This window comes from Peromyscus californicus, unplaced genomic scaffold (genome assembly GCF_007827085.1).
Source record: "Peromyscus californicus insignis strain IS unplaced genomic scaffold, ASM782708v3 Scaffold_82__1_contigs__length_181997, whole genome shotgun sequence".
NCBI classification, from domain to species: Eukaryota; Metazoa; Chordata; class Mammalia; order Rodentia; family Cricetidae; genus Peromyscus; species Peromyscus californicus.
The window spans coordinates 1829-73917 of NW_026294598.1; the positions used below are offsets into that span (position 1 = coordinate 1829).

General features: G+C 37.6%; 2 protein-coding genes and 1 pseudogene across 3 annotated transcripts in view; 2 read left to right on the forward strand and 1 right to left on the reverse strand.

Moving 5' to 3' along the window:
• The first annotated feature begins 11869 nt into the window (after positions 1–11869).
• Positions 11870–45359, forward strand: LOC128102850 (zinc finger protein 431-like). Of its 2 annotated transcripts, none has more exons than XM_052726743.1 (3): positions 11870–11879; positions 17333–17452; positions 45295–45359. In XM_052726743.1, exons 1-3 carry the CDS (start codon positions 11870–11872, stop codon positions 45357–45359), a joined length of 195 nt encoding a protein of 64 aa, XP_052582703.1. The 2 variants fall into 2 exon arrangements, with proteins under 2 accessions (XP_052582703.1, XP_052582702.1); XM_052726742.1 differs by lacking the exons at positions 11870–11879; positions 45295–45359 and adding exons at positions 17654–17714; positions 19146–20367 and having other exon boundaries at positions 17383–17452.
• On the forward strand, positions 28293–36042 carry LOC128102851 (transcription initiation factor TFIID subunit 4-like; annotated as a pseudogene).
• Positions 45360–71564: 26205 nt separating the features above from the next.
• The window catches only part of LOC128102852 (zinc finger protein 431-like), a 3250-nt gene continuing 2725 nt past the window's right edge, over positions 71565–72089 (reverse strand). Inside the window, exons 3-4 of the mRNA XM_052726745.1 lie at positions 71957–72089; positions 71565–71620 (exon numbers count right to left, since the gene is read on the reverse strand). The exon at positions 71957–72089 is cut by the window's right edge and continues 1024 nt beyond it. Of these exons, the coding sequence (XP_052582705.1) occupies positions 71565–71620; positions 71957–72089 (189 nt within the window). The remainder of the gene's footprint in view (positions 71621–71956) is intronic.

Consider the following 72089-nt stretch of genomic DNA (forward strand, 5'->3'; position numbering starts at 1 on the left):
TGTGTAGATGTAACCAACCATCTTATTAAATAAGAAGCACAGAGCCAATTCAGAGAAGAAAGCCAAGAGGTCAGAGCTAAGAGCCTCAACCTTCCTGCTTTAGCGATCCTCTTCAGCCAAGAGAGCTCTCCGAAAGGGAACCTACTTCTTGTGTGTTTGTCTTATATAGTCTTTCTGTTCTGCCTTCTCATTGGTTATAAACCCAAACATATGCCTGCCTCGTCATTGCCTGCCTGTAGAGACTTCCAGGTCTTCTATGGTTGGTATTGAGATTAAAGACGTGTGTCTCCAATGCTGGCTGTATTCTTGAACACACAGAGATCTACCTAGCTCTGTCTAGCAAGTGCTGGGATTAAAGGCATGCGCCACCACTACCACTCTCTTGCTATGGCTCTAATAGCTCTGACCCCCAGGCAACTTTATTTATTAACATACAATTAAAATCACATTTCAGTACAAGTTAAATACCACCATAGGCCTGATTATGGTAGCAAGAGTTGTTTTATAATTTCTCATCAAGTTTTAATTTATGTCACATGAATGGTCACAGACAATAATATTTTATAAAGATGGTGTGAATGTAGAGTTTCGGAAAATTAATCTTGAACCAATGAATACTGAATTTGCAATTAGGCAATTCTCTTATGCAGATCTGTCAAATACTGCTTGACATATTTATGTCAGAACTGAGAGGTTTGAGAAACAGGTTAATGACTATAACTCGACATGCCAATTATAGATCTCAGCAGCCAACATATACAAATTAGACAAGATCAATCTATCTCATATTAATGATCATCCCCTCCACTAGGGAATGGCCTATTCTTTTTCAAAATCAATATAGCATAAATTTTTTATCGTAAAAATACATTATTTATATTATTTTAAAGATTACTTATTGGTATCATTTTTAGTGGATTGCTGTTCTTATCTCTATTTGTTTCTGTTCTCCAATGTCTCTAGGTAATCTGTAGTTTTATTCCTTTTCTCTCAAGTGATGTTGAGTATTGATTTCTGTGTAGAGCAATGTCTCCTTTAGTTTAAGCTTTCCTCATTCTATGAAATTGAGAATTGCATTGAAGACCTAATCCTGCCTCTGCTGCCCAGTGCTGGGAAAAAAATTCCTCCAATTCCTTCCATTCTGGGCCTTGACTGGTCAGTGAGAAGAAAAAAAAATATACCAGTTAATGAGTAACCCCCAATCTCTCTTGCTTTTAGTGGAGAGTTATAAATGAACAGGGACCTGTGCAACAATTGAGTTCATTGATCATCTTTGAAGCTGGTGGAGTCACAGTTCAGAAAGGGAGAGACAGGTTGGGGGTTGACAGATTTCCTACTTCAAGAGTACTTGAGAATAGCTATGTGGAATTAGGTAATCAATTTTAGATGTTCAATAAATGTCCTGATTGGCCATTTCTTGGAGTCCTCTAGACAAGGGCAATCAAGAATCTGGATAAAGAACTGACATTATCATGAAACCAAATTGCTATAGTTACAGTAGTTTAATCAAAAAAGAAATATATATATATATATATAAAAAAATATATATGTAAATGCATATATATGTATATATGTATGTGTATATATACGTATAAACATATATACATATATATGTATATATTACACACACACCTATATATATGTGTGTAAAATGTAGCCATGCCTAATGGGACTATTGTTTTGCAGATTTTGGATATACACCCAGAAGATAAAGGCTTGAGAAATCTTTCATGTGTTCTAATACAAATCCGTAGACTCTGGAGCACATGGCCATTATGCCCATTTCAACTTTTCAAAATATATTTTTGAGATTTTACCTACATCATATCCACATCCTCTTTCCTGTCTCCAAGCCATACCATGATCACTCATTGTTTTCTAACTCATGGCCTGTTTTTCTTTAATGAGAGTTATGCAGTAACAACAGTTACTGTGTGAATGTGACCTTTTTTGGCTACACAATTTCCCAGCTATGATGAGGCAATGGGTTGCCTGCACTGCATGTTGAGTATATAATTAAATGTTCTCCCAAAGGAACCAGTGCTTTGGATGAGGAACAGGATATGCTCTAAGAGAGTAGAAGAATGTCTCAAAAAATGGAAACTTTCTAGACTAGGACCCTACCCCCTGGGCTGGAAGGGCAGAGCTGGAAGGATCTGTGCTTTCTGTGTCCTCCGATCTCTGATCACCCAGTAGGAGAGTTGCTGATATTTTGAGGCACAGCTGGGTGACCCTAGCCAAGGAAAGACTTATGGAATACTTTTCAACGAGTAAGAAGAGAGTGATAGATAGCTTGCAGATTCATTCCAGGATTATGTTCTGCTTCTGCTGTAAATAGTTGTAGGGAAGACCACCAGCTATGCCATGGTCAGGATAGGGTATTCCAAACAGGTCTGTTGAGCTGTTATGTCTATTGGTATTTGGATGGATGATGAGCCAGACCATGGTTCTGTTTGTCTATGTAGTGACCTGGGCAGTGGTCCTTATACTTTGAGCTTCACTGTGAATGGATTTCTTTGGTAGGGGGAGACTGCAGTCCTGGCATAGGAGGATGTGATTCCTGTAATATCACTGTCCAGTGTGTACTCACAGGCAAGCTTTTGGTGTGTAATTGGAAGACACATTAGAACACTGAAAGTCTGGTTTCTAAAAGTTCTGAATATTGCATTCCAATTTTAGGTTTCTCTCATAAATGTTTTCAGTATTTTAGAAACTGGTAGAAAGATGGTGATGTGGATTGTGTTTCAGCAGTACATTATCAGAACACTTCTCACTTTCTGATCCCACCAGATGCAATGGTGTGGTTCAGCAAAGTTTACTTCTAGGGGACAAAGGAGTTTGTGAGATACAGAGGTTTTTTTAGGTATGCACGGTGTTGGGTAGATAGATAGGATAGAATTCACATTTAGTGCCATAATCCGTGTGATATAAAACAGATTATAATTTATTCTTCTATGTTGCTTTGGGATTGGACATCAGTGCAGCTCACTTCCCTGAAACCACAAAGAGGCATAAGGGGCTACAGAGCCATAGCAAGAGATCACCTCCTTTTGCAAAGAGAGGCCTAGAACATGGGGCTTCTGCTTTTGTAAAAAATATCAGTAGCTTGAGGGTTAAAATCAATTGTTCAAGGGTCACTTTGAGTTAATTTTGTGGTAGTTGTGAAGTGTGTGCTTATTTACTTTCTATACACATAGAATCATAGGTAGCTGGGTAACATTGTTCAAGTTCACATTTTTCCTGGTTAATTTACCTTTGGTCTCTCATTTATTGTTGACTATATTTTTCTGGCTTTGTTTTTTGTTTTTCTCCCTATCCTCTATTTTTTCAAAATATTACTCTCATTCTTGATCACTGTAGCTTAGTAGTAAGTATAGAAATCATAATATGTCAACCTGTGTACAATTTTTTTTTCATAATCCCAGTGATCACTTTGAGTGTTTTCACTGTGAAAGCAGCTTTGTAATCAGTTATCTTATGGTAAATTATTGAGCATTGTTAATGGACTGTGTTCATTTTATGCTGTAAATTTACTATAGGCAACAACTTCAGTTTCATGCATCCATGTTCACAAGGATCATTTGTTTGCTTCTGTATTTATTTAGGTTGTTGTTTATATGTGAAAGACTTTTGGTTTATTGGATAAAACATGTTATGGTTGCCGGGCGGTGGTGGCGCACGCCTTTAATCCCAGCACTCGGGAGGCAGAGCCAGGCGGATCTCTGTGAGTTTGAGGCCAGCCTGGTCTCCAAAGTGAGTTCCAGGAAAGGCGCAAAGCTACACAGAGAAACCCTGTCTCGAAAAAACCAAAAAAAAAATGTTATGGTTTTAGCAGGTAGCTCAACACATATTCTTTTTGAGAATGACCTGAGTTCTGATACCAACATTTAAAGGTGAGAGGCTCATAGTTATCTACTAGTCCATATCCTGTATATGTATGGAAAACATTCTTCCTCATGCACAAACATATGCAAAAATTGCAGAAAAACACTTGTTTTCAAAACACTTATGACTTATAAAACAATTACAGCAAAACAAGTTTTTTTAGGTGTACACTGATACATTCAAAGTCTATTGTTTTTTTTTATTTTTTTTAAAGTCTTTATTTCTTCACTTTGATTCAGACTTAAAGGCAGTCATCAATCATATGGGAAAAATGGTGTCTAAGTGTTCCTAACAGACTTTCTTTTCTTTATCATTAAAGAATGAGATCCTTTTAGAAGTCAAACTATTTTCTATAAAATTAAAACATCAGAAAACTTGAAGTAAACTTCTCCAACATTGGTGGCACACCCTCCTCACACAACACATTTTCTATTTTTGGCAAAGGAGAAAAATACTGTACAGGATGTGGGCTGGTCAGTGATTTCTTGTAGATTGATTTTGATTAGAATCTTTTTGTTCTTATTTAGGGGACCATGATATATTTGTATTTATATTTTTCCATCTCGTTTTTTCTGTGGTGCCATCTATGTTGTTAGTTTGATTATCATCTCATTATATTGTTGTTTCTCTGGAAAATGATGGACCTTCAACAATTTTGTATTCTAAAAATTTCTTCTTATGAGTTCATTGTTTATTTGTTGGTTTGTAAATTTTTTGTGGAGATACAGTTTTAGTTTCATCTTTTTGATCTTAGAGGCTTGTCTCTTCCCATTTCCAGGGATATGTGTGGTTTCTGGTTGTTGCTATCTTCATGTTTCTGTTTTTGCTGCTTAAATGATTTATAAAATTAATACATTGGCTTTGGAACTTTAAACCTATATAAAATAACCATTTATTATTGTCTTTTTTTTCTTAATTAGCCTCAGCTGTAAGCATGACATCGCCTAGAGTCATCTGGGGGTACCTGAGTTGAGAGTGTACCTAGACAAAAATATCTTGTTGCTAAGTCTGAGAGAGATTCTGTTGATTTTGATTGATGTGGGAAGGCTCTTCCACTGAGTTGGTAATATATCTAAGAAAGTGGGCCTGGGTTGGATAAGTGAGCAAGCTTAGTATGAGACAGTGACAGAGCAAGAGAGAAAGCCAGAAAGCAATGCTTCTTTATATTTTCCCTTCATATATTAGCTTGAGTTTCTATTCTAAGCTCCCAAAAGGAGGGATTGTGGCCTACGGGTATTAACAAACACCAAAAAAACAACAACCAGAAAACAACAACAAAAAAACAAAAAACAAACAAACAAACAAAAAACCCAAACCAAAACTTGTTAATTTTCTGAGTTACTTTTGGTTAGAGAACTTAATCACACCAACAGAGAAGAAAGTTGGAATTAAAAAAAAAAAGTACCCAAATGTGATTTTCTGACTGCAAAGGACTTGAAATTGTTAGGCCTCTCCTTACTATCTTGAAAAGAATTATTTTGTTGTTTTGTCTTCTAGCCCAGGGAGGCCACTGATTCATGGCATCTTTCTTCCCAGCTTCTGAATGCTGGGGTAATATGTCATGTATTTCTATTAATAATAAATGGTTCGTGTTAAATCAGAAGGCCTGAGTTTACTGTTTCTTGTAGGGTTAGAAAGGAAAGTAGTTCAGCCAATAGAGCTATATAAGAGAGTCCACAGAGACTGAGGGCAATTGTTCACATCCATTGCTCCATTCACGCAATGAGGGAATGACATGAGGGATTTAAAAACAAATACTCAACAAGTTTAGGATAATGGTAATCATGTTTTTCTGCTTGTCAGGATAGCAAGAAGAGCTTATTCCAGCTTACTCAACACCATCTGAGTTACTCTGACTCATACCAGTTAGGAGATGGATCCTAGAAAATCTAATTTTCAATAAGAATTATTTAATGTTGGTATTTGCAATTTGCAGCCCTAGAGAGTTTCAGAGAAATAGGAACTCTCAAGTTAGTGTCATGTGGAATCTTCACATTAGAGTGATTATTTGCTAGTACATGTATTCTATATATTTTAAAGTTTAAGAATTCCCCATCACTTGCCTATACTAATGGATGGTATTATAATTTGTATATCTAGAGTTGCCAACTTTGTCCTGTGACAAAGGTATCTATCTAATGTTTAGCACTAGAGAACTTTCAAACTGGTGTTAACAGGTTCATAGACCAGTGGTTATAGGGAATTTTGTTAATTGTAGCCACTATTGCTTTAGATAAAATAATATTATCACTAAAATCTCCCCAATCATGAAATTCACCTAAGATGGTTCAGTAGTAAACCTGAGTTATTTCTTGTTTGTTCAAAAAGCTATCACACAAGACAATATATTTGCATTGACTTTAGGTGCCTGCAATTATTTTATATAAAGTTTATTTACATGTATTAATGAGATATTGAGATGACTTATCAAGTCATAGCACATTGCTGTACACGTGCAATAAGCCTGTTCCTGGGAACACATGATAGAGAGAACCAAGTCCTCAAAGTTGTTAATTGGCCACTGTATGTGAGGTCTAGCATGTATGTGCACTACACGTCCAACAGACACCCACATCACACATACCTCTTTCTTTCACATGCACACACGTATACAAATAGATGCACAATATACATATAAACATGCACACCACACAAAAATACACACACTGCACTCAAAACACAAACTATATACACAAACACAAAAACACACATTCACACAAATATGTGCACAAACATAAAGACACACAAACATATACAGAGACAAAGATCGCATAAACCACACACACCACACAAACACATACACACAAACATGTGAACACACTTCACACAAAAAGACATACACAGACAAATATATACACATACACCCACAAAAAAACTTTTAAAAACAGTATCAGTGTTTAAAGAACAGTTCAGATGTGTGTTGAATAAATTTGCACAGAACTGGATGTTTTTCTTTGATTTCTTGTGTTTTATTTGTATGACATAACAGCATGTTCTGACAAGAACTTACCCTATGAAAGTAGTCATTCCTGGTAGCCATAACATAAATATTTGCCAAGTGTGATACTTGGAATACTTTGGCTACTATGAGGAGAAGTTGCATAAAATATTTTGCATTTAATATTAGTGGTTTAGAAGGATGATTTTGAATCTTTATCAGTACCACATGAGGCTGTGACTATAAATGATGGAAGCAGATGCAGAAATCCATAGCTAAGCAATGGGCTGAGCTCCTGGAGTCCAGTAAAAGAGAGGGAGGAGGGATTACATGAGAAGGGAGTTTAAGATCATGATGGGGAAACCCACAGATACAGCTAACCTGAGCTATTGGGAACTCAAGGACTCTGAACTGACAGCTGGGGAACCTAAATAAGACCAAATTAGATCCTCTGAATGTGGCTGACAGTTGTGAGGCTTCTGTAGTGTGTGGTATCCCTGAAAATGGGACCAGGATTTATCCCTATTGCATGAACAGGCATTTTGGAGCACTTTGCCTATGGAGGGAAACCTTGCTCAGCCTTGATGCAGAGGGGTTGGGGACTTGGTCCTGCCTCAACTTTATATTCCAGACTTTGTCAAATCTGCATTGGAGACCTTGCCCTCTCTATGGAGTGGTTGGAGGCAGGGTAGGGGAAGGTGGTATAAGTAGGTTGAGGGGAGGGAGAGGGAACTGTGGTTGCTATGTAAGATGGAAAAACACTTAAATGTTGAAAATAAATCAGTCCTAAGAAATGGCTGTTACTCTTGGAGACACTGAAAATTTAAAGTCTCTTGAAGCTTAAATAATAAAGGATTTTATGTTTTGATCTAATGAAAATAGACCTTGTTTGGACTTGGTTTGATTTTTGACACATTCTGTTTCTGTAGCCCTTACTGTTCTGAAATTTTCATATATATCAGGCTGGCCTGGAACTTACACACAGATCCTTCTGCCTCTGACTCACAAGTGCTGAGAATAAAAGCTTACACCAGCATGCTTGGCCTTCATTTAGGTTCTTTGAATCACTCTCATCATGTATCCTTGATGGGTCTGGCATTGCTGAGTAGAGCAGGCTGGCTTCAAGCTCAGAAATAAGCTTGTCTTGAACTCCAGAGTCCTGGGATTAAAGTCTATCCTGCCACATCTGGCTGAGATAGTCTTTATATGACCAATAAATGTCAATATAGGTTGTACTTTGAAAAAGCAGAATAAATCAAGGGGGGTAAAAATTTTTGTGCAGACTTACTTATTTTGTGACCTGGTTTTTAGGAGGCTGAGGTAGCTTTTAATTCCATATTCATGAGATGATGGCCTTTTCTTGTAGCTCTTAGCCCCACACAAGTCACTGCCCAGCTTATGATTTAAACATGTTAACTGTGAAAATGTTGCTCTTTTTTCATACTGCACAGGTTTTGGTTCAGAGTTGAAGAATAATCTTTTTTTCATTCACATCTGCTTGACTTCTGTTTGCTCTTTGACCTTTGCGGTCCATGTCTTTACAAATGAGTTCTAAATCATTCATCATTACTCAGTTTTTCTTTTAAAAAGCTTATTTGCACTTAGAATTACATTTTTTTGCATATCTTGGATTTATTATTCTAGACAATTTCATCTTGGAGTGAAACCCAAGCAGGGCTCGTGCTAGGCATTGCTCTACCACTGAGCTGCTTTTTTCCTTAGAAATGCTTGTGTGATGTCTGAAAATATTTTTTCTTTTTTATGATCTCAGTAAATAGATCAACCTCTTTGCTTAATAAATCTTTCGTATGAGATTTTACTTCCTCTACTTTACTTATAGTAGAAAATTGTGCAGTTAGATGACTACATTTTTTTAGTTTTTAAGGCTTTTGTTTCATACAGCTTGTCTTTGAACAAAGACTCATGTTTTTCTTGTGGATAATATTGAGACTGTGTAAGGAATTGTCTTTCATTTTGTCATAAAGCCTAATAAATGTTGTAGCTAAATTATATCTGCCCAGTTTTTAAAATTATAATTAATGAATTATTCAATATATCTGAACTAGTTTTGTTGGGTAGCTTTCCTGGAATTCATCTATATAGATCATGCAAGTCTCATCCTTCAGGTAATCCTACTATGTTCCAAAAGCTGGGATTACAGTTTTGTGTCCAATAAACTATCATTTATTTTCCAGGTATTTTCTCCCCTCATAAATGTCTAATTAAATGATTATGTATTGTAGCAAATGTGAAATCAGCTAACAAATGTAGCTCTTGCTTACAAATAGATAACCATTAGGCTAGATTTTTTTTTTATTCTTCAGTCAGAAGTTAGGAATTTTGAGTTCAGATTACTTAAATTCAGGATACGTTTTTAGTCCTATGGTAGATTGGAGACATTATGTTTATTTAAGTGATGCTATTATTACCTTTTGATAACTGAAACAATGTCCCAGAATGGGCCAGACAAATACAATTTAAGGAATAAAGTTTTCCTACACTCCCAGAGTATGTTCTTCTAGACCACTGAAAACAGGTTATGCTCCTTGTAGGGTAACTCAGTGCCTTGCTTTGTCACAGTGATAAACCTGTTTATCCAGTGTGGCTTTAAGGACCAGTTTGGTGTTTTCTGTGAATGTAGGGGCCCTGGGTTAAGAAGGAGGTGAACAAGAAATTATGCATAGCCAGAATCCAAGAGTGCTATTTGTCTGTACTTCAGCCTACTAAAATTGTGTATGCAATCCTGGTGCTTGTTTTTACACTATTGCCTTTTTATGTTTATAATCCACACAATATGTAGCCACTCCTTACCCACTTTTTTTCTTAGCACATTTCTTACAAGAAGATGGCAGTTTTAATTTAAGGTTTCCTATGTTTGTACTTTGCCTACATGTATGTCTGTGTATCACTTGTATTTCTGGTACCTATCAAAGCCAGAAGTGTATGTCAGATTCCCTGCACCTGGAATAAAAGATGACTATGAGCATCCATGTCAATGCTAGAAATCAACCCTAGGTGCCCATTAAAAGTAATCACTGCTGTTACTTACTAAGCCTTTGCTACGTCCCCTCAGCTTTTGCCCCCATTATAGGAAATCTGATTGATCTTGTCTCTGTTAGACTTTATTGCTATTGTGTATTTAGTTGCGTTTTTTTGCAATAGGCTCTCAGGTGACCTTGAACTCATTTGAATCCTTGAATTTCTGTTCCTTCTATGTTTCAAAAAGTGCTAGAATTACAAGTGTTCACCACAATCACAGCTGTTATCTGTCAAAGCATCTGCTCTGACTCCGCCTTTCTTCTTGCTGTATCTCTCTTGGATTACCCACTTCATTCTGTTCTGCCTTGTCAAAGGCCATAGCAGCTTCTTTACAAACCAATGGAAGCAACACATATTCACAGAATGCAGAAAGACAATACCACAGCAGCTGTGCATGTCCCACTTTATGACTTAGTGGGTTGGGTAACCTCCAGCTGACAATGGGCAGTTCAGGTCACATGGTAAGGGGGTGGCCCACTGTCAAATGTTCAGTTTCTCACAGTGACTGGAATTAATGGAATGTGCTATCATGCTTGGCCATATTTATTTTTGAAAATGATTCTATGGGTACCAGTGACAGACACTTCAAATGACTTTAAGAGGTATTGTGTTGTTCTAATTCTCCAATGCTCCTTTTTTTGTATGTAATTCAGTTCTCTCTTTTCTCTCTCTCTTTTTCTCATTCTGTGTGTGTGTGTGTGTGTGTGTGTGTGTGTGTGTGTGTGTGTGTGTGTGTAGACTGTGGCACAGGCTTTAAAACTCACAATGATCTTCCTGCCTCTGTGCCCAGTTTGCTGGCAGTAAAAGAATGCACTATCACTCACAACTTAAAAAATAGTTTATATGGTCACAGTCTCCTCTTTTTATGGTGGACAGGGAAGTGAGGAGGTGGTGTCAGGACTCCTGATACTGGAGTTAGAGAAATTAGTGAGTCTCAGTATGTACTGGGAATGGAAGCTGGATGCTCTGAAAGAATCTCCAGTGCTCTTAACTGGTAGGATATTTTCCAACCTAAGTTTTCTATTCTTGATTATGTTTCCTATCCAAGGTAGTCTAGTCAGGGTCAGATACCAGATGCTGATTAAAAAGTAGAATTCTCCTGAAAAAATTAACCTCAGACAAAGATGAGGCCCCCTAATTATTTAGCCAATACAACATGGTCAGCCCATTATCCATATATATAAAACCAACAAGTATGGATGCAGGAGATTGTATTAATGCATTTCAGCATACTTATTCAACCACACTTAAAAAGGGAAAATTTGGACAGGACTTGGGAAGGGATGGAATGAAGAGATAAAAGGGGAAAGTGATGCAATATCTTTTACTTAAAAAATTATGAAAATAAATTTTAAATAAAAAAGGAGCTAGATTGACAGCTCAGCAATTAAGAGCACTGGGTGTTTTAAGAGGACCCAGGTTCCATTCCCAGAACCCACATGGTTGCTAACAATTTGGTGTAACTCTAGTCCCAGGCATCTCTTGCTTTTTTCTGGCCTTGGTGGGCACAACACAGAGACACATATAGGCAAAGCATTTCATAAATATTTTTTTAAAGTTATAAAAAGAAAAGAATGAAATTATTTACAGTGATGTCACAGGCCTGAGCCAGAAAACAAACCAGGACTCATTCAAATGAACTCCTGCTGGTCTTACATGGAAGCAGCTGTGACCTTCTGCTAAGCCAGCCTGCTCAGAGGGGAAAGCAGTTTTGTTCTGAGTTTAACTTTTAACATTTCTCTATTCTAATGGTGAAGCTTGCTTCTGTAATTCCTCTTTGTTATCCTAAATTTTTCATTTCTGGAATCCCCTCAGGTTCTGTTTTCTTCATTGTTTTTATTTCGATTGTCAGGTCTTAAACAGTAGTATTTATTTCCTTTAACGATTTTTTTGTTTTATCTGGCTTTATTTAAGAGGTTTATTGTTTTATTCCAATTGTTTGCATTTTCCTAGCTTTCATGGAAGAGTTTATTGATTTTCTCCCATTGTTTGTTTGTTTCTGCTTTCATGAATTTATGTAAAGTATTTATTCATTTTTAAGTGCCTCTATCATCTCTATATATTTGGTTTTAAGTTTTTTCCCTTGTATTTCAATTCTTTTTGAGTATTTAGGGCCTGCTATGGTAGCATACCTGGGTTCCGGTGGTGACATAGTGCCCTGACTTTTATTAATTATGTTCCTCTGCTAGGCTTCTGGGTTTAGGGTGATAAAAGGTCTAGGTGCTGGTTTATAACATCATCTTTGTTGGATGGCAGTTTTGTTTTGGGGTTTGTGTTTGCTCTCTGGAGTTTCAGAGTGTGTGTAGAACGAGTGTTGCCTTTTTCCTGGCCTTCTTGACTGGTGTGTTCAAGGGAGAATGCTTGATGATGTTAGGAACTAGGAGAAGAGGAATGCAGGGGAGATGATCTTCAGATGCACTGGAGGCAAGGAGAGGGAAGAGAGTAAGCTGCCTCTGATGTTCTACTCCACGGATAGGAGCAACTTTTTAAATCAGGTGTGGTGTGAGAGACAATGTGGTAGATCTGCAGACATCATAACTGGTCTTCTGGAAGATGTGGTGAGTAAATGACCAGAGGGTGTCCACCCCAGTTGGGTGATGGGACTCAGATATGAGGTGAGTAGGGAAAGGTAGGTGGCGATGGTCTTTGGAATCCACAGGAGACATGAAAAGGGGAGGAGAAGCTGCAGCTGGAGTTCTGTTTCAGCCCTCAGGGCAACCCTGAGTATTGGATCCCTGACAGTGGGGAAGGTCTGTGGATAGTCTTCCTGGTCCCATACCCAACAATTTAATACTGATTCATTAGGTTCCCAGGCATCATTTATTTACTTATTTTCTTATTTAGGCTTCTGTTGTGGCTAATCTGTAAAAGACGTTTAGGTTATTGAAAAAAACAAGTAGTATTTGGGCTACAAATGTCAGTTAGCAAATATTCTTGGGGGAGTTCACATATGAGCACCCAAGTTTGGAGGCTTATAATCAACTGCTATTCCAGATCCAGGGGATCTGACATGCTCTTCATTCTGTCACCTATACACACATGGAAAATATTCTTTCTCATACATACAAATATATACATACAATGAGTCTAGACTTGTTTTCAAAAGCTTTTATGGCTTATAAAGCAGTTAGAGAAATCAGGTTGCTTTAAGTTATAATAAAATCATACAATATCTTTAAAAAACCATTGTCTTTCATTTATTTAGAAAACAATTCATTTCCTCACTCTGATACAGGTTTACATCTAATCTTCAATCATAGGAAACAAAATTACTTCTAAATTTTCTAACAGACATCTTTTTCTTTATCAAAGGAGAATGAGTTAGTATTAGTAGCCAAAACTAATTTCTACAATGTAGAAATATCAGGCTTCAAGTGAATGATTCTAATTTTGTTGAAGCAGTCTCCTTATCCAACCCATTTTCTATTACTGGTGAAGGAGAGAACTGGAGTGCACTAGGTGAGTGGTGGTCAGTGATTTCTTTGATTTGATTTTCATTAGAAACTTATAATTCTTTTTCAAGGGACAATGTTATATTTGTAGGTCTGTCTTTTTATCCCCTTTTATCAGTGTTACCATCTGTATAGTGTGAGGTTTTATTAGTTATGATATAGTTATATTGTTTCTCTGGCAAATGACAGAACTTGACTTATTTTTATTTTATGGAAAATTGCTATATTATGTTAGGAGTTCTTTAGGTTTTTGATTTGGAGACTTTCTATGGAGGAACAATTTTAGTTTTTTTCTTCTTGATCTTAGAAACTTGTATTTCTTCATTTCTTGGTGTATCTGTATTACTACTTGTTATCATCATCATTTTTTTTTCTCTTTAATTTATTGATGTAGTTGAATCATTGGGTTTTGGTTTGTAAAGTCTCATATATTATTGTCTCTGTTTTCTAGCTACTTTCAGATGTCAACATTTCTGAGCTCACAGTCACCTTTGGGAACATCTGTTGAGGATGTGCCCCATCAGAGTAGCTAGTTGCTAAGTTTTTGACAGATTTTGTTGATTGATGATGGATGGGTGATATCCCTTCCACTGAATGTGCAATATCCCTAAGAAAGTTGACCTGCACTAGATAAAACAGCAAGCTTTGCATAAAAGACAATGACTATGTTAGAGAGAAAGCCTGGAAACAACGATTCCTCATGGTTTTTGCCTTCAGTTGCTAGATTGAATATCTATATTAAGCACTGACAATAGTGGATTGTGATCTGCCAGAATGAGCCAAATAAGCACATTTGTTACCTAAGGTACCTTTGTGTAGAGAATTGAATCAGAGCAAGAAAAAAGCAAGTTGTAACAGAATGTGGTAAACCCAAAGTGATTCTGTTGTTCAAAGGTGGTGGGAATGGTGACTTTTGGGGGAATGTAAAACATATCAAAATTTAGATGACAAAAGACATAGAAAACTGCGTTATGGGCTCAATTGATCATTCTTGTAATACTTTGAATAAAATACTGTTAAAAGTATTGCAAACAATGGAGGTAGAGATCAAAGGATTTCAGTGGGAATTAAAATAGAGGTCATTTATGTGATATTTTGGAACCTAACTTTTCTTATTTTCCCATGCCCTCAAGAAATTGATTGAGTAAGGAAGAATTAAAAAAAAATAATGGGGGCTGTAGAGATGGCTCATAGGTTAAGAGAACTGCCTGCTCTTCCAGAGGTCCTGAGTTCAATTCCCAGCAACCACATGGTTGCTCACAACCATCTATAATGAGATCTGATGCCCCTTTCTGGCATATGGAAAACTTGCAGAAAGAACACTGTTTACATCATAAAAAAAAATCTTTAAAAAAAATAATGGGGCTGATTTTTTAGATGGAATATTGACTTTCTTGGATAGCTATTACTTATGGTTCATTCAGTACAACATTACAAAAATCAAGAAGTGGATCATAAATAAATGAAAAGTCTACTGGTTGTAAAGAAAAAGAGCACTATGAATTTGCAGAAGGTAGTCAAATGCTGACCAGAGTCAGGAATGTTCAGGGAGTTTATCACCATTAAAAAGAAGGCCCTTATTCTACATCGGAAGCCTAGCAAAGTGTCCCAAGGGTAAGAATCCATCCTTATATGCTCTCAGTTAATGGAGGGATTATGCAAAGTGATTGCCATTCCCAGGAAGCAACTTTATTCAAAGCCTGCTGCAACTCCGGTCCAAACATGGCAGAGGCCATCACAACTTAGAAACCAAATTAGGGAGAATCATTGATGTTGAAATTGTTCTGGAGACCAGAATGATGTAAAATTTAAGCTTATACATTTTTAGTCTGCATTTTCAGTTCAGCTCTGTTGTAGGAATCTGTGTTTGCTATGGTAAGAGCTCCAGTGAGAAGACTGTCTGAGTTCATTGCACGATACTATGAGGATGAAGCCTGAGTTGTATTTTGAGACCATAAGATGTTGAGATAATTAAGCTATGAAATATCTTACATAGAGAGCTAACTACAAATAGGGTATGGAGGTAACCATAGAGATAGAGATATATGGGAAGTTGTGGAAAGAGAGAGCCATCTAAGCCCTTTGAAAATGAAACCTCATGTCTCTGACACAGAGCTAGCTACCATATTCAATGGTTGCCCTGCTGGGTTTCAGTCTTCCCTTGGTCCATTCTTTCCTCACTGTGTCTTAGTTCCTTTCCTTTGGGATGGTAATGGATTTTCGGTGCCACTCACATGTTGGAAATACATAAATTGTTTTCTGATTTTATAATATGCCACAGTAAAGAATTTGTCTTGAGTGTCAAAAGAGACTTTGAACATTTCAACAGTGTAGGAGTTGTTGCAGACTATGAGAATCATTGAAGTGACTAAATGCATTTTCTTCATGGATGACACTTGAGCCTATAGTGACCTGGGTGAGAATCTAGTTAATTGAATAAAAATCTCCCAGATAGATGAGGTATTTGAACATGTGTCTCTCCTTGATGACTTTCTTTGTGGTACTTGTGGAACCTTTCTGGATAAAATATCTCATTGGGGCTGGTGATATGTGCTTCTATAGCTTCATCCCATTTCCTTTTCTATGTTTCTACTATGTTGTGGTTGAAATGAATGAGCCAGCTTCCTTCTTGTGCTGCCATGACTTCACCACCAGTATAGATAGTATCATGAAATCACATAAAATACAATTGATGGAATTGGTATTCAATGCTAAGCCACTTTGCTAGCCTGAATTTTTTAAAATTTTGTTTTTTCTTATTTTTGTTTCTGAAGAAAAGCTTTGACTGAGTAGCCCTGACTCTCCTAAAATTAGCTCTGTAAACCAAGTTGGCTTCCAACTCAGAGATTCACCTAACTCTTGCTCCCACATGCTGAGATTAAAGGTTGTTCAACATTGTAGGTTTTTTAAATATATATTATTGGGTGATTGTCCTAGAGTATATGTTTTTGTACATGTCAAGCATTTGTTGTTTTGCTGAGCTTTACCCCCCAGTTTCAATTTTGAAATTCAGCAGAAGATACTATTCTCTTCTTAGATGTAGTGTCTGGGCCTTCTGAGTCATTAGATTATAATTGTGACATTTTTCTTGCTTTTTGTGTTTGTTTTGATGTTTTTTTTAATGAATATGATTATTTTGTCTATATACATGGATATGCAGCACATGTACACCTGTCCTCACAGTAGTCCAAAGACAGTCTTAGAACCCACAATCTTGGTATAGTGCACAGTTGTGTGATTCTCCCATATAAGTTCTGACAATTGAGCCCATTTATATGTAAGACCAGTAAGAACTCTTTTACTTCTGAGCCATCTCTCATTCCCTGTGTTGATTATTTATGATCACCATTGATATTGCTAATGTTATCTTCTTTCTATTTGTAACTCTTTAAATGCACAGTTCCTTTTTGTAAGATTTATTAAAGTAGTTTAAACTGGAGCAATTCAGGTTTTTGGAAGATGAATACAGAACTGGAGTGAATGCCAAACTCTTTGTAGGATCTTCAGTAAAGAAATCTTTGAGTTCATCTTATCTTTTTTGTTTGTTTGAATGGAAGATTCAGTGCAGATGCAGTTAGCATAGACTGGGCTAACTTTCACCTCAGAAGCACATATACCTGCTTCTACCTTCTCAGTTCTGGGATTAAAGGCATGAGCTGATATACTCAACTTATAAATCTTCTTTGTAGTTAATAATTGTTCACACAATTTCTCTGATGGGTGCTCAGTACTGTTGAAGTGTTTGCTTGTCTCTATATCTCTGTTAATAGACATTTCTCTTGCAAGGTGATATCCTGTTTAGAGCATTCAGAAATAATAGAGGTAAATCTCCTATTCAGTTTCCTTGTGAAGTAACTTGATGATTTCATTGCAATGTCTGAGTTATAGAATACGAGTAGCACTCACCAGAATTATATGGCTATATTGTCAAAGAAGCACACATTTACAATGTTGTATCATGCTTTTTGTTTTATACATATGGATGGCATATTTATGTATGGCATATTTTAGAATGCAGTGACCTATAATGATGTACATGTTGACATCACTCAGAAAGAGTGGGCATTGATGGATCCTTCACAGAGGAATCTCTACAAAGATGTGATGGTGGAGACCTATATGAACCTCACAGCTATAGGTAATACTATAAATTTTCCTTCACATTTTAAATAAGGGGACAACTGTTTCTTGATTATTGATGCTATTCTGCAATTCTGATTGAAAATGAGGAAGAATGAGGTGAATCAAACAGGCTTGGTTTGAAGGATCAGTGAAGACAGTAATGTAAAATTTTCAGTATCCTGTAGTATTTCATACATTTCCTTGTTGAATATTTTAGGTTACAATTGGGAAGATCTTGAAGTTGAAGAACATTGTCAAAGTTCTCTAAAACTTAGAAGGTAATTTTCTTGTACAAGGTGATACAAATGGGCCTCTCAATATATTTAATATATCTGAATGTTTTAAAGAAATGAAGGAGTGTAAATAATCACAGCTTAAATGCATTGATGATCATTAAATGCTCATAAACACATATACCTCAAGGGCAGGTAAATGAATCGTGTTTGCAAGTGATCCTTTTAAGAAGGAAGACAAAAGCCGGGCGGTGGTGGCACACAGCCGGGCGGTGGTGGTGCATGCCTTTAATCCCAGCACTCGGGAGGCAGAGCCAGGTGGATCTCTGTGAGTTCGAGGCCAGCCTGGGCTATCAAGCGAGTCCCAGGAAAGGCGCAAAGCTACACAGAGAAGCCCTGTCTCGAAAAACGAAAAAGAAAAAAAGAAAAAGAAGAAGGAAGACAAAAAAAAATGCCTTAGCAGAAATCACCATTTGAATAATAGCTTCATCAAAGCAATGCTGTACAAGTGACAGTCAATTTAGTTTCAAAGTATTTATATACCAAAAGATATACTCATTGAATATGTGACAAGAATATATACACAACCTTGTAATAAGCAAATAGTCCATAGTATAGTTACTCATATAGTGTTCTGTCTTTGCTAATTTTAGGTTGATGGGGAGTTAGAGTCAAGAGTTAAGGGGGGGGAGTTGTAGAGAAACATTATTCCCTATACCACATGTTGATGAGGAACAGAAAGTCCAACTATAAATGAAATGTGGAAATATTCTTGTTGTTATTCTTTCTTTAATAGTTATCATATGTCACTCTGGATATCAGCCATATGAACATAAGGATATGAAAAGAAGCATTGTACATCTCTCAATCTTAGAACAATTAGAAAATACATAGTAGTCCCATTTTAAGTAAACTTGTTGAATGTGTTTCAAGTTTACAAACAATTTGTTTTCCAGGTTCATTCAGAATAGATCAACAAACACACCAGAGAAAAGCTTTATGAGTTCTAGTACTGTGTAAATGCTTCTGTGTGTGCTGGTTAACTTTGAACATGTAGCATGTTTCACAGTGTAGGAAACTTTATCAATGGAATAACTGAGGTCAATGTCCAAATTCTCCCAGTTCTCTTCAAATATATGAAAATCCTCAGAGAAAAATGATGCCATAAATATGAGCAAGGTAATAAAGGCTCCTATTATCACAGGCATTTTCAAATATGCAAGACCATCCTTAATGCAGGGGGAAAACATGAGTGAAAAAACATGTTAAAACATTAAGATCTCAGTTCTCTTTATATTGAGACCAAATTGTAAAATTAATTTATACAGATATATAGACTCAACAAAGTAATGAATGTGGTAAAGCTTTTAAATGTTTCAATTATTATTGCAGGCATGAAAGACCTCATACTACAGAGAAATCCTATGAATATATTCGGTGTGGTAAAGCCCTTGTATGTCATAGTCATCCTCAAAGAAATGAAGAAACACATACTGGAGAGAAATCCTATGAATATAATCAATGTAGTAAAACCTTTTCACAACACAGTCATCTTCAAAGGCATGAAACTACACATATGGTTAAAAAACCTTATAGATGTAATCAATGTGGCAAAACCTTTGCTCAGTGGAAAGTTCTTCAGTTGAATAGAAGAACACATACAGGTGAGAAACATGAATATATGAATTATGAATATAATCAATGTGGTAAAGCCTTTGCACAGCCCAGTAATCATCAAGAACATAAAAGAACACATACTGGAGAAAAACTCTATGAAAGTAATCAGTGTGATAAAGCCTTTGCTCGACACATTACTCTTCAATTGGATGAAAGAACACATACTGGAGAGAAACACTATGAATGTAAAGAATGTAGTAAAGCCTTTGAACAGCTCAGTCATCTTCAAGAACATAAAAGAGCACATACTGGAGAGAAACCCTATGAATGTAATCAGTGTGGTAAAGCCTTTGCTCATAACAGTGCCCTTCAATTGCATGAAAGAACACATACTAGAGAGAAACCCTATAAATGTAATCAGTGTGGCAGAACTTTTGCTCAACACATTACTCTTCAAAGGCATGAAAGAACACATACTGGAGAGAAACCCTATGAATGTATTCAGTGCGGTAAAGCCTTTGCACGGCCCAGTCATCTTCAAGTACATAAAAGAACACATACTGGAGAGAAACCCTATGAATGTAATCAGTGTGGTAAAGTCTTTGCACAGCTCAGTCATCTTCATGGACATAAAAGAACACATACTGGAGAGAAACCCTATGTATGTATTCAGTGTGGTAAAGCCTTTGTATGGCCCAGTCATCTTAAAGTACATAAAAGAACACATACTGGAGAGAAACCCTATGAATGTAATCAGTGTGGTAAAGCCTTTGCACAGCTCAGTCATCTTCAAGTACATAAAAGAACACATACTGGAGAGAAACCCTATCAATGTATTCAGTGTGGTAAAGCCTTTGCATGGCCCAGTCGTCTTCAAGTACATAAAAGAATACATACTGGAGAGAAACCCTATCAATGTAATCAATGTGGTAAAGCCTTTGCACAGCACAATAATCTTCATAGTCATAAAAGAACACATACTGAAGAAAAACGCTATGAATGTAATCAGTGTTGTAAAGCCTTTGCTTATCATTCTCATCTTCAAAGACATAAAAGAACACATACTGGAGAGAAACCCTAACAATGTAATCGATGTGGTAAAGCCTTTGCACAGCTCAGTCATCTTCATAGACATAAAAGAACACATACTGAAGAAAAACCCTATGAATGTAATCAGTGTTGTAAAGCCTTTGCTTATCACTCTCATCTTCAAAGACATGAAAGAACACATACTGAAGAAAAACCCTATGAATGTAATCAAGTGTTGTAAAGCCTTTGCTCACAACTCTCATCTTCAAAGGCATGAAAGAACACATACTGGAGTGAAACCATACAACTGTAATCAGTGTGGTAAAGCCTTTTCTCATCTAAGTGTTCTTCAATTTCATGAAAGCAAACATGATTGAGAAAAACCCTATGAATGTAAACAGTGTGGTAAAGCCTTTGACAGCCCAGCCATCTTTATGTTCATTAAGGAACATATACTGGAGAGTAACCCTATAAATATAATCAATGTGTTAATGCCTACTCACAACACAGAGCAACCCTATAACTGTAAATCTTTTAGTGTGTAATTTGTCCCTTCTGTGAATATCACTCTGTATAAATAAAATGCTGATTCACCAGTAGCCAGGAAAGTTTAGGTGTAACAAAGCAAGAAGAGAATTCTGGGAAGTGGAGGCTGAGACAGAGAGGCAGTATCAGCTGCCATGAGGAGAAGCAACATGTTAAGATAAGGGTAAGTCACAGCCATGAGGCAATTTATAAATTAATAGAAATAGGTTATTTTAAGATATAAGAACAGTTAGCAAGAATCTTGGTACGGCCATACAGTTTGTAAGCAATATAAGCATCTGTGTGTTTATTTTATAAGTGGGCTGTCTGACTGCCAGGGCTTGGTGGGACCTGGAGAGAAAACCCTAGCTACAGGTCTCTTAAAGCCTTTGACTATAACAGTAGACTTTGAGGATCTGAAAAAAAAACTCATACCAAAGGAAATCTGAATATTTATGAATTATTATGTTCATCAGCCAACATACTTACATTCAATTACACAAAATTAATTATTTTGGAAAAAATCTAAAATGTGTCAATAATCTGTTCAATCATTATAACATCTCTTTTTATTTTGTTTACACATGTCAACTAATATGGACAAAAGGCTATAAATTTAAATGATAAAGTAACCCTTTTAGATTTCATACTTCTTTTCAAATACATGAGATAATGAATTCTGTTGTAAACTTTGATAGATGTGTATTATTGCCTTTTTGTGGCTTTGATAATAGATCATATCTAAGTGACCTCAGAAAAAGGTTTTATTTGGACCTTGGTTCCAAAGCAATACATGAACCCCATAAAAGTGTCATGGAAACAAGTGTCAGACATAGCAGCTAAAGCATGCAGCTAAGAATTCACATTCTTGTACTACAGCATGAACTAGAATGTGTAAATTGGAAATGGTATGCAAATGTGAACTCTCAGGCCAATCCCCAGGGACAGATTTCTTCCAGCATGCACCATTTCTTAAATCTTCCCAAATAATATCACAGACAGAAAATGATTGATTTCTCTGACTTCAAGGCTCCAGGTTTGCTTTCTGTTACATGGGCCAATTCATGAAGGAGAAAAACTCTGTAATCATTGAGATGCCTCAAAACCCACGGTACTGGAATTATAATAGAAAAACATTCATGATTGAAAGTTAGTTTAAATATTTGTTTTTATTTAATTAAGCAATATCTATATATCTTTCTATGGGTATATGTATGTACATTCTGGTTCTCAGGAAGGTTAGACCCCGGAGCTTCTTGTAGCAGGAATTACTGGAAGTGATCGAAAACCAGACCTTGGTCCAGGGAATGAACATGTTTTAAAGGCTTGGCTCTGTCTATATCCCTGTCAATATTTTTAAGATTTATATATTATCTTGATATCAGAAAATAGATAGGTCCTCATACAAAAGAAAACCCTATTTATGTAAACAATTTGGTTAAGACTTTAGACATTACAGTTGTTTTCAGTTTTAAGGAAAAAAACTTGTTTTAAGTCTTTTTCATTGTAGATTTGAGGCAAGTAAATTGGTAAACAAGTTCAGTAAAGACTAATGTGAAGACCACATTGTGGTCTTTTGCAACATTATAGATAGATATTGAAGTGTGCTATTTGTGTGGAAAATTCAATTAGTGAAATTTATTTTGTGGTCCTTTCATTCCTTTTGTGGTTTTTGTGCACTTTCACTTATTCAGAGGTATTTATCTGCTGCCTTGTATAGAATGGGATGGCTATCATTTAAGTGTTTGATTTTTATTTAACTCTCAGGTAGTATGTGATCACACTTTTTATGAAAGTGTGTTTGTGAAAGGGTTGTGCATTTTTGTTCATGGTTTTATTTTTAATATTTTTTTTCACAAATTCCCTTGAAATGTTGTTTGTTATCCTGTTTGGTTGAATGTCAGTAATTAGTCATGGATACATTAGAATTTATGATCCTTGTGTGTCAGTCTGCTAAGAACAAGTCTAAGGGTAGATGATGTACTTTCAATGATTGTTGTTTTGTAAAAAAGTGTAGGAAATCAGGGCTGGGTAAAGAAACCCACAATGACCCTGGAGCCCAGAATTAGGGAAAGATGACACAGGTAAAGTCAGTTTAAAAAAACACATTTTGGCTAAAATCAGTGCCATCTGTGACCCTGGCCAACTAACTTGTGAAACTAACCAATCACAGAACAGGATAGTAGAATCTTGTCCCTAGGGCCCAGAATCAGGGAAAGAAACACAACTTATGTTTTGGACCTGAGCCAGAGAAATGAACTAAGGAAACATGCCCTGACTCTGGTGCCAAAATAACACTCTTGGTCTCTAGAATCAGAATCAGTGAAATAAATATGCCCTTCCCTTAAAGGTAGTGACAAAAAGCCAAGAAAGGCCAGTGAAAGAAAAACAATTTGTCCCTGAAATCAGGACCATCTTTGTCCTAGCTCACAAAACTGGCCAAACACTGGGCAGAAAAAAAACTGATTGGTTAACTCCATCCCCAAAGCATCCTATATAAACTGCCCTGCCTGGTCAATTGTACTCTCCCCCCTGGTAGAAGTAGCTACTCTCCTGGACTACTCCTTCCCCACCCAAAAAAATCTCAAAAGTGTTTTAGGTGTGAAGACCTTCATTCACTTGTGCACAGAAGAACCTTATTGGGACATCCCAAGATGTTTTGAGCAAGGGGGAGCTGAATAGAAGAACCTTGCTGAGATATACCATAGTGGATTCAACAAGGAGGAGCTGAACAAAAGTACCTTGCTGAGATGTTTCAAGTGGATTGAGCAAGGGGCAGCTGAGCAGAAAATCCTTGCTGAGTAGACAGAGCAAAAGAGCTGAAAAGTAACACTTTTGTCCTGAGCCAGAGGAGATTGCTACATTTTTGTAATTTCTTTGGCCAGAGAAGCAGGGCTTTGCTAGGAAGCCCCCTTAAGAGGGCACTGAGCAAAGCTCTGCTGTAGTGGGTCTCCAGGAGAAGAGCAGGATTACTATATCCTGCAGGGAGACCATCACCCATCACACGAGGTATATCCTGAGTTTTCTGAAGAATCAGGATACCCTTTGCTGCTGAAGCACTTCCAGGCCTGACTTTCCTGGGAAGTCATACAATCTTCCCTCCAGGGCTGGGCTAAACAGCTCCAGGTGTCCAAGACACCTACAGGGCAGAGTTGTTGTTTTGAGCAGCTTGAGGTGTCTGGAATACCTTGCCCTCTAGGACTGAACTGTCTTTTTGTAGTTCCAGCTATCAGAGCTGTGCTAAGCAGCTGAAAGTGTTTTCTGACTCTCAGGTAGTCAGGACACCTTTCCTCAGATTTGCAAAACTCACATTTTGGTGCTAAAATCTGGGACCAAACTCATAGTTGTTGCAACCTATTTACTTACAAATACATTTCAAAGAGGTTAATTTTAAAATAATTAAGAGAGAATAAATCATTAAATATTTCGTGTATGTATCAAAAGAAACATTTTCATCTATCTGGAAGAGATGTAATAATTTAAGGGAGTCAGTAATCAACTGTATATTTCACAATAAAATTAATGTGCTATGAATATGTATACATTATTCAAAGTTCCATGCATCCTCATGTCCTCATCTGTTGTGCATTTGGCACTTCATCCCAAAGTACTGTCTTCTAAGGGAATTATCCAGAGAGGCCAGATAATGTAATAGCAGTGAGATTTACTTTGTGAGGTCTACTTTTTTCCAACTTCATATGGTGATCAAGGTAACATTACAGCCTTGCATAAGAAAGGCATTTCCAACACAGCTGTCTCATTGATGCTCAAATAAAATTAGTTGTAATATTAAATCTATAAAATACTGTCTTTTTAGATTGTAAACATATTTTCATTGAAAGATAAAGCAAAGTAGGAGAAATTGAATGATAAATCCTATTTCCTAGTGAAAATGATATATTGCTATCTCTTTTGTTTTTCTTTTATTGCATGTGAAATTATTTAGTTTATTCTGAGGACCAAACATTTGTTCATAGCAGTTTCTCAGATCAACAAATGAATGTGAGAGAATAGCTTGAATGTCAGTTATTAGTATTGGATATTATATGAATTTGTGATCTTCATGTGTCAGTCTTTTGAGTACAAGTCAAAGGTTAGATGATTTACTTCCAATAATTGTTATTTTCTCAAAATATTTTAACAATATTAATGTTAAAATACTTAATAGAGAGTATAAAAACATTAAAAACTTATGTGTGGATCCAAAGAAACATTTTCATCTATCTGGAAGAGAATTAATAATTCAAGTTAATCAGTAATCAACTGAATATTTTATAATAGAACTTGATGTACTATGTATATGTATATAATATTTGAGGTTCCATGCATCTTCATGTCCTCAACAGTTAGCCATTTGTCATAATATCTTGAAGTATTGCCATCTACAGGAATTATAGAGGTGCCAGATAATGTAATAGCAGTAACATTTACTTTAAAAAAATCTGGTGTATGTGTGTGTGTGTGTGTGTGTGTGTGTGTGTGTGTGTGTGTGTGTATGTGTGAGATGTGACAATGGGTTTTTAGGCCATGACAGAAATGTGAAGAATAGAAGACAACTTTGTGGGGTCTACTTTTGTCCATCTTCATATGGTGATCAAGATGAGGTCAAAGCCTTGTACAACACAGATATTTCTAACAGAGCTGTCTCATTGATGCTTAAATAAGATTAGTTGAAACATTAAAACAGTAAAATATTGTTTTTTTCCCATTGAAAACATATTTTCTTTTTAAGATAATTGAAAATAGGATACATTGACTAATAAATACTATTTGTGAAAAAAATGATATACTTATATCTCTTTTTGTCTTTTTCTTGCATGTTGAATGAGTTATTTTATTCTTAGGACCAAACATTTTTTCATAACACTTTCTCCAAACAACAAATGAATGTAAGAGAGTAGTTTCAGTGAGTAAAGGTGGTTGCTGCTATGCCGGGTGTCCTGAGTTAATACTCTAGGAATCCATAGCACTCCTACAAATCTTTCTCTTCTTTCTACACTTCTGGTGTGGCATATGGACACTCACATGCTGGCACATACATAAATAATTTCAAAACACAAAGAAGTGTCATTGAGGTAACTGGCAAGCAGGTGATTCTCTGGCTTTCATCTCTGGAAATCACATAGGATGAATAGATAGTAGACACATAAGTTGTCCTCTCACTGCTACATACACGTCATGGCAAAAGAATAGCGTCAGTTCATTCTGGACTTCATTTCTGAGGATGCCTTCCTTGATAGCATGAATACACTCTGGACTTCATGTCCCAGGTTGCCTTTCTTTATAGGGTCATTACATACAGACCTCATTTCCTAGGATGCCTTTCTCTAGAGCTTCACTACATTTGGACTTTGTTTCACAGCATGCCTTTCTCTATAGCATCAGTACATTTGGACACCATTTTACAGGATGCTTTTCTCTAGAGCATCATTACATATGGACTTCATTTCCTAAGATGCCTTTTTTTACAGCATCAGTACATTTTGGACTTCATTTCCCAGTATGCCTTTCTCTATACTGTCACTACATTTGGACCAGATTTCCTAGGATACATTTCTCTAGAGCATCCGTACATATGGGCTTCATTTCCCGGGATGACTTTCTCTAGAGCATCACTAAGTTTGGTCTTTTTTCCCAGGATGTTTTTTTCTATCACACCATGACATTTAGGACTTCATTTCCCAGGATTCCTTTCTCCATAGCATCATAACATTGTGTGCTCTATTTCCCAGGATGCCTTTCTCCATAACACCATGACCTTTTGGACTCCATTTCCCAGGTGTTCTGTGTACTCAGGAGTTTCCCCTTTTCCTTAGCAGGTGTCCAGTGCACTCACCAGGTTTCCCTAACCTTCTGCAGGTATCTTGGGCTTTCAGCAGTGTGATGGTGGGGATCAGGGTCAGGGTGTCAGGTTCAGGGGGTTAAGGTAGGGTTAGGGTTAGTGTTAAATTTGGGTTAGGTGTCTCTACATTTTGGACTTCATTTCCCAGGTTGCCTTTCTGTATATTAGTCATGTATTATATACTACATTTCCCATGGGGCCTCTTGGATGATTTCCTGGGTTGCTTTTTCTTATAGCATCACTACGTGTTGGATTCCATTTCCCAGAATGCTAGTCTCTTAATTGTCCTTCCATTCAAACTTCCATTCAAAATATCCCATCATGACTTTTGGATCAGAAAGAAACTTACTGTTCCCTCTTTATACCATTTATATGCTTTAAACTCCATTTCTCAGGATGCCTTTCTCCATAGTACCATGACATTTTGGACTTCATTTCCCAACATACTTTTATCCATAACATCACTATATTATCCACTTCATTTCCCAGGATGCCTTTCTCTACAGCCTCACGACATTCTGTACTTCATTTTCAGGATGCCTTTTTGTATAGCATCATTATATATGGACTTCATTTCCCAGGATGACTTTCTCAATAGCAAATAACATTTTGTACTTCATTTCCCAGGATGTCTTTCTGTATAGCATCACTACATTTGGACTTCCTTTTTCAGGATGACTTTCTCTAGAGCATCACTATACATATGGACTTCTTTTCCCAGAGTGCCTTTCGTTATGGCATCACTAAATTCTGGACTTCATTTCCCAGGATGCTTTTCTCCATACCACAACTACATGTTTGGCTTCATTTTCCAGAATGCCTTTCTCTACAGCATCACTACATGTGTGACTTCATTTTCCAGGACTCCTTTCTCTAGAGGATCATTACATTATGGACATCATTTCCTAGTATTCCTTTCTCTGGAGCATCACTATGTTTCCGACTCAGGGTTAGTGTTAGGGTTAGCGTTAGCATTTCGGGATCATGTCAGGAGGTTAAGGGTTAAGGATAGGTTAGTGTTAGGTTAGGGCTAGTGTTAGGGTTAGGGAAGGGGGAGCTTGTGGTTAAGGTTAGAGTTAATGGTTATAGTCAGGTTGAGGGCGTCAGGGTCAACGGGTCAGAGTCAACACATCAGGGTCAGGGGTTTGGGTTAGTGTTAGGGTTAGGTTAGGGTTTGGGTTGAGGTTAGGCTTATGCTTAGGATTACATTAGGTTTAGGCTTAGGGCTAGGGTTAAATTTAGGGATAGGTTTAGGTTAAGGCTCATGCTTGGCAACAGAATTTATTGTAACAGGAGCAGAAATGAAACACATTTGTGCAACTCCTTCATGTAGGTTGCATGAGCCTTCAGGACTTGCTCATGTCCAGTCTCTTGTATACCACTTCCTTTTGATAAGAGAATGCTTCCGTGTGTGTCCTACTTTATGACTTGGTTGGCCTGGTATCATGATTTGATGTCCTATAACACCCAACTCATGATGAGAAATTTATGTTGAATGATAAGTTGGTGGACCACTGTCAAATGTTCATTTTCTCCCAGTGCCTAGGATTAATAACATGTGCTTGAATGCTTGGCCATATTTATTTTTGAAAATGATTCTATTGCTATCAATGGCAGAGACTGAAAATAACTTTAAGAGGTAATGTATTTTCCCAATTATAAAATTATCCTTTGTGTACATTATTCACTTCTATTCTTTTCCATTCAGTGTGTGTGTGTGTGTGTGTGTGTGTGTGTGTGTGTGTGTGTGTGTGTGTAGACTGTGTATCACATGCTTTAAAACTCACAGTGATATTTATACCTCTGTGTCTGGTGTTCTGGCACAAAAAGAAAGCACTACCATACACAGCTTAAAAAATAACATGAGTGGGAGTAGTGAAGGGTGAGGGTCAAGGGAAAGATAGCTTGGGGGAGCAGGAGATCCCGGCTGGATCAACAACAGAGAGGGAGAACAAGGAATAGGAGACCATGGTAAATGAAGACCATATGAGAATAGGAAGAAGCAAAGTGCTAGAGAGGCCCACAGTAATCCACAAAGATACCCCCACAACACACTGCTGGCAATGGTCGAGATACAACCCGAACTGATCTACTCTGGTGATGGGATGGCCAAACACCCTAATTGTCATGCTAGAAACCTCATCCAACTACTGAGGGATCTGGATGAAGAGATCCATGACTAGGCCACTGGTGGATCTCTGGGAGTCCACTTAGAGAGAATGAGGAGGGTTTATATGAGAGAGAATTTTTGAGACCAAGGTTGGATAAAGCACAGGGACAAATAGCCAAACGAATGGAAACACATGAACTATGAACCAATGGCTGAGGTGTCTCCAACTGGATCAGGCCCTCTGAATGGGTGAGACAGTTGATTGGCTTGATCTCTTTGGGAGGCATCCAGGCAGTGGGACCGGGTTCTGTGCTCACTGCATGAGTCGGCTGTTTGAAACCTGGGGCCTATGCAGGATCGTTTGGCTCAGCCTGGGAGGAGGGGCCTGGACCTACCTGGACTGAGTCTACCAGGTTGATCTCAGTCCGCGGAGAAGGCTTTGCCCTGGAGGAGATGGGAATTGGGGGGCGGGCTGGGGGGGAGCTGAGGGGGGCAGGAGGGGGGAGAACAAGGGAATCTGTGGCTGATATGTAGAACTGAATTGTATTGCAAAATAATAAAAATAAAAATAATAATAATAATTTATACTGTGGAAGTTTCAAGGAAGGCCAGAAGATATTGTAGTCCCTCATGTTGGAGATACAGATAGTAGTGAGCTTCTATATACATTGGGATTGGAAGCTGGATGTTCTCAAACAATCTTCAGTACTCTTAACTGCTACTATGTTTTCCTTCCTAAGTTTTCTATTCTTGATTATATTTCTTTTCTAACACAGCATAGTCAGGCTGATGCTGATTATAAAGTGGAATTCTCCTTCATTTGAGAGAATGAATCTCAGCCAGGGAGGACCTTCCCCCCAATTGTTCATCCATTATAAAATGATCAGCCAATTATCAATATATGTACAGCTAATAAAAATGGACACATCAGGTTGTATTCATGTATTTCAGCATACTTATTCACTCATACCTAACAAGGAAGAAATTGGAAGTGATTTGGAAAGAAATGTGATGTAATATCTTTTAATTAACAAATTAAAGAAATAATTGTAATAATGTAGATGTAATGGTCTCATTAATTAAGAAACACAGAGCCAAATGCAGAGTTAAAAGCCCCAGAGGTCCGAGAACAGTAGCTAAGAGCTGAGACCAAAACCGTCTTCTTACCCCCTGCTGCTGCTGCTGTCCTTCATCTGAGAGAGATTTCTACTTCCTGTGTGTCTGTCTTTTTACTGACTTTCTGTTCATCCTTATCATTGGTTGTAAACCCAACCACATGACCTCCTCATCACTGCCTGTCTATACAGACTTCCAGATCTCTATGGTTGGAATTGACATTAAAGGCGTGTGTCTCCATGCTGGCTATGTCCTTGAACACACAGACTCTGCCTGCAATGTGATCAGATTAAAGGCATGTGCTAGCAATGCCTGACTTCTGCTATGGCTTGTTATTAGCTCTGACCCCCAGATAACTTTATTTATTAACATACAAATAAAATCACATTTCAGCACAAATAAAATATAAACCATAATTTTAAATAAAAAGAGGGACTAGATAGATGGCTCAGCAATTAAGAGCACTAGGTGTTGTTACTGAGGTCCCAGGTGCCATGCCTAGGACCTGCAAGTAGCTGACAATTTGCTATTAATCTAGTCCCAGGCATCTCCTGCCTTCTGGCCTCTTTAGATACTGTGCACAGACACCTACAGGAAAAACACCATAAAACTAAAATTATTTTTAAAAAGTTAAAATAGGAAAGAATGGGATTCTGTCCAGTAATGTCACAGCCCTGAGACAGACAGCAGCCAGGGCTAGTTAAAATGAACTTTTATGGTCTTACATGGAAGGAGCTATGGCCTTCTGCCAAGCCAGCCTGCTCAGAAGCAAATGCACCTCTGTTCTAAGGTTAATAAAGCTCATCATAATTGTTCATCTAGGAGCAGAGCAAACAGTGCTGTTAAATGACATCTCCTTGAAGATTTCTGTATTTGTGTTCTCTATCTTTTGTATATGGGAGAAGAGTGGAATTGGTATGTGACCTTTTAGATCAAATATCAAGACTGACAGGTCACATTGGCTTCAAAACCATTTATTTTCACTGTGTCATTTGATTGATTTTCAGGTAAGACCTTGTGGTACAAAATGAACAAGCCAGAGGCATTTCTTTTGATCATTTTTAGAATTTATATGTTTCTGCATGACTTTGAAATAACAGTATCTTTGCTTGTGTGTTGTGATAATGTTCAGAAGTCTATTTGTTAACTGAGTATACTTAGGAAGAGGGAGAACTCTGCATGAACATGTCCAGATTACCTAATTAAAGTCCCCACAATTCTTTTGTTTAGGAAAAGCATTGTTTTAGAAATTACTCCCATTCTCACGTTGCCTCCTGCAGGTAAGTAATCTTTTTGAATTTATCTGTCCCATCTGTTGTGATGGCTATTCTTGGTAATCAAACTGACTAAGTCTGGAATAACTAAAACCCAAAGAGTTGGGTGCACACATAAGGGCTTTTTTTTTAAGGTTTAAAGTTAAATACCCTTTTAAACACACCTTTAATCTCAGCACTCAGAAGGCAGAGGCAGTCAGATCTCTCTGAGTTCTAGGCCAACCTGGTCTAGAGTATGAGTTCCAGGATAGACTCCAAAAGCTACACAGAGAAACCCTGTCTTGAAAACAATAACAAAAGCAACAACAGAGACCCATTTTTAATCTGGATCATTTCAGGTGGTACCTACCTTCAGCTGATTGGTGGTCATGCACATCTCTAATGACAGCACTCAGAAAGGAGAGGCAGTTTGATTTTCTGAGATTGAGGCCAGCCTGGTCTACAGAATGAGTTCTAGGACTACACAGAAAAACCCTCTCTTGAAAACAACAAAAATTCAATCAACAGTTGTGGCTGCATCATGAGACCCCCAGGTAACACCACCATAAAGCCAATATCTGATGCAAAACAAAAATGGGTTTATTGATAACAATCAAGCCCAAGCTTGGTCCATGTCCAACACCCTGGCTAGCCAGGTAAAGGGGGATGGTCCTGAGCTCTCAGGGTAAGGTTTTTTTTTAATGGAAAAACCGTAAGCAGGGTGGTACAAGCGCAATCATATGATTGGGTGAGAGTGTGTAAATTTGAATTTACTTGTTGGGAAATACAGTTATCCTTTTTGGGCAGGCCTGAACAAGTCCTAGGCTCTGTCCTTGAGCTCCCCTGGGGGCTGGCTGGCCTTGCACATACTGATTGTGGGAGATGACTCACTGGCCTAGGCTCTTTCTGTGAGCTGCCATTGAGGCTGGCTGGACTTGCACAAAACAATAACCCATGCACAAAGCTCTAAGTTGGTGAGAGGTCCCAGACAGTAAATAACTGAATGAACCTTGTTGAGCAGTCAGAATATTCACAAAAAGGGAGCTATTGGATTAAGTCTTAGCCCTCTGAGGAACTGCTTGCTTAAGTCTCAAGAAGTTGAAATTGAGATCTGATCTCTGAGAGAAGACTGAGTGGATTGTTTTGATGTCTGCTTGGTCCTTTCACAACAAAGAATAAGATGCACCTTTAATCTGGATAGCAACTCTTGGTGTTAGCGTACATATATAAAGGGTATTAAAGAAGGAAGTTCTCTCTTTGCCTGCTTGTCCAAGTTTTGGATACCAACTTCATTCTTTACTATCATTAGAGGCTACTTCCTTAGAATTTTGGTGTATACTGAAGACCAGCTCAGATGTCCTGCCTCATTCAATGAATAACTACTGGACTCTTCATATTTCCATGGCAGGCAGCCTTTGTTGGACTAGCTCTACCATAGCTTGTGAGACATTCTAAAAAATCCACTTTCTACATACATGGAAGGTTTATTCTCCCAATCCTGTTCATGCAGAGAACCTTGAATAATGCAGTGTTTTGTTTTGTTTTGTTTTGGTTTCACCTGCCCATGGAGGAAGATGTCCTGGCTAACAATAGTGCTTGCAAACACATTCCTTCCTAGCTCAACTATGCTTAAAACATTCAACTTTCCATGAAGACTAATCTTTATTATTATTCATTTGCTAACAGATTACTCTGAATTTTAGGAATAAATCTCCTAAAGCAATGGAGCCATCACCCAGCTTTCTGATAGGAGAAAGACATACACTTTTGTTTGTGATCTGGTTTCTGCTTTCTTTCCTGGTTATCTGAATTCCTTGTGACCACTAGATAAAAAGTATATTCAGTTCACCTGATCTCAACGTGAAGTCAGAGATCAAACATCTGTGATAATATTTTATTTGTTCTCTAGCAAATAAAACTTATCTGGGGATCAGCAGACAGAAGCAACTACTAGTTAGACATAGAGGCCAGACAATTTTGGGACACACAATCTTATCACTCAAGAAGCAAAAATTCATTTGGATCTTTGTGTGTTCAAGGCCACACTGCAAACAGAGGCAGGCGTGATAGCACACACCTTTAACCCTGACACCTATGGTCTCATGTCTTTACCTGAAGAGGACACACACCTTTAATCCCAGGAAGCGATGGGAGGAATGCAGAAATGTATATAAGGCATGAGAACAAGGAACTAGATGCTTTTAAGTAGTTCAACTGAGACTATCAGGAGTCTGTGAAGACGACGAGGTCTTCTTCAACAGCGAGGTGGACTAGAAAGTGGGTTTGCACCCAGCGGGGCTGGGCCAGTCAAACGTGTGTGCACTGGGGGCCAAGGTCGAGGTGCCCAAGCCTGTGACTGGGCGGGGCCAGCATCGGGTCGCGGTCGGGGTCACGGAGGGTAGCGTGCTGCTCGGGCCTGCCATGTCGGGTGCGCTGCCGGTGCCTGCGCCCGGCGCCCCCACAGGGCTGGCAAAGGACACGGCGGCGGCGACCCCCAGTCTTCCTCAGACGCCGGCGGCCACCACTGGCACTATCCTGGCCACACCGACGCCCACCGTACTGACCCCGCGCCTGCTGCAGCCGCCTCAGAACCTGACTAACATCCAGGACGTCCAGCTGCCTCCAGGAATGGTCCTCCTGTGGAGTGAGAAGGCGCAGTTGTTAATGATCCCTCAGCAAGCCCTGGCCCAGATGCAGGCCCATGCCCAGGCCCAGCCTCATAGCACCATGGCACCCTGTATTGCAACCCCCACAGGGGATCCACCTGTCCAGATCTCCATTGTGCAGGCTCCAGGAACCCCTATTATTGCATGGCAGGTGACCCCAACTACCATAATTAAGCAGGTGTCTCAGGCACAGACGACGGTACAGCCCACTGCAAACCTTCAGCGGACTCCTGGGGTACAGCCTTAGCTGGTTCTGGGTGGTTCTGCACAGACAGCCTCACTCGGAACTGCCACAGCTGTTGAGACAGGGACACCTCAACGAATCATCCCGGGGACCAGCACCACCTCCACAGTGGCCACAAAACCTCTGGAAAATGGGAAGAAATGTAAAAGTTTTCTATCTACTTTAATAAAACTGGCTTCCTCCAGTAAACAGTCTACAGAGACAGAGGCTAACGTGAAAGAATTAGTACAAAACTTGCTAGATGGGAAAACTGAAGTAGAAGATTTCACTAGCAGGTAATCGAGAACTGAACTCTTCACCTCAACCTTCCTTTGTGCCTTTCCTGAAGAGGAGCTTAACTGCCTTGAGACAGCTGACCCCAGACTCTGCGGCCTTTATCCAGCAGAACCAGCAGCAACAGCCACCTGCCTCGAAGGCCACCACTGCACTCACGGCTGTGGTGCTAAGCAGCTCGGTGCAGTGCACAGCTGGGAAAACAGCTGCTCCGGTGACCAGCGTCCTCCAGCCCCCCGTCATCAGCCTCACGCAGCCCACACACGTTGGTGTTGGCAAGCAGGCACCACCCACACCACTGGTGATCCAGCTGCCCTTGAAGCCTGGAGCCTTGATCCAGCCCCCACAGGTGACCTTGACGCAGACACCCATGGTCGCATTGTGGCAGCCTCACAACAGGATCACACTCAACACACCACAGCAGATCCAACTGAACCAGCTGCAGCCAGTCCCTGTGGTGTTACCTGGAACCAAAGCCCTTTCTACTGTATCTGCATAAGCAGTTGCTGCACAGAAAAACAAGGTCAAGGAGTCAGGGGGAGGCACCTTTCTGGTTAGGATGACATCAATGATGTTGTGTCAATGGCTGGAGTAAACCTGACTGAAGAAAGTGCAAGAATATTGGCCTCAAAGTCTGAGTTGGTGGGGACACGGACTCGATCCTGTAAAGACACCTTCCTCCTCCCCACACCTTTGCAGAGGAGGATACTGGAAATAGGTAAAAAGCAAGGCATCACGGAACTGCATCCACATGTAGTGAGTTACGTGTCTCATGCCAAACAGCAAAGGTTGCAGAATCTTGTAGAAAAAATATCTGAGCCGGGTGGTGGTGGTGCATGCCTTTAATCCCAGCACTTGGGAGGCAGAGGCAGGCGGATCTCTATGAGTTCAAGGCCAGCCTGGGCTACAGAGTGAGTTCCAGGAAAAGGTGCAAAGCTACACAGAGAAACCCTGTCTCAAAAAACTAAAAAAAAAAAGAAAGAAAAAATAAAGAAAAAAATCTGAAACAGCTCAGCAGAAAAACTTCTCTTATAAGGATGACGACAGATACGAGCAAGCGAGTGATGTCAGGGCTCAGCTCAAATTCTTTGAACAGCTTGATCAGATTGAAAAGCAGAGGAAAGATGAGCAGAAGAGGGAGATCTTGATGCAGTCAGCAAAGTCTCGGTCCAGACAAGAAGACCCAGAGCAATTAAGGTTGAAGCAGAAAGCAAAAGAGATGCAGCAGCAGGAGCTGGCACAGATGTGACAGCAGGATGCCAACCTCACAGCATTGACGGTGATCTGGCCCATGAAAAAGAGGAAAGTGGCCGGGCGGTGGTGGCACACGCCTTTAATCCCAGCACTCGGGAGGCAGAGGCAGGCGGATCTCTGTGAGTTCGAGGCCAACCTGGTCTACAGCGTGAGATCCAGGAAAGGCGCAAAGCTACACAGAGAAACCCTGTCTCGAAAAACCAAAAAAAAAAAAAAAAAAAAAAAAAAAAGAAAAAGAGGAAAGTGGACAGTGCCGGGCTGGGATTGGGAGCAGAGGGCTCAGGCCCAGGCACAGCGCTCCCAGGCAGCTCTGGTGTGGGAACCCCCAGACAGTTCACACGGCAAAGAATCATATGGGTCAACCTCAGGGACCTCATATTTTCTTTAGAAAATGAGCGTGAGACAAGGCATTCACTGTTGCTCTACAAAGCATCCCTTAAGTAATAGGATGACCCGTTGTTTCTGATAGGATGCCAGCGGACTTTTTTATATATTTGCAGATTACACCTTTTTGTAAGAAGCAAAGGGGATATTATTTAAAAACAGCCACCTCTTTACAATGGAGCAGTTTTATACTCCTGTTTCTAAATCAGCTCTTCAGTGTGGCAGAAACCATGTCCACAGCAGAGAGAATACGAAGGCCTGTGGATGCTCTTACAGGACAGCTCACCCAAGCTCATCCTCGACCGAGTGGCCTTCTTTCCAAACAAGCCATATTTAAAGACTGATGGAAGGAAGCGCTTAGCAAATAATTAGCAGTTGCTCATCCTGTGTGCGTTTTGGTTCGGTTCACTTCGACTCACTCACTAGGTGTACGTCTACAACCGATGACCTCATTTCACTGACTTTACTGTTGTTGTAGCAGCCAGTTGGTGAAGCAAACTGATTTTTAGACTACCACCCCATGCCCACCCTGTCCCTTACCTCCCTTCTACATGAAATTCCCCAGGAACACAACCTCCAAGCAGGGTCGCATTTCTGCTAGTGGAGGCCGGGGCGCAGCACCTGTACAAGTACAATTTATTTGCTGCAGTTTGGAAGCTGTAAAGTGGAAGGAAACGACAACCTTTTCAGCATAAATATATTTTACTTGCACTGTGTTTTTAGCTCCGAATGAAAACTTAGATGAAATAAATCAGAGTTGAGACAAATCAACAACAGACTGTTTCTCAGTGTGGATCCAGTGTTGGAAATGTTTGGTGTATTTTGTCAGTAATTGTTCGTAATTTTTGGCACATAACATGAAATGGCTATGTAAACTGAAATTATTTTGCTAAGAGACTGTATGCAAGCTGTGGCCAACCTTACAGAGCAAAGCCCCTTCTTTTTACCTGTTTTTATTACAAATATACTAATTGGTTCTTTATATTTTCAGAGGTTATTGTATTAAATTGTCTATTGATATTACTTTTATGACTGTAAATAATTTGGCTTTCTCCGTGTGGATTCTCATGTTAGACTTTAATTTGCACATGTGAAATGAATGCTGATCAGTATTTTTTACCAACACCTGAGAACTGTTACATCTTTCATTTTATCTTTTTGGAAATCCCCGTCTTTCCATTTTTTTTTACATAAATTTTGAACAGTTACTCATTCATTTGTAAATATTTTACTTTCAAAAATGAAGTTTTTAATTGCTATTGTTTTATAAAGGATTGAAAGAAAATTAACTCCTTTATTAAAAACAAATTTATCTGAAAAAATATAAGTATATTCTAGCCAGGCCTGTTAGAGATTAGGACAATAGGATACACATTTGTTCACCCGGATTGTCCAGACATTTGGCTCCAAATCATTATAAAGGAGACACTGCTCATTTACAACCAGCCACTAGGTCTAATCCTATATCAAAGAATATCTAACAAGCTGCACATTGAGGAGCTACAGGTTTCAAACCAACTTTAAGTCCTGGCATGCCATAAAGTTCCAATTTTCTTCTTTAGAAAGGCATAGGTCTGCCACATGGGCAATATGACACCAAGTGACAAACATTTGAAAAGGAAAACACTACGTTTGTGGTGGTGGTGGTGGTGGTGGTGGTGGTGGTGGTGGTGGTGGTGGTGGTGGTGGTGGTGGAACACACCTTTAATCCCAACACTCACTTGAGAGGCAGAGGCAAGCAGATCTCTGTGTGTTTGAGGCCAGCCTGGTCTAGAGAGTGAGTTCTAGGAGAGGCTCCAAAGCTACACAGTGAAACCCTGTCTTTAAAAGAAAAAGAAAGAAAGAAAAGAAAAAGAAAAAAAAAGAAATTTAGAGCTGGGTGGTGGTGGTGCACACCTAAATCCTATCCAGGTGGATCTCTGATTTCAAGGCCATGCTGGTCTACAGATCGAGATCCAGGACAGGTACCAAAAACTACATGGAGAATCCCTGTCTCAAAATAAAAAGCAAGTAAGCAAGAAAGAAATGGAAAAAACTATTGTGTTATAGAATTTCCTGATGAAGCAAGGCTTTCCTTTATGCCCTCAGGCAGGGAGAAGAAAAATTCTTGGGAAGGTAGTTAAAATCTAGGACCTAGGCTTTGGGAGCATTCCCTAAGGGTCTGATGTGTTGACAACAGAACAGCTCCTTCCCTAAAGCCATAAATAGGCTTTAGAGAGCTGGTAATGTCTACGGCTAGGGCTTTTGTGGTGGGATTGCTTCAGATCATGAATTTGTCCCATTGTGTAATATTTCTGCTGACTTCATAAAAGTCATCCATTTTCTTCAATTTCCCCTCTGGAAGTAGTATACAAGTTGCTATTCTTCTTAAGAAGCTTAGTTGAGGCTGGAGAGATGGATTAGAGGTTAAGGGCACTGGCTACTCCTCTTCCAGAGGTCCTGAGTTCAATTCCCAGAAACTACATAGTGGTTCTATATTATCTATAATGAGACCTGGTGCTCTCTTCTGGCCTGCATGCATACATGCAGGCAGGATGCTGTATGATGCATAATAAACAAACAAACAAACAAACAAACAAACAAATAAATAAATAAATATTTTTTTAAAAAGGTGCTTAGTTGACATGAGACATAGATTGTACAATACCTCATTCTTTTTCTCTCTTTCTTATCTCCTTCACCTGAGAACCCTGTTATTGAAGAAGATCCTACTGTTTCATATCACTGGGTTATTTAAGAAATAATTTTGGAAATGTCTTTGCTGTGTAAGTCTCCCATTGGTCTAAGTGAGTGGAGTTGCAGTATTTGGTCCCAATTTGAATTACTCAAAGTGTAATCTGAAGCCTGAATCCAACTGTCACAAGGATGATGGAATATGGGGAATGCAAGATCTCTTCTAGGCTGGTTCCTCTTTGAGCATTAGCCACAGATGGATGCATGCTTTCATTAAAGAGATTTTTTTCCGTATTAATCTCTTAATTGTGTGGAGTGATTTCTCCCTTGGAAGGCGTATTGATTCTAGGACACTTGCATTTTAATCATTTTAGAAAGATGTTTCTGACACAAGCTCTCTTATGTTGACACAAATGGCCATGGTCCCAGTGTGTTGCTCTCCAGGTCAGTGATCTTGCTGTCCTCCATATTACAGCTGCAAAATCTTAAATTGAATGATTGTATCACCTCTAGGTTTAAAAACTACCCATTTGGATCATCCAATTTAATATCCATTGTAAAAGGAAAGGACTTGCATTTGGAGCATGGTTTCTACCTTCAGACCAGAATGGAAGGAATAGTTTATTGTGCACACTACTGTGGAAAAGAGGGTAGGTAATAAGCTGCTGAAGTCACCATTATTAAAAAAAAACAGAACCTGATTATAGTAGGAGGAGTGACTTTGTAATTTCTAAGCATTTACTAATTGAAGTGTTGGGAATTAAGACAGACGAGACTAATTGGAATGACGGGACTGTGAAAATTTCATGTGCTGGTGGCCTGGCACCCTTGATCCAGCATACCTTGTAGGCAGGTCAAGTTTCAGTTGAATGTTCTGTGGCTGGCTTGGTGTCCCAGTTCCATCATTGGAGCCTTATGTAGTTACAGAAAATTGCTAGTTCAGCCTCCATATTCTTAATTGTTTGGAGTCCTAACTAGGGTCACCCTTATAGGTTCCAAGATGTTTTTTTCTTAGATTTATTTATTATCTATACAGTATTCTGCCTGCATGTGTCCCTGTAGGCCAGAGGAGGGCACCAGATCTCACTAAACGTGGATGTGAGCCACCATGCAGTTGCCGGAAATTGAACTCAGGACCTCTGGAAGAGCAGTCGGTGCTCTTAACCCCTGAGCCATCTCCCAGCCCAGGTTCCAGGTTGTTTACATTGCACTATTTTCATAAACCCTGCTAAAAGCTCCCCTATTCCAGTTATCTCTCCCTACCTTCTCCTCATTTGTCTCTTCCTTACTCACCTGATCCTTCCTGTTCCCATCCCAACTTGCCATCAGTGCACCCAAAAAATCTATTCTATTCCCACTTTCAAGGGAGAGATGCAAATCTCTCCTAGGGCCATTGTTTCTTATTTAGCCCCGCAGCATCTATGAATTTTACTGTGATTAACTGTGATTACTATGATTGTACTTTGCTGAACTACTTATATCTACTTATAAGTGAGTACATACCATGTTTGTCAAACCATGTTTGACTCACTCAGGATAATAAAGAACTAAAGAATCTTGACAACATCAAACCAAATAATCCATTTATAATGAGACATACCTCTAAACAGAATTCTCAGTACAAGAATCTAAAGTTGCTGAGAAACACTCCAAGAAGTGTTCAACATTCTTAGCCATCAGGGAAATGCATATTAAAAACTCCTTTGAGATTTCATTTTATATCTGCCAGAATGAGAAGATCAATAATATAAATGATAGCTAATGCTGGCAAGGACATGGAGTCAGGGGAGTCACTGCTTTGACAAGTGCAAACTTGTGCAGTCACTGTGGAAAATAAATATGCAATCCTCTGAAAATGGGTAGTCAATCTACATGAAGACCCAGCTTGGGCATATACCCAAATGATTGTCCTCCACCCTACCACAAGGACAATTGCTCAACTAGATTCATAGTGGCTTTATTTATAATAGCCAGAAACTGTCATGTCTGTGAGAGATTTTGCTGATTGATGTTTGAAATGAGAAGGCTCCTCCACGTAGGGTAGCAGGAATGGTTATTCCACCTAGGGTGACTGTAGCAAGAGCATACCCCAGTTATGGGGGGAGGGGAGTAATCACTCTTGATTCAGACATGGTATAAAACTCATTTATTCACACAGTAAGATTACAAGTAATATTTATCCTGTCTTCCAAATAGAAGCAGGAGTACCTCTCCAGGTGTACAGGTCCAGACTTGCCACATCTGTTCCTATGGATCTTGAGTAAGCCTTCCTCCAGTTAGCCATGTCTGCACTGGGGACAAGATCTCACGTCTCATGCAAGGGTCTGATGAGATCTGTTGATCAGGTCTGAGGCTTCATTTTATATCCCTTTCTGGCTAGGTTTCTAGTCTTATCCCTACTTGCACACATAGATTATAGCTCATCACTACTCCATTTGTGGTTTACTTAAGTCATTCTATTGCTTATCACTCCTGTTCACCCTAGGTCTTACATGTTCCTTACAGTGACAATAACCCTAATAAAGTGGGCCTGGGCTAGAAAAGGGAGCCAACTGAACATGAGACAGTTACTGCCAAGAGAGAACACCAGAAAGCAATCTTTGCCTGTGGGTTTTGCCTTCAATTGTTAGCATGGGTTTTTATCCTGATCTCCTGAGGTGATGGAGTGTGATCTGACGCAATCAGCCAAATAAACCCATTCATTGCCTGATATGTTTTTAGTTAGAGGCTTTAATCACAGCAGGATAAAAGCAAGTTAGAACAAAAAATATAACACCAACAGTGATTTTGTTGCTAGGTAGAACCTGAGAAGCTTGTCTTTTGGAAGAATGTGGAAGATATCAGGACCTTTTTTGGCAAAAACCGTAGAAAGTTACACACAGAACATTAATGGTCCATCATGTATGACCAGGAAGATGGGAAAATTAAGAGTAATGGCAGAAAGTGGAGATTGAGATTATAGGATTTCAGTCTAAATGACTCAATAAAAATTAGGCTAACCATCATTTGTGTGATATTTTGTCTCCGAATCATTTCTTATTCTGTCAATGCCCAGGATATTTATTAATGTAGAATTTAAAAATAATGGGCTAGTTTCTTAAATGGAATACTGAATCTGTTGGAGGGTTTTTATAGACTCATTCAGGTGAACAATGAAAGAAAACAAGTGAGGCAGAAACAAATGAAAATGAGAAGGTAGTTTCAGAAGACAGTGAAGTGCTGAAAAAGGCAAAGGTTTTCAAAGACGTTATCACCATTATACAGAAAATGGAAGCATGAAGGTTAATGGAAGGTTCCCTAAGGTTAATGCTCTATTTACCTAGTGCTTGAAGTTATGAAATGAGTAAGCAAAGTGATTTCTAGTCCCAGGAAGCAACTTCATACAAAACTGGCTTCACCTGTGGTCCAAGCATGTTTTAGTCAATCCAAATCAAGAAGTCAAACTTTGCAGGATATCACATCATCTGCTTCTCCTGGAAACAATAGAGAATCAAAATTTAAGATTATGGATTCCTAACCTCTGGTTACAGTTCAGCATTTTTGAAGGCATCTATGATTGGCAGAGACAGAAACCATGTGAGGAGTTTGGGAGGGTTCACTGCAGGAGGTTGTGAGTATTAAGCCTGGTGTTTTTTATTCCTTTTTAACTCTTTACTCTTTTGATGGCCTGCTCTCCAGTTCTAAAATAAATCACACACACAAAGGCTTATTCTTTCTTATAATTGCCTGGCCTTAACGACTTGTTTCTGGCCAGCTTTTCTCACCTTAAATTATCCCATCTACTTTTTGGCTCTGTCCTTTTTTTGAGCTGAGGACTGAACCCAGGGTCCTGTGCTTGCTAGACAAGCACTCTACCACTGAGCTAAATCCCCAAACCCAGCTCTGTACTTTTATCTTTCTCTATTATGTATACCTTTCTTTACTTCTTACTCCATTGCTTGCTGTCTAGATGAATGGCTGGCCCCTGGTGTCCTCTTTTTTCGTTGCTGCTTCTTCCTTTTTTTACGCCCAGATTTCTTCTCCCATTTATTATCTCTGACTGCCAGCCTTGCCTATCATTTCCTGATGAGCTATTTTCCATTCAGCTTTTTATTAGACCAATTTTAGACAGGAAATGTATCACAGCTTCACAGAGTTAAACAAATGCACCATAAAAAATGCAACACATCTTTGCATCATTAAAACAAATGTTCCACAGCATACACAAATATAAAACATCTTAAAATAATATTCCACACAATTGGGTTGCATTTTGTCACCACAAGATGTTGAGATACATAAGCTATGAGATATCTTCCATGTAGACCTTGCTGCATATAGGGAGTAGAAGTAAACAGAGAGAGATGTATGAGAAGTTGCAGGGAAAGGACCATCTAAGCCCTTTGGAACTGAAGCCTCTTGCATCTGAGCAGAGATACAGGATTTGTTTTTTGTTTTGCTGTGCTTCAGTCTTTCCGTCATTCAACCTTCCCTCAGTGTGTCTCCATTTCACTGTTTTGGAATGTGAATGGGACTGTGTGCCATTGTATGTTCAAAAGATGTAACTCTACTAATTTTACATGATGTCACCATCAAGAGATCATTTTGAGTGTCAGAAGAGACTTTGGACATTTTAACAATGTAAGGGCTATTTCAGAGTATGAGGATCACTGAAATGAATAAATGCATTTTTTTCATGAATGATCATGAGCCTTAATGACTTGGGTCAGAACGTAATTGATTGAAAAACCTCCCAGATAAGGTACTTAATTTGGACACACATTTCTCCTTGGTGATTTCTTTAAAATGCTTTTGAAACTTTGAGTAGGAGGCGACTTTCTGGATTAAATTCCTCACTGTACATGTGATATGCATCTCAACAGTCTCAACACATTTCCTGTTTGTTCTGTATACTGTGTTGTGCTGAAATTAATCAGCCAATTTCCTTCCTGTTCTGTCATACCTTCACCAACATTATAGACTCTATCTCCAAATCACATAAGATAGAGTAGAAGCAATTGTAATTCATTGATAAGGCAGTTTGGTAGCCTGCTCTTTTAATTTTTTTTTTTTTGTTTTTGAAGACAAGTTTTATCTGTGTAGCCCTGGATGTCCTGAAAGGAGCTCTGTACATCAGGCTAGCCTCAAACTCAGAGATCCAGCTGATTCTGGCCCCCACATCTGGGGATGAAAGGAGGTCCAACATTCTTAGCTTTTTTGTTTTTATATTATTCGGTGATGGGCTTGAGATGTTGATTTCTGTACATGTCAAACCTATGCTATTTTACAGATTTTCACCTTTATCTTGTACTTTAAAATTTGGCAGAGAGCGTCATTTTGTTTCTCAGAATGGCATGTACTCATGACATTAATACAGCCTGTGCCTTTTGAGTCATTGGATAGCGAGTGTATGACCTTCCTGCCTGTTGTATTTTGTTTGAATTTTTAAGTGAATATGAATATTTTACCTGTATGCATGGATATATACCACATGGGTACCTGGTCCTCACAGTGATCAAATGATGGTCTTAGAAACCCTGAGGTTGGAATAATGAATAATTGTGATCTCCCATGTAAGCAAGGGCAATTGAGCCCACCTCCTTGCAAAACAAGCAAGAGCTCTTTGCTGCTATACCATCTCTCCTGCCCTGTGTTGATTATACTTGATCAACATTTATATTTCTAAAGTTCTCATCTGTCCATTTATAACTGTTACAATGTGCAGTGCCTTTTGTCAAAATCTTATTGATGTTACAGTTTGAATTGGGCACTTCATGTTCTTGAAGATGAAAACAGAACTGTAATGAATCCAACACTCTTTTTAGAAACTTCAGTAAAAACCTCTGAGTTTCTTCTGTATTTTTTGTTGATTTTTGCATGGAAGACAAGGTCTTAATGTATAGTTCTGGCTTTTCTGGACCTGATTTCATAGATTAGACTTCTATTCAACTCAGAGGCAGATATACCTGCCTCTGCTTTCTGAGTGCTTGGGTTAAAGGTATGAACATTACACCTAGTCTACCCATCCTACTTTTGTTTTCTGTAGTTCATAATTATTCATACATTTTCACTCATGTATACTCTGTACTGTTGATATGTTTACTTGTCTCTCTATGTTAATAGACATTTCTCTTGCAAAGTAATATCTCCTTCAAGGGGTACAGAATTGACAGAGATAAACCTCCTATTCAGTTTTCATCTAACGTGACTTGGTGATTTTATTGCAATGTCTATGTTATGAAATATTTTGGGAGGATCAGAATTATATTACTACACTGTCAAGAAAGTATACATTTACAATGCTTTCTGTTGTACACATGTGTGGGATGTTTTAGAATGCAGTGACCTATGATGATGTGCATGTTGGCTTCACTTGAGAACAGTGGACTTTGCTGGATCCTTTCCAGAAGAATCTCTACAAAGATGTGATGCTGGAGACCTACTGGAACCTCACTACTATATATAAAACTGAATACTCCTTCATGTTTTAAAATAAGGGGATAATAGTTCCTTGGTTATTGATTCTCTTCAGTAATTTCATTGAGAAAGGAGAATCAGGTGAATAAATCAGTCATGCTTCAAAGAGTCACTGAAGATAGTAACTTAAATTTTGCACAGTTTCCAATAAAATATCATCCATTTTCTGATACTATATTTTAGGGTACAGTTGGAAAGACAATACTACTGATGAACATTTTCAAAGTTCCAGAAGACATGGAAGGTAATTGTCTTGTACAAGTTGATAAAAATGCACCTGTGAAGAAATTGTAATGTGTTCTGGAAGTATTGAACAAATGCAACAGTGTAAATAAGCACTGTTTGAAGTTTGTTGGTGATTATTAAATTCTTTGTGAATTGGGTATGATCTGGATTAAGGAATTCATCTTCAAAGACCTGAATCAAAATGGAGGGTTTTTCACAAGATAACAGATATTTGAGATCACAACTATGCAGGTAAGCAGAGGGCTGTGGAAGCACAATAATTCAACAGTACAGAACAGTTTATGGAGCTTCTGTTTCATTAATGTTGTGTGTATACATGTTTGTATGGTGTATGTATGTTTCTGTGTTGTAGATCCTTAACACAGTGTGAAGGAAGTTAGCTCTGTCCTTAGAAAACTTTGGTAATGTATAACAAATGACTTTGTCACATGTTAAGGAGAAGTGCCATTATGGAACAAGTTATTTCAATCATAATGGGGCTTCCCAAATGTGTCAATTAAGTGGAGTAGTTGAGTATTAAGGTGCAAGGAACTGGTGGGTCTCTATACTGAAGTACAGGCTTGAATAATGTAAGATTCTCCTCACTGCATACCTGCTTTGTCATGTGTCTGACTTTAATCATATGCAAACTTGTTTATGTGTAGGCATGGAGGTATATTGTTCCCTTTTATTAAAATTTCAAGTAAAGTTCACAGTACTTTCCATTTCCAATATATCCTAAACCAGTTCAGATGACTTTTTTCCTTTCCTCAGAACTGTAATATTTGGAGCCATCAATAAAATGAAACTTAAATGATAAAGGGAGGAAGAATTCATGAGGAATAGATTATTCATGTCTTAGAAAGGACTTATAATTGCAGGTTGACTGAGATAGAGATCTGAGTTTATTAGGAGAAAAGAAGCAGGAATTAACTCAAGCATAGTGAAACATATGTTTGCCATGCTCTCAGAGTGTTTCATTGCCTTATGACAATGAATGGAAACACAGCCAGTCAAATTGTACCAAACATATATTCTTCTTGATTTTAAATTATAAATCTTTGGTATAGAACCTCATGGTAAAAGCATGATTAAAGAAGGTATCTTTTCACTGACCACACAGATTCTTCACCTATTCTCTGTGAGTCTCATGCACCCTTTGTGGGTGTGAAATTCACACTGTAGAATCAGAGACTGATGATAACATGCATCTTATAACTGTGAAATCCAGATAATCAGATATGTCTTGGAGGAAACTATTACTTTGCATGCAGTTATGAAATAAATTTCTGGGAAAATACAGGCAAATTAACATAGTTGTAATTTGTTATGCTTGCTGTAAGGAGAAGCATGTGACTTTTTTATCATTATGCTTCTCTTTATTTCTCTAAACTGATTAGATTTAATTCTACTCCCAGTTTTATTTCCTTCCTCCTACTCTGGGTTCCAGTCTGTGTTCTTTCTGCAGAGTGTTCACATACATATCTGGATTGTGGTAAGAGCTTTATTCATTTACGAAGGAGGTGGTTATGCTGCAGAATTTCCTATCCAAAGAAAGTCATTGCATCTTCTTCAGTTTAGGAATAATTTCTCTTTAATCCTGGTTAGGGCTTTTAAAATTATGACTTTCTTATGAGAGGAATTGGTGTTTATTAGAATCCTCTTGAAAAAATCTGCATAGGTTGTAGTAACTAAAAACTCATTATTAACATTTGAACAACACAATGGAGTTCCTCTGCATTCTTCATTTCTGCACAGAGACATGCATTTCATACAACCCTGATTCTAGTATATACCTTATCTTCATGCAAGAAAAAGATAAAAATAAATTTTTGCCTAGTTACAAATATTAATGGTGTTTGAGTAATTACTATCCATTCATGTAGAAAACAAAAATAAACTGAGTATGTTTGTAGAATTCTACATAGCCAATGTCACTTCCAGGGAGCATTCCATTCATTCCTTTTGAAATTAAATTAATGAAATCTTGTTTTGCAAAGCAGCCTTAAATATGAAGAGATTTTTGTATCCATCATTATTTTTTAAATTGCCAACAAAACAATGATTTTAGAGAATGGAATTTAGTTTTCTTCACTAAAATCTTAAAGTATTAGAGGGTTCCTGAGAACTCACATATTGGAAAGAATATTACCTGGTTCTTCTCATTTTTTTTCACCCATTGTTACTTAACAGTGACCCTGGGTGAAGTAATATCACTGTGAAAATAAATTTGTGAAAAGTTTTAATCTTGAGTCTCGTTGCACAGTTTCATAATCTTAGTATTATAAATTGTATTATTGTAACCAATGGGAAAAGTCAGTGGAGACTTTAGAGGGAAATGCATTGCCTTCATGATTGTCGAACACAAGCAATTAATTTTTTAGCCCAGTTTTGTCTGAGACTACCCCACAGGTGCTGTCTGTTATCCTCCATGGAAAGCTCATTTGTTTTAATCACCAATCCCAGAGAAAGAGAATGCAAGGGCTCTTAATGCGTATCAATGTCAGCTGTGTTCAGCCTCAATTGAAAGACCAACCTGACTCTGCTAGCTTCAGCATGTCAATTTAACGTGTAGCCAGGTCTGTATTTAAGTCAGTCATGATGCGGGCCATACAGTCAACCAACCAGAATGCATGAAAGTAGAACCTTCAGTTTTGTCTGCCACTGGGAGCTCATGTTCTTCTACATTTCTGCTATGTTATAGTACACAGTGTGAGCTTTTTGATCCTTCCTTCTAGTCTCTTAGCGTGGTAGAAAATATAAAAGGCTGTTCTTGCTTTGAAACCCAAAATATTATCAGGAAGGTGAAATTTTGAGATAAAGTCTTCTAAGAGGATCCAGAAGGAAAGACAAAGAGTGATGGCTTTTTCTCAGGTAAATGTGTGTATGGAGGTGAGATTTGTTGTCTGTTCACCTACAAATGCTTCTTTTGTGGTGATCCCAAACCTTTACATTACCTCTCAATTTTAACAAGGCTTTTTTTTTCTGATGCATTTGTCAAGGTAAAGTTTTTTTTGAATGCATGTCACATGAGTGTGTACTTCTCTCCACTGTTTTCTCACTTATTTTTCAAAATAAATTCTCTGCATTAATGCATAGTATAAACATTTAATATACAAAATTACATGCATACCCATGTCCTACTGAAAATGGAATTGATTCATCTTATATCAATGTGAAAGAAACCATGTACCCTGTTCCTTTTCCTAGGGATATTTTTGCTCAATATAGATTGTTCCAAGAAAGAGGCACTATGAAAGGTGGAATGTCTTCCTGTCAAAGGATAATGTTTAGAGTATTAATTCTATGAAACACATACTGCATTTTATACTAAGTTGAAGTGTTTAAATGTAATGGTAACATCCAAGTGGAGTTTGCCAGTCATAAGGTGGTATGAAATTACCCTATCAGGCAAGATTTCTTCTGTTTACTGTACTGTTTTGTAAGTAAATTCAGAGTCTATTCCATTATTTCTCTTTCCTAGCTACTAACCTTACAGTGAACTTTTAATGCCCTTCTGTTGTGCTGACACCTGCTAACAATCATTCCCCTGGGAGCTGATGCAATAGTACATCCTATGGTTATATAGTAGATTTTTTGAACAAATGAACTGATGGAGAACTAGTTGGCAAAGTGTACTTATAATTATGTAGATTCCACACACAAAGTTTCAACAAGGAAAATTTAGGTGGTTGGATTTGAAGTGTCTTCATTAACAACCAAAAGTATTAAACTGGTTGCAGAGATGTCATTATTTATATACAGCAATTGCAAGTGAATCCACAAGAAGTACTCTCACTGTTTAAAATAAACTTAAATGAGAATCTCAACATTTGTGTCACTGCTAAATTGTGAAATGCTGGAATTTTAGAATGAAACCTGGAAAGTATAAGGAATGCCTCATTGGAGACATTGGTGAGGTAACAATTCCCTGCTGTGCCTTGGGTGTAGGTAAGTATATTACTTACCCAGTGTGTGAAATACTTTCAGCTGTGGCTACCCCTCAGATTCCTCCCAATATTTCAGATAGAGTTGCAGGTATTTTTTATTGAATGATCTCAGGGAATGGAATGTGAGGAAGGGGTCACTAGAACTTCTTACAGCTGTGTTAAGATGCAATTCAAAATGCTTGTGTACAGTTCAAAGCAGGGCAGTGAAACCTCATACCAGGTTGTAGAGATTTCCATGATCTGAAGGAATAATGGACCCTCACAAAGCAGGAAAGGAGAAACTAAGTTTTGATCTGTTTGTAAAAGTTTATGGTTTCTGCATCTCTGCTGTGTCCCAAGTCACTGATTGGGGACATTTTATACCTGCTTTCTGATTTCTGTGTGTGCTCTCAGGGAATGTGGGTGCTGCTGCCTTTGCACACAGAATTTTGTCAGAAAGGTTAAATTTTAAGAAGAACTTTCTGACAGGATCCATAAAGATGGTTAAGGACAGATGGCATGTTCTCAGGTAAATTCTTGAACAAGGATGGGACAGGTTGACAGTCCACACTTAAATGCTTCTTTTGTAGGACTCTCAATCTTCACTACAGTTCCTCAGTGTAAGGAAACTATATTTTTGTGTTTTGTTATATTTTTAATATAATTTTTTATTATCACTGTCATTTCTGTTCTACATCCGGCTTTCCACTCTTTCCTGCCTCTTTTAATTTCCAGTTTAACTTATTTACTTTCAGTTTATGACCTGAAATATTTACAAAATTTCTGATATTAGAGATGAATGTTGAAACTCAATTCCTACTGAGGACAATTTCAGACATTATTTATCTCTGAGAAAAGGCACACGTTTCATGAAATGTTTACATATTGGGCACTTTGATCTCATAAAAAAAGTCACAGCATCCTCCTTCTTATTATATAGCTTTTGAGAATTGTAGATTGATTACTGATAACACAAAGCATTCTTTAGTTAAATACTGTTTTCTGGGCAAATAAGAACTCAAATCATCATAATTAAGAAAAGTTAAATTTTCACTTCAGAGTCCATTGATGTTCAAAGACGTGGCCATCCATTTCTCCAAGGAGGAATGGGAATGCCTGGACACATCTCAGAGGGATTTGTACAGAGAGGTCATGTTGGACAACTACAGCAACCTGGTTTCTGTAGGTGAGAATAAATTCTTTCATCATTGCTGTTTACCCCTCATAATGTCTAGTAATTCTTATTAGTATTTTGAATGTTTTTTCTATCCATGAATCTGATTAATAACCAATATTATTACTATATAATAATAACCAATTATTTCTAGATATTTGTGATAGTAATATGTACAAAAATGTTCTTATTCTAAATGGTGTTTTAATTTAGCAAATACTCCCATTAATCCCATATGGTTTTTTTTGGTGGACCCTGCTTAGCAATAATGTTTGAACAGAGTTTGATTACAATGATTTCATTTTTGTAATGGTGTAATATAAGGAAAGTTGAATGTATACACAATTAAAATTATGGATTTTTTAAAACTCTACAACACCTGTCAAATATGGACTAATAAGACTTCATTTCTGAGTCTTTCCTTGTACACCTTCATATCCACTGAGTACAAGCCTGTGCTAGAACCAAACTCTTTCCCCCATAATGTAAATAAATTATCATGCCTCTTCTAATTCACAGGCCTTTCTGTATCAAAACCAGAGCTAGTTACCTGCCTTGAACAGAACAAAGAACCCTGGATCATGAACATAAAGGAAGCAAAAGATAGAGAACCAGGTAAGATGGAAGAAAACAATGGTTAAGGTGTAAAGTACAAAACAAAAAAACAAACCATAACTGCAGTGGTATTAGCCCAGCTTCTCACTTGAAGTGATACCTGAGAATAACATTTGGAATTGTGTACTTGGATCTAGGACACAGAAAATTTTACATGATTGTCCCTCATTTCATCAGAAGAGTGATTAGATGAAATTTAGTATGCCAATAGCAATTTCACAATGTATGTGGGGCTTTATTTTGTATTTCGATAAATGTCTGAATTTTTCTCCTGATTGTCAGGGATTCTAAGGTTTTTAAGTTTTTTTAACATTTTTATATTATATCTGGATCAATATAGTTTTATTTCTTTTAGCTCCTTGCATACCATCCCTGTATTATCTTAACCCAAAATCATGATTCCTGCACCACATCTCATTCTCCCAATCAAAGAAAGAACAGAAAATACATTAAAAAAATCAAGGAATATTTGGGCTGGCCAACTGTTTCTGAACACAAGACTTTGAATATGATTGATATACCCTGGTGTACCTCATTGAAAAACCAATTTTCTTAACTCCTGGAAGCTAAGGGCTGCACATACATTCTTGTCACAAAATTGTGACTTTGGGCTTACTTTCCACTTTAGAAACTGAGATTTTGTCTGACTTGGGCTTCTGTGGGGTTTGGCCTTGCTGTCACAGACTTGGTAATTGTATGGCCCATTATTCCTATAATGTTTGTAAATTTCTTCCTTAAATTCATTTACCATTTCTTGCCTCTATGTTCTCTCTGCATGTATTTATTAATAGGTACCTGAACCCTTATGCAAGGGTTAAGATGAAAGAATTACAGATAGGACTTAGTTCTCCAAAATCTCCATAATAAGCTTCTCTAGTGAAGTATGAGTGATGCACAAATCTATTGGTATAGCAATATAGCATTAGTTTAATGCCATGTTCATCAAGCAGAATAATAATATTTTTTTATCTTGAGCCCATGACCAATTTGGCTGCAATAACAGTGTCAGGTATGGGTTCAAACAATGGAGTTGGATTTAAGACAATCAAATGCTGGTTAGTGATTGCCAACACAAATGTGACAATTTTGTGCATTTCTTTCAGGCCAGTGAGCATATGCAGTCACATGGTTCATAACGAGGAAAGACTGATGAATACTTTTCTCCTAATGTAGCGTATATAATACCTTGTGACACCTGTATTTCAGTTGGGTTGAAGTGTTCTATTGAACACATGCTTATTATCTTATCATTCAGTGTTTTAAATATGTGAGACTTTTCATTGGGTTTTGACAATTATTGCAAAATGATACCTGCTATGTTTGGGTATAACACCAGAAAACAATGTAACCCATTACTTTTACAGGAGGCTTTATTTGTTGTCAAATCATTTCAGGTTTGGGTATTGGCTACACCATCATATAGTAAAGACATTTAAATGGTTTTTAGATATACACATGTTTTAACAAACTTCTACAGAAGTACAGTTGTCTATGTTTCTTCAAAAGATTTCTCTGTGGCCCAGACACATAAAAATAATTCAATACAAATCTGATTACCAGAGTTAAATTACCAGGACACAGACAGTGGAAAGATTTTTTTGAAAACTACCGTCTAATCATATGCATGCCACATATATAGTCAATAAATATATAAATATATTTTTAAGATTATCAAGAAAAGGACTGTAATCTTAGTTATTTCTCTTTGTATTTGCTATTCTACACTACTCTATCATCACTTTCATGCCTTAATACTGTTATAATTTCTCCTTCTTTTTAACAATACTGTTTTTAATTATCCCTTTTTTGAAAAAAAAAAAAAACCTTATATCCCCATTGGCTCCATGCTAATTATCTAAACACTATAGAAAACACAGAGACCAAAATCTTAAAAGCTAGCATCTGCCAGGCTGTGGTAGAGCATGCCTTTAATCCCAGCACTTGGGAGGCAGAGCCAGGTGGATCTCTGTGAGTTCTAGACCAGCCTGGACTACCAAGTGAGTTCCAGGAAAGGTGCAAAGCTACACAGAGAAACCCTGTTTGGAAAAAAAATGCTAGCATCCACAAGTTTGTGAAAATATACACTACTTGTCTTTCTGGGTTAATTCACTTAGAATAATTATTTTTCAGTTCTACTCATTTACCTAATCTATACTATCAAAAACAAATAAATGAATTTCTTAGCATAGAACCTAACAAAGATAAATCATATGACATAAATAAATTATTATGTCACATGTTCTGAAATTGAATACAAGGAACAGTAAAAAAAAAAAAAACAAAAAAAAAAACCACTCAACTTAAGAAAACCAGATTGATTCAGGACAGAATCCTACCAGAACATTATAGAAAAAGTAACATTAATCCAAAATTACAATTATATGACAAAATGGAAAATTTTTATTTCACGAATACATCAAGATAATTATCTACTAAGATGAATTGGGAAAAAAAAGATACATCCTCTCTCCACACCTGTTCTATATTCTGATTGAAGTCTTAAGTGTCAGTCTAAGATAATATGAAGTTCAAGGGATTACAGAAAGGAAAGAAAAAAGTCATAGTATCCTTATTACATATAATATTTATTTTATACCAAAACAATTAAATTAAGATTCTAATGGGTGGTGCTAAGGTTATTGCTAGTTTCTCCTTCACCTTTTGTACTGACTTCCATCATAACTGAAGAACTCTTCTGAATTTCTGATTTCCAGTTCATAGTGTCCCTCTATCTCAAATCTCTAATCAAATAATAATAAACACCTAATGAATACTGTGACAAGGAGAGTTACCATCTGCCATGGATTATCCTTATTATTGCTTGTCTAGTACAAAGTGGTGAGACCTGAAATGGTATAATCATTAACAATAAAGCTGCACTAACATTCTGAAGTTTATATATATATATATATATATATATATATATATATATATATATATATAAATACATAAGAGCAGAAATTAGCAAATGGAGCTTATATTATAAATTTAAGGATATGGGAAGAGTTGGAGGGAAAGTGGCTGGGATAACCTTGAAATGAAATGATATAATATCTAAAAAAAATGAAAGTCCTATAGAATTATCAATGTGATTGTGGAGATTTTGAAACATTCTCTCCTCAGGTCCATAAAGCTCTGTAGACCTGACAGGCATATTTGTTTTTCATGATCTTTTTATTGTTTTCCTTTTAGTAATGACTTACTTTCAATAACTGCACATTAACATGTATTAATAATCATTAATTATAGAAAAACTATATATGGTATTTTATCATTTATATTTTAGGAAAGGATATTTTTACCTGAATTGATAATGCAATTTCCAAGTGAACAGAATATTTTTAATAATGGCTAATACTTTAATTTCATATTCTAACAACTATGTTTACAGTTGTTTGTTACATGACACTTTTAAAGAGAACTCTTTCAAATTTTACATATTATAAAATACTATTTTATGAAATGACCTTCTCCATGTTCACCATGTTTGAACATTTGTTTCTTTTTGGAATAAGTCCTGAAGGTTCATCATTCATCTTTTTGCTACAGTCCACATATTGTTGTCATTTTATGTATAAGTTTCTATGTTATTTTTGGCTAATTCTATATACTTAGATAATAATTGCCTTTCATTTCCTACAGGCTTGCTTTGTTATCCATTTCAAGAGTTGCTTCCAAAAGAGCACACAGAGGATACTTACCAAAAAGAAATATCAGGGCTATTTGTAAGTACTAATCTTAGTGAATTACACATAAGAAAGTTCTGGGCATGTAGATCTGTCAATGATGCACCAGAATTATGTACTGTTGGAAATGATCTTCATGAAGCACACATTACTGGCATTTCTGACAGAAAAGATGAAGTTTCCCCCAAAAACCTCACTCTGCATCATTTCCATTCAGATCTTGCAATATTTATTCAAATACTCAAAATGACTCATGCCACATTGAAGGGAAAACACCAAAATCCAAAGTGTGTAGACAGTACTTCAGACAACCTTCAAAATTTGGAGAGAATCCAAGATTTCGTGTTGGACAAAAATATAAGAAATTTGGGAGGAGTTATAGGAGATGCTCAGACTTCTTTAGAATTATTGTGGTTCATACTGGAGAAAAACTGTGGAAATATAAAATATGTGTAAAATTGGTTTCTAAGTTATTAGTACTTAAGGAGCATTATAAAATCCATATGACAAAAGAATCATACAAATGTCCAGAGCCAGACATGTTCCTTTCACATGCATCTAAATATAGAGCTTATTGTAAAATTCACACTGAAGAGAATGCTTTCTAATGTACAGAGTATGGTAAGTCCATTGCCCATGGGTTTTCTTTTCATTTTCCTCAGAGAACCAATACTGGAGAAAAACCTTTTATATGTGAAGCATGTGGCAAGTCTTTTACATGGAGTTCATCACTTCATATTCATCAGAGGATCCATACTGGAGAGAAACATTATAAATGTAAAGAATTTAGCAAGTCATTTAATCAGGCCTCAACTTTTATAGTTCATCAGATTATCCACACTGGAGATAAATCTTACAAATGTAATATCTGTGGCAAGTCATTTACTCACATATCAACACTTCAAATTCATAAAAGAATACACACTGGATTGAAGCCTTACAAATGTAAAGAATGTGGAAAGTACTTTACCAAAGGCTCAAAACTAAAATTTCATCAAAGAATACACACTGGAGATAAACCTTATAAATGTAATGAGTGTGGAAAGTCCTTTATTGTTAGCTCATATCTTAAAGTTCATCAAAGAATACATACTGGAGAAAAACTTTACAAATGTTCAGATTGTGAAAAGTCCTTTACTGATAGCTCAACACTTCAAATTCATAAAAGAATACATACAGGAGTGAAGCCCTACAAATGTAAAGAATGTGAAAAGTCCTTTACCAGATGCTCAACACTAAAAGTTCATCAAAGAATACACACTGGAGAAAAACCTTACAAATGTTCAGATTGTGGAAAGTCCTTTACTGATAGCTCAAAACTTCAAATTCATAAAAGAATACATACGGGAGTGAAGCCTTACAAATGTAAAGAATGTGAAAAGTCCTTTACCAGTGGCTCATCACTAAAAGTTCATCAAAGAATACACACTGGAGAGAAACCTTACAAATGTAATGTGTGTGGAAAGTCTTTTATTCAGAGCTCAACACTAAAATATCATCAAAGAATACACACTGGAGAGAAACCTTACAAACGTAAAGAATGTGGCAAGTCCTTTAACAATGCATCAAATTTTCAAGCTCACCAGAGGATCCACACTGGAGATAAACCTTACAAATGTAAAGAATGTGGAAAATCCTTTACTGCAAACTCAACATTTAAAGTTCATCAAAGAATACACACTGGAGAGAAACCATACAAATGTAAAGACTGTGGCAAGTCCTTTACGAATACATCAAATTTTCAAGCTCACCAGAGGATCCATACTGGAGATAAACCTTACAAATGCAAAGAATGTGGAAAGTGTTTTAGGACAGACTCACACCTACAAAGGCATCACAAAATACACACAGGAGAGAAAATTTGCAGAAGAAAAGAATGTGACAAATCCTTTACTGGAGCCCCAACACTTCAAGTTTATCAGAGAATCCATAATGGAGAAGAAAGTTAATATACAGATTGTGACAAGTTTTTTGTCTGTGATTAATGTGTTCAAGGCCACTAAAGACCCATTGAATGCAGAACCCTTAAAATTATAATTAGTGTGTTATGTACTTTTCCTGTGTATCATCTCTGCAAAAACTCATCAAAACCATACACTAGAGAAAGCTTAACAAATACAAAGCATGTATAATAACATTACCTGGGTACTTAAATCTTAAAAAATCATCACAGTGCATACTAGAGAGAACCCAAACAATATTAAGAAAGTAGCAAGTATTATGGAGTCCTCAGATATTGAATCCTAACAGAATATCACTAATGGAAAGAACTTTAACAAATGTACAGAATTTTTTTAAAAATTCTTTACAAGAAGCTCAAAACTTAGAGCATGCCAGAAAATTCATGAAAGTAACAAATTCAATTGGTAATTATTACCCCAGTACTCATATAATAGAAGGGTTCTTCATAATGTCAGTAGTGGAAGGAAACCTTTAGCAAATATTCAAACCTTACTCAATGTCAGATGAGTGAACTCAGGAAGCCCTATTCTTAGTGTGATTTTACAAATATTTTACCAAGAAATAAAATTTATGTTGACATAAAATTTCCATGGAAACCTATCTACATATATAGCAATGTATTAAACAAAATTACACAGAAATCATATATTTTAATGATATAGGATTAATTTGACAATAGATAAAGGTAATAATAATTTAAAATGTGAAGACTTAATGTATGACAGGAATAGTTTACTAATAGCCATATTGAGTCAAAATCACTGCATAATTTTCTGTATATTTTATGAGATGAAATATTGAGCTCAGAATGATATAACTTTTATACAAATATTATTGTTTTTCTAATATTTGAGATTTTATCAAATAAAATACAGATTGTTTTAAATCTCAAGTTATTCTTCCTTTTATCCTATTTAAATGGGGCATGCTGGATGATTACTCTAGAAAAGACTTCCTACAGAATTTTTTAGTGAACTAACTTGCACAATAATGGTGTGATCATATCTGATGAGAAATGCAGGTCACAGCTGTTTAAAGATGCAGCAAACCTAAGCTTCATGATGGCTTCTGTGTCATTTTTTGGGTTTGATCTTGACTGGTTGCATGCTTGAGGGACTTTTAATATTTGTACAATTTGGAGATATTGAATTGATAGGAAATTTCTTGTAAATCATTTATGCCTTCTCCTAGGCGTTCTGCTTCTAAGCTTCATCAGGAAAGTCTTGAGCATACTATCCCTCCCACTTTTAGGGAGATACTCTTATCTATTTCATGATCTTTCTGACTCTTTGGAGAATATGACAATCATATAGAATCCAGAGGCTTCCTTTAGAGGATATGACATATTCTGAAACATCTGTCCCTGTACTTTCTCAGGAACAAGATAATCAAAACAAAGTAAACTAACAAAGGTCAACAAGATACAGTGGGCTGAAGGAGTTGGGCACAGATCAGATTGCAAAACTCTTCCCAGTGTCCTCTCAGGCAATTATGTGGCACATACAGCATTAAAGTGAAATTAGCCCCACAGAGAAACATATATTGATAGGAAAGAATGATATGAAAAGATGACGAAAGGATGAGATGTCGGGACATCCATTTCTGAGAAAAGTTAGCTCATGAAGAGCCATTGTGCTGTCTATGATAAAGGAACATAAGAATGCCAGGATTAAACCTGTAAATAAATTCTATAAAGATATAAAAATATTGTATTATGCCAGAAATTTAATAATAACTGCAACACCTTTTGCCTGGGGATTTTTCTTGAGCATTCTAACCATTAATAGTTAATAATAAATTGCTTGGGACATGCCAAACTGCCAGGCTGGCATGGAATTTTCATTTTTGTCTAGAGTCTTTGAAGCCACAAAAGTTACCAACTTGAGAACAGGCTATCATATGCCTCTAGTTTCTTAAAAAATTGGATTCTGTGGTTGAATTGTAAAAATTATTGTAAAAGATAACTGTTTATCAATGATGACTAAACTTGAGGAAACATGATTGTAAAAGATATCTCTATTCTGCCACAGTTCATTAATGATGACTAAACTTATAACCCCAGATGCACAGAGAAAAAGGTTAAACACATGCCCCAAAACAAAATTCGTTTTATCTATGTTTTACAACAATCTTAATCTATCTCTAATTAATGAATTCTGTCTAAATAATTAATCAATCTGGCTGCTGGTCAGTCAGGCTGCAAGATTCTCTGGGCAATAATCCCTGCCTCATCTTACCCTTACTTACTCCTTACCTTTTCGCTGGGACCTGGCCACCTTGGGGGAGGCCTCAGGCATAACACTATTCTAAATGGATGTTGTAGTATTACAAGGGCATTGAATTGAATACAAAAAATAATTTACCATATTACATAAATGAATTATTTGTAGGTCCTTAATCAATATTATAATACTACAGACAGTATTTCCCATATCTCTGTTTCTAATCTCCTACTATACCTTATCTGGTTTTACATTAACTTCAAGTATATTAAACTAAAAATATATTGTAAAGAGTGAAACTCAGATTAATGTTTTTGCTTATGTGTGTTTATGGGTCTAATGCCAATGTGTACTCTCATGCTTGCTGACATATTCCTATAATATAAGAAAGTGTTCAACCAACCAAGATACATTCCCTGGAGATGGTCTACTGAACTCAATTGCACTAAGAAAACTGCAGAGGAAATATCAGTAAATGGATGAAAGGCTTATTTTTCTTATGTTTCTCTTATTTCAGTAACTAATGGTCAGAACATGTGAACAAAATGCTACTCATGTCATGGAAACTGTATGAACAAAGTAAGACACTTGTTACAACTCTGATTAGTTCACAAAGTTATCAACAACTGGTTAAGGCCTTCCTGTGCTTATATCATCTTAACAGTTGAACTTCTTAACACAGTTCACAAGTGATCACCTATTTAACAGCTGAGTCTCTGTCAGAAATTGTGGATCCCAAACTAACAGTTGGGCATGTTAAGCAAATGAAAATATGTGAATTGAGCAAGAAATCCTGTTTCACTACTCTGCATGGAAATTCTTTTTTCCATAATTTAATTGATGCATTAGTTAAGCAATCACTGTGTTCTTTTTTGAGGAAGTTGATTTTTTCACTCTGAGCAATCCTTAGTTTCTTATAGTAATTTATGCAAAGTTGAGGTTTCATGGGCTTTTCCTTGCCCTTCTCTGCTTATCTCTTGGTGCTGAGCTTATTCAGATCATGTTTAGACAACTGTTTCTAAGACTAAATGAGTATAAATCTGACATAAAAAGAGACACAATCTCAAAAGAAATTCACTGAGCATATGGCAATTTAATATTTATGTTACCACTTGCATAATATTCTCTAACACATGGTTGCAGTCATTATTTTATAGACATGTTCATTGTGCCTGGGATCCACCACTAGATATTTAATTGGGTGTGGTTTTCTGTAGAAGATTTCATATGCTGAAATACAAATTTCTTTGATGAGTTGTATAAACTACACTGACATGTAAGTATAAGCCCACATGTTAATTGATTATTAGGGACTGTATTGGTTCAGAAAATTGGTATTTGTAGGGACTCCTCTAATAACCATGACTTTATTGGCATTGGATAGATACATAGCCTTCAAGTACCAAGAATGGTTTCTCTCTTTTTAAGCAGATATTTAGTCCATTTAAAATGTAGCTTGCTGGGTGATGTCTTTCTATATGCTATGTATGTAACCCATTGGTTAATAAAAAAATCTGCTTTGGCCTATGACAAGGCAGCTTAAAGGCAGGCAGGAAATCCAAGGTGGGAGACAGGAAAGAGAAACATGGAGTCCTGCCACCCAAGAAACAACATGCCAACAGACTGGTAAGCCATGAAATACATGGCAAAACATAGATTAATAGAAATGGATTAATTTAAGATATAAGAGCTAGATAGCAAGTAGCCTGCCATACACAATAGTTTGTAAATAATAATAAGCCTCTGTGTGTTTACTTGGTTCTGAGCAGCTCAGGGACAATGGGTGGGAGAGATTTGGTGGAACTAGGAGGGTCCAGGCAAGACCATAGAAACCTTCTGAGTACATTTGGCACCCAGATGTGATAGCAAGAATTTCCACCCAAAACCTGAGCTTTTAAAAATGATTCTAAAATGGATCCAAAATCTTCTTTCTAGTTCTGTCTCTTGGGCAAGCGGTACCATACAGACTTAAGATACAGTATGGTGGGTTCATGGCATGTGGGCTAGAGCCCAACATGGTGGGTTCTCACCATGGTACATTGTGCTGTCTACAATCTGCACAGCATTCTGTGTGGTGGATTTAGCTTTCGCTAATACAGACAAAAAAGTTTCTAGCTATATGCTCCTTGATGGAGACATCAACCCAATGCCTTCCAGAGTCAGCAGAGAGCATGGCTCACAGGGCTGGAAGTAAATTACCTTCACCATGTTGGGAAGCTGAGGTGAGTGAAGTCAGCAGCCAAGCCTGCTGCTTTTCATCCTAGCAATGCAGTTTAACTGTTTAAAATCTCTCCTGGAAACAGAAGGATTATAGATTCAAAATAAGACATATTCAAATGGAATAAAACTCTGGAATGTTTATGTGTGTAAAAATGTACATAGGCCTGGGAGAGAAAAGGAATATATGAAGTTATAAAACCCCCTGAGAGGTCTTCACATGTTCCAACATCCAAAATCAGCTTCAAAGCAACTGGCTGATACAATCCATCCCAATAGACTACAGGCAAAATTTAACTATAATTGTTAATTTTCTCAGGATTCCCATAAGTATACAAGTGCCCCGTGAAGCAAGCAGTAGTATGAGAAGCTATACCCAAATTCCCAAAATATTATTTATATATTTTTTTATTTAAAGGGGTTGGTTACAAATGCAATTCCTCTCTTAAAAAGAAAAGAGGATAGTATAAATATAATAGGATAAAAGGGTAGATTACTAAATCTACTTTTAAAGAGCAACATCTTGTTTAAAACATTTTACTTTGCAATAGATTTTAGTTTATTGATACAAATTTAAAGTTAATTTGTTATATAGTATGTATCTCTACTCTTATTTAAGGTACTATGTTTAACAACTCATTTAAAATTGTAATATATAATTAGGAAATGCAGATAAATAGTCATCTAGGGTAATCAAAGTTATAATTATGTTAGTTAATTAAGTTTTTAGGTGTATAAAGGTATATTTCAATTAGGTAGGTAATCTTTAATCACTTCAATAACTTACAGTATATGCAGCCTGGACAATTCCTGGTTCTTTATCAAACTAATGACCAGAAACCCTTGACTCTGTGTCTGCTCTGTAGGAAATCAAAGAACCAGGATAGTGTCATTGTTTCCCGGAAATGCCCATGTCCTGAGCTCTACTCCTTGAAGCCTACCTCCTTCAAGGCCTAGCTCAAGCCTACCTTCTCCCCCAGAAAGCACTAAATCACCTGCCAAGGCTCAATGTGGCTTCCCCTGGAAGATTTATTTCTTGCTGTTTTATACTGGGACCAAAGGCCAGCTTCCTTCTGCCTCTTTCTGGTCTCACTCTGCTCTCTAGTCTCTTTTCCGAGTAGTTTGTTTCATCTTGACACCATGTCTGTAGCTCAACCATAAAGGCACTGAATAAATGCCCCATAGGCTGCTGGTATCACCACAGCACTGGTGACATCACAAGAGATGACAGTGTTCTCCAGGACACCATAGAATACCCAAGTATGGGAATGCTGATGTCACAGCTTTTGCCTACATGCTAACTATCTCACTTCAAGTTGTCCTTCACAGGAGCCTCTCCTGAGTTACAGGGGAAGCTTTTCAGCACCCACTCCTTCCAAAGCCAGAGATCTAGCAATGCTTCAATACAAACTATTCTTTGTGAGGTGTTTAGGGCTAACTTTTCAAACATTGCTTAGGAATGGCTCTCCCCCATCTTAAAATTCATACTCAGTGAGATAAAAAAAAGGCTGCTGGGAAATTAGGTCAGGATGGTGGGGAGGAACGATGAATCCCCTGAAGTAAACAAAGACTTGGAGAAAATCTATTACTGTAATTAACAAGGCAATTTCAAGTAATTTAACTGATAATCAAGAGATATTTATTTCTGAGATAATAAATAGTCCAATAGGGGTTGGTTACATGATCCAAGATAGATGAGATGCAATCTAGTAGAGAACTCTGGCTTGGTCTCCCATCCAGATTCCAGGACCATGTGGTATCCAGAAAGGGCCAAAGACCTACACACATTCAGTCTTAAGGGGTTCCTTCTCAGCGAAGCTCCAGGGGCATGTCAGCCCCAGCGGCAGGTCTTAGGAAGGTATGGCAGTTACAGGTTGTCACTCTAGGGGGAGTATTTAAAGGTCAAATCTAGAACAGGTACCCACTACATCTCCCCCTTTTGTCTAAATAAGAAAATTCTAAACCTAATACAAAACTATTTACAATAGGGATGATTACAAAATATTGCCCTAGAAGAATAAGGAATCATGACCTATACAAGATGAAACTACACCAACAGGAACAACACCAAAGAAGAAACACATGCTAAAATTCAGAAGAGTGTGGAACATAGGTAAATGTCATGCTACAGAGATCCTTCCAAAAGATGTCCTACGTTGAAGAACCTGAATCTAACACTTAATATGTTCTACTTAAGATACAAGAAGATTGTAATTATGACTGTTATTTTCCAATCCAATCAAAGACCTGACAAGGAATACAATAATACCTCAGAAATGGGAGAAAGACACAAGCAACTTTCAGAAGTCTTATGAGAGTAAACAGAGACAGCTGGCAGCCTAGACAGGCACCTAGAATTTCTCAGTACCATTGGTGCATTCAAATTGGCTACAGGCGTAGAGTATCTATCAGACCACTTTCAGAGGCAGTTTTTTTGAAAGACTACCCTTTCAAGGCAGAGTTAAATACTCACTTTTCCTTGTGGCCGTGCTAGTACCAAAGAAACAGTATTCATACTGTCTACAGTTGAGGCAAGGGCATTTTCTTCCCTCAATAGGCCATTTTCTGTGTCAAGAAGACAAACTTCCAAATGGAAGTTTCAGAAGCCAAATGTTCTCTGAGTACCAGATTGGTGCTATCAAGGTAAAATGCTATGGCCCACTCAACATGACACAACCTGTCATCATCTTTGGTCACCACCCTTTTAATGATAAAAGCCAGAGACACTACAATATCAGAGGATGGACAAGGTAGAATATGGAGCAAAGGAAGACGCCACATCAGATGTCACAATTAAATGCTATTGTAGAGGGTTTGGCTTTAAAGACTTGTCATTTTGCTCTCTTGGTGTTCAGGGGATGCCTGTGTCTTGCATGTGCTAAGAGCTAGAATATGAGCCTTGCCTCCCATCCAAATTCTTGGTTTTAGAAAGCTAGGGATCCATGTCCAAAGTGAGCCCCTGACTGAATCCATTTTGGGAATTAAGAACAAAAACGTTCTCCTGGAGACAGACTGAAAAGACAGATGAGACAAACAAAAGCAGGGACCACAGCACGTGTCCCAAAGAGCAGAGTGATGGGGTCTCTGCTCTTGTCATCATGAGTTCATCACTGACAAGGCTTTCCAGGATTGGCTGGGTGCCAGTCACCTATTCTGAGGAATCATAATGGACTCCCCTAATTCCAAGCATCATTCTTTTTGTCTCCTATTCTTTCTCTATGATAACCCAAGACACCTGTCAATGCGATTGCCCGCATATCGAAAATTTCATTCTTTCCATGTAAAGGGACAGTAGCTGTCTCTCTGATGCACACAGAGATCTTGGCTGCCAAACACTTGGCATAATCACTTCTTACTTGGTGAAATGTTGGACCCATCTAACTAACATATATCACTCCAGAAAGATGAAGGAAGGGAAGCCAGAACTTCATGGTCTTTAGTCAGGGAGGGAATTAAACCAGGAGTCCTGAGTTCCACCTGACCTCTTTTGTCACTGGCTAGACTTGAGAAATAGTTTTGCCCAAGAAAGAGGTCAAAGCTAGAGGCTTGTGCTTTGTGCAAGAAGCATACTTGATTCCTGGTTGGGGATGTGTCTCCATGGTGGAAAACTTATTCAGCATGCATGAAAAGGCTAGTTTCATGCTCAGAATTGCAAGGCAGGAGACAGAGGAGTGAGAGCTGAATAAAACCAAAGGGTATGCACAAGAGACATGAAATTTAGTAAGTGGAGTTAGCTCCTGAAGGTGACACCGACCAATCCAGCCACTTTGCAGAGAAGAAAAAACAGGCAGAGAGTTTTGCAGGGAATGTAAGGTACTTTTTCCAGGCAACTCCCACTGAGTCACATGCTGCAAATGCACAGAGGAAACCACATGACATTGAATAGGAAGATTCAGGTTCTCTAGCCTCACACACCCCTCAGCTGCATCCTGCCTTTGAGTCCTGAGGACTCACAAACCCTATATGCATCCTGGGCTCCTATTTCTCCTCAGGGCCTCTGTGAGAACTCACATTGACCTTGGACACATTGCATTGCTGGTCCATGATGCTGGATCATGGATACCTGCCAACCTACCAGAAGTTCCTCTTTAAGATGCCCTGCCTGCCATTTTTTGCAAGCCCACATTTTCAAGTTCTTGAGGGACTGAGTGCCAGTATGTCAAACAAGTAGGGAATTTTAAGGCCCCACCCCATCTGAGGGCTTGCTGGTGATGTTCACCTTGTTTGGCACATTCCTTTCTCCTAGGTCTCAAGAGCAGGGAGAACCCTCCCAGCTAGGTTTTCAAGTTTGCAATATGGGACAACAAGCCAGTACATTGCAGGAATATCCTGAAGCCATGCTCCTCACACTGCATCTTGTCTGGCCAAGTGAGAGTGTCTTCCTTTTGTGACAGGGTATCAGGGAACTAACATCTTGCAGGGTCTTTTATTGTCCCATATTCCTTGCCGGGGTTTGATGTTCCCATGGCTTTTCAGGATTTGTTTTTTTGTAGGTGCTAGGGGTTCAAACTCAAGTCCTCAGGCAGGTGGAACAACAGATCAGACCCTCCACACAGCCCTGCTAATATCAATTACTGTCACAGCAGAAAACTTTCATGCTCTTTCTTGCCCATCCCTTTATCTGCTGTGACTACACCTGCTTTAATGCTGGGCAGTGAACTCAATTCTAACACAGGTCCCACTTCATCTGTAAATTCACAATAAAATAGGGATTATTTGGAGGATACTCATTCACTGGTCTATTTTTCCTTCCCCCAAATCATTCAAGGTGTAGCCTGCAAAGAGTTTCAGGACTGTCTTTCCAGCACTGGGCAACACAAGCAGGCTTAGATGTTCAAAGCAATTCTCAATTGTATAGTGTGAGACAAGCCTGAGCTACAAGAGACATTGATCTAAATCAGTGGTTCTCAAACTTCCTAATGCTCTGACATTTTATTACAGTTCATCATGATTTGTTGACCCACTTATCTATAAAATTATTTTCTATGCCACCTGATAACTACATTATTGGTGAAATTATTAAGGCCACTCCACGTAGTTAAAAGGAGATTTATTTAATGGTGTAACTTACAAATTAAGGAATAGGTAGGTCGCGGAGTCTGGGGAAGGTGTATCACAGTCCAGTGGTGTTCTCTGGAGCTCTGCTCGGTCCACCTCTCCAGTCCAGGGTCCCGCAACAGAGAGAGCGCCCGCTGATCCAGCTCTCGGGTCCCCAGGCGCCTCCCTTGGCCCCGCCTTGTAGGCGTGACATTGCCGAAGTCTCAATGGGGGTTGGAACTTCCAGATCAAAGCTGGAATGGCTACCCACTACACTACATTGTTGCACCTCTTACAAATTGTAATATAAATATCTTTGCTCTCTGGTGGCCTTAGGCCAGTTCTGTGATAGGATCATTTAATCCCCAAAAGGGAGTCATGACACCAAATGTTAAGATCCACTGCTCTAAACTGATATAATTAAATAAATAAATAAATAATAAATAAATAAATAATCAGCACTTAAGAAAAAATGGAGATAAATTCTTAAATCAGGAAATTGAAAAATAGAAAGACATAGTAGCAATACATTTAGGGAAAAAAATTTTTAAATGATACCAATAATTGACTTATTAAATGATAAACATAATTGGAAGATCATTTAGCTGTACTGACTTTGAAGCTCAATAGGTACTTCTCAGTAATGCCATTAACATGAGACTGTATGACTTTGTCCAATGGAAAGAGTTAGCCAATGAATACTGTAATGTGACACATGGAGTTACAGTCAATGGCCTGTGTCTCAAACCTCTCAGCTGATGTAACTGTGCCAATCATGATTGCAAATATTTTCACAAGAGAGTTCTCTAATTGGAAACTGAATACTTAGTAATCCCAGCTATCCTACCTAAACTGGCCACCCGCCAATTCTGTCTGTCTTCATTCACATGGAGAGAAATAATACATATAGAAAAATAAAGACAAACACGCTCACCATGTCCCATCAGTCCTTCTTTGTAAAGGAGACCCCTGAAGTTCACTGCCTTAATTATCATCCTCTGAACCAGGTATTTTCTAGTCTGGTTCCCCCTGCCATGTACACAGTAGACTGTTCCTACTCTTCTGGTCTGAATGAGAAGCCATTTTACACACACAAATCTTTTTGCTGTTACTGCAATGGACAGCCCACTATATGACTCAGACTAGTAGTTATATAACTCTGTGATCTTGCAGGCCTGTAATGAAAGAATTTAGGTAGGTTAGTCAGGCGGATAAGAAGGACAATGCCCTGTGGGACTACAGACAGGGTTCAAATCCACCTCTATCAACATAGGAGTCCTTAACTCAAAACTTCTTTTCAAAAATCTGGAGATGCTGTTGTAGAATTATGATGTCTTCATAGCACAAAAGGACTTAATGTTGGTTGTGATCCTGCAATGGTCCCTTGAGCAGCATGTTAGAGAGACACCAGTAAAGGAATTTCTTTCCCAACTACATGTGAGAGTTTGGTCTTGAAAAGTAGCCCTCTGGAAGGGCATCTTGTAGCATGAATTGTTAGGTCTTGTTAATAAGAATAAACCTGGTGCTAGGTATTGAGGTGAATGCTGGAAGATCAGAGAAGCAGAACAAGCCATAGCCACACCACCTTGCCAATTCCTCAGCTGATCCTGTTTCCACAGACTGGAAGCCTCTGTGTCCTCATCCGAATCTGTCTCAGCTGAACTACTGCTCAAAAGCCTGAAAGCTTAACCTGCTCTAGTTACTGGCCCTCATGCCTTGAATACCTTTCTGCTTTCTGCCATCGCTTCCTGGGATTAAAGGCATGTTCCACCATGCCTGGCTGTTTCCAGTGTGGCCTTAAACTCACAGAGATACCGATGGATTTCTCCCTCTCTAATGCTAGGATTAATGGTGTGAGTGCCACCATTTTCTAGCCTCAGTATCTAGTGGATATTCTGTTCTCTGACCCCAGATAAATTTATTAGGTTTCACAATATTTTGTGGAACACAATACCACCATAGTATCCCAATACTTGCACCTGATAAATGAAATTCAGTTGGAAGAACACACATCAGTCACATCCCAAAATGGAAGTTAGGCTTAAACCTTCAGAGGGAGGTCTGATAATTACTGGCAGTAAAAATCAACTACACAATTTAGGGTAAAAAGAAACCCCAAAGAAATGTAAGCAGTTCCTTTCTTAACTAACAGCCAGAAGTGTCACTGGGATTCTGAGGATTTCATCCTTTACAGAGACCAAAGATGCCAAAAGTGCTTTGGGGAGCTCTGATCTCTAATGCTAAATGATTCTACATGCCTTAGGAAGGAGAAAAGTTAAAAGTAGTAATGAAGGTCTGTTAAAAGGGCCCTAGGTCAGGAGAACTGGATCTTTGTCGTGGGTACAGAACTAACATTTCAGTGCGGATATGTCAATTTCCTGACCAAGGAACCTAGTCTGTGGAGCCCAAGAAATGATCACTCAGGACATTTATTAATCACCTATAATTGATTAACTGATTGTACAATTGCAACCCAAACTGCAGAGAAAACTGGAAAATTTTACAGCTACTTTCCTTTCTGTACTGTGAACATCACTGGTTGTAATATATGGACAATGAATTCCCATTCTCATACAAGCACCTCTACAATGCCACTCTACATTAAAAACCCTGGGCTGAACTAAAATATTCATTGTCCTGTTTCTTTTGCCTTCTCACTGAGCTGGCAAAATCCAGTCTGGAATGCCTAACACTTGGTTACAGTGTCAGGAAATAGTTGGTGGAAACAATATAAAGATAATCCCCAAAATTATGTTGAGAAATTATAACAGGATTTATGGCCCTGTGCTGCAGAGACTAGAGATTTGTATTAGAGTACAACAGGGAAAGCTCACACCTTTTCTCTCAGGCTAAACATCTTATACCTAGAAAATCACAGTCTTATTAGTCAGGAACACACCATTTTATCCAGATCTCCTATTTTGGTTCAACTAGAGTAACTACAGTAATTTGGTTTCATGAAAGTTCAGTTCTTGAACTAGATTCTTAATTGCTTGATCCGTCATCAGACAGTACAATTATTGATTATCTAACACTGATAACTTCAGTACTCATTGCTAATGTCATCTACTGTCATAGCAAAAAAGCTTTCACCTATTTTCTTGCTCACCCATTTCTTTGCTGTGTCTAAACCTGATTAACATTAGTATGTCAACTCAATTATTGCACAACTCCCTCTTTACTTGTAAGTTTCCAGAAATGCCAGAGTTTGGAAGACATTCATTCATTGGTTTATTTTTCTTACTCACTGACTGGTTAAGACACAGACTAGAAGGAATGGTGGGACTATCTTCACAGTCCTCAACAGCACAGGGATGATTAAATGATCAAAGCAATTCTTAATTATAGTGTGTGAATATAACCTGAGGTAAAGGAGAAAGGGATCTAAATAAGAAAAAAATGAACAATAACTGATAAAATTGCAAAGAAAACCTTAATGTCAAGGAAATACATATAATAAAATGTTTGTTTGCATACACACATGAGGTATTTAATTTTATTTCATATTCTCTATTAAGTATTTTAACATTAAAATTGTTAAAAAGTTTTGACAATACAGAAAATGTTGGGAGTGCATCATCTGTACTTAGACTTGTACTTAGGAGACTGAAACATTAGGATTATGAGTTCAAGCATATCCTTGACTAATTACTGACACACAAGGCAGGCTGGATAACAATGAGTATTTCAAAGGAATTTATGAAAAATGAAACCAGGAACAAAAACCCACCATCCTTTAACAGACATCCTTACTTGAAAATTATGCTCACATTCTGCCTGATATTTAATACAAATAGACCACTTACATGATAACCATTATTCTGTACATTGCAGCAGAAAAATACCACACACTAAGTGAATGCACAATAGAACATGAACAAAAGTCACAGAAGGAATAGATGAACCACAAAATAAGCTTCACTAAATGGATTTGCAAAACATATAGCCACTTTATACATCAAATGTTGCAAAAGAGAAGCCATAATGTGACCTTCACATCAGTCTTTAGTGAACATTTTTAGTAATTTACTTACTTCAAAGAAATTAAAAAGGGATGTTAGAAGTTTTTTTCTTGACTATGAACCAAATGTTTATATGAAAAGGATTTTTCTCTTCTATGACCTTTCCCCTATTTCCTAATATAAATATGACATGAAAAAAGCTCTAAAGTATTTACAGGGCTAGAGACACAGCAGTATCTTAATACAAGCTCATTTCCAGGAACAAAGTATGGATTTTGAGAACTTGCAGTAATCCAAACAACAAGAAGTTCCAAAGGTCTAATCTTCTTGGGAACAAGAATAAACATGCACAAGTACAGAGAGATATCACATAATTAAAATTAAAACAACTCTTAAACTAATTTTTACTCATGTTTTTCTCCTGTAATTCTAGTCACAAAGGTATTGAGGAATCTAAATGCTTACAGAATTTCTCTGCATTATATATTGGTTTGTGTAACAGAAAGCAAGCATGTAGGATTGACATCAGAGAAATCAATCATGTTTAGTTTGTGGTATTATTTGGGATTATTTAGAAAATGCTGCCCTAGGGGAAGAAATATGTCATGGTGGGTTGGTCTAAGAGTTTACCATTTCTTTTTTACACTTTATGCTTTATGTTGCAGATTAAGGATGGGAATTTTCAGTTTCCTACTGTAGCTGCCATGTATGAAACTTGTTTCCATGTCACTTTCATTCTGACCCTATATCAGTCTTGAACCAATGGCCAATTAACCACTTTCATATGTTCACATTGACATGATATATCAGAGCAACAGAAATGAATTAATACACATTCATGAACTGTTACACGTGGATTCATTATCTCACGTAATTGAAGTATGAAATCTAAATTAGTTACCATATCCTTTAAATCCATAATCCTTTCTTCCATGTGAATTTGCAGGTATAAACCAAATACAGAGGGACATCATAATGTTTGAAGAGATTTTTGACACCTGTGAGATATTTCCCTCAAGAAAAATCTTATGTACTGAATGTAAGTGTGTTGGCTAAAGATCTTACCAAATCTTTATAATCACATTTCCTTTGGTATGAGTTTCTTTAGATCTTCAAAATCTAATGTTGTATTCACAGGATTTAAGACAGCAATATACACTAATAGTATTACTCTTGTAGGGTTCTTCTCCATTATGTGTTCTTTTATGTATTCTAAGATTACTGTGACGTTCAAATTCTTTATCACACTGATTACATTTGTAAGATGCCATTGCAGTATGCGTTCTTGTATGCCTTTGAAGATGATTATGATGTGCAAAGGCTTTACAACACTGGTTACTTTCATATGGTTTCTCTCCTGTATGTGTTCTTTCATGCATTTGAAGAACATTGTTTTGAGCAAAGGCTTTATCACAATGTTTACATTAATAGGTTTTTTCTCCAGTATGTGTTCTTTTATGCACTTTAAGATCACTGTTACAAGGAAAGGCTTTACTGCATTGGTTACATTAATAAGGTTTCTCTCCTGCATGTCTCTTTTTATATATTTGAAGACAACTGTGATGTGAGAAGGCTGTACTACACTGATTATATTCATAAGGTTTCATTCCAGTATGTGTTCTTGTATGCCTTTGAAGATGACTGTAATGTACAAAGGCTTCATTACACAGATTACATTCAAAGGGTTTCTTTCCAGCATGCATTGTTTCAAGTGCTTTAAAATGACTGTGATCTGCAAAGGCTTTACCACATTGATTATATTCATAAGGTCCCTCCCCAGTATGTGTTTTTGCATGTCTTTGAGGATGACTTTGATGTTCATAGGCTTTACTACATTGATTACATTCATATGGTTTCTCTCCAGTATGTGTTCTTTTATGGCTTTGAAGATAACTGTGTTGTACAAAGGCTTTAACACATTGGTTACATTTATAGGGTTTCTCTCCTGT

Excerpts from the sequence above, each read along its gene's own strand:
- LOC128102850 (XM_052726742.1), top strand. The coding sequence starts at position 17,383 with ATGGATCCTTCACAGAGGAATCTCTACAAAGATGTGATGGTGGAGACC. Across the intron at positions 17,453-17,653 it reads TATGAACCTCACAGCTATAG|GTTACAATTGGGAAGATCTT; the intron begins GTAATACTATAA and ends TGAATATTTTAG. Across the intron at positions 17,715-19,145 it reads AGTTCTCTAAAACTTAGAAG|AAATGAAGAAACACATACTG; the intron begins GTAATTTTCTTG and ends TCATCCTCAAAG.